Source organism: Heterodontus francisci, unplaced genomic scaffold (genome assembly GCF_036365525.1).
Source record: "Heterodontus francisci isolate sHetFra1 unplaced genomic scaffold, sHetFra1.hap1 HAP1_SCAFFOLD_843, whole genome shotgun sequence".
NCBI lineage: Eukaryota > Metazoa > Chordata > Chondrichthyes > Heterodontiformes > Heterodontidae > Heterodontus > Heterodontus francisci.
Genome location: NW_027142341.1, coordinates 222,515 through 294,245, shown reverse-complemented (window position 1 = coordinate 294,245; position 71,731 = coordinate 222,515). Strand labels below are relative to the sequence as shown.

The 71,731-nt window shown below is 52.0% G+C and overlaps 1 protein-coding gene across 1 annotated transcript; it reads right to left on the bottom strand.

The window, feature by feature from the left end:
• Positions 1-38,097: 38,097 nt before the first annotated feature.
• Positions 38,098-65,360, bottom strand: LOC137367052 (B-cell antigen receptor complex-associated protein alpha chain-like). Its single transcript, XM_068028537.1, has 5 exons — positions 65,165-65,360; positions 50,046-50,300; positions 46,986-47,104; positions 43,792-43,857; positions 38,098-38,367 (listed from the first exon to the last, which is right to left on the bottom strand). Exons 1-5 carry the CDS (start codon positions 65,226-65,228, stop codon positions 38,254-38,256), a joined length of 618 nt encoding a protein of 205 aa, XP_067884638.1. The 5' UTR covers positions 65,229-65,360; the 3' UTR covers positions 38,098-38,253.
• Positions 65,361-71,731: the final 6,371 nt, after the last annotated feature.

Below are 71,731 nucleotides of genomic sequence, written 5' to 3'. Positions count from 1 at the left end.
TGGAGGAGATTACAGAGAGAGGGAGGGTTGTGAGGCTGGAGGAGATTACAGTGATAGGGAGGCTTGTGAGGCTGAAGGAGATTACAGAGATAGGGAGGGTTGTGAGGCTGGAGGACATTACAGAGATAGGGAGGGTTGCAGGGGCTGGAGGAGATTACAGAGAAAGGGAGGTTTGTGAGGCTGGAAGAGATTACAGAGATAGGGAGGGTTGTGAGGCTGGAGGAGATTACAGAGATAGGGAGGGTTGTGAGGCTGGAGGAGATTACAGTGATTGGGAGGGTTGTGAGGCTGGAGAAGATTACAGAGATAGGGAGGGTTGTGAGGCTGGAGGAGATAAGTGATAGGGAGGGTTGTGAGGCTGGAGGAGATTACAGAGATCGGGAGGGTTGTGAGGCTGGAGGACGTTACAGAGATAGGGAGGGTTGTCGGGGCTGGAGGAGATTACAGTGATAGGGAGGGTTGTGAGGCTGGAGGAGGTTACAGAGATAGGGAGGGTTGTGAGGCTGGAGGAGATTCCTGAGAGAGGGAGGGTTGTGCGGCTGGAGGAGATTACAGTGAAAGGGAGGGTTGTGAGGCTGGAGGAGATTACAGAGATAGGGAGGGTTGTGAGGCTGGAGGACGTTACAGAGATAGGGAGGGTTGTGAGGCTGGAGGAGATTACAGTGATAGGGAGGGTTGTGAGGCTGGAGGAGATTACAGTGATAGGGAGAGTTGTGAGGCTGTAGGAGATTACAGAGATAGGGAGGGTTGTGAGGCTGGAGGACGCTACAGAGATAGGGAGGGTTGTAGGGGCTGGAGGAGATTACAGAGATAGAGAGGGTTGTGAGGCTGGAGGAGATTACAGTGATAGGGAGGGTTGTGAGGCTGGAGGAGATTACAGAGAAAGGGAGGGTTGTGAGGCTGGAGGAGATTACAGAGATAGGGAGGGTTGTGAGGCTGGAGGAGATTACAGAGATAGGGAGGGTTGTGAGGCTGGAGGAGATAACAGTGATAGGGAGGGTTGTGAGGCTGGAGGAGATTACAGAGATAGGGAGGGTTGTGAGGCTGGAGGAGATTACAGTGAGAGGGAGGGTTGTGAGACTGGAGGAGATGAGAGAGATACGGAGTGTTGTGAGGCTGGAGGAGGTTACTGAGATAGGGAGGGTTGTGAGGCTGGAGGAGATTATAGAGATAGGGAGGGTTGTGAGGCTGGAGGAGATTACAGTGATGGGGAGGGTTGTGAGACTGGAGGAGATTAGAGAGATAGGGAGGTTTGTGAGGCTGGAGGAGATTACAGTGATAGGGAGGGTTGTGAGGCTGTAGGAGATTACAGAGATAGGGAGGGTTGTGAGGCTGGAGGACGCTACAGAGATAGGGAGGTTTGTAGGGGCTGGAGGAGATTACAGAGATAGGGAGGGTTGTAGGGGCTGGAGTAGATTACAGAGATAGGGAGGGTTGTGAGGCTGGAGGAGATTACGGAGATAGGGAGGGTTGTGAGGCTGGAGGAGATTACAGAGATAGGGAGGGTTGTGAGGCTGGAGAACGTTACAGAGATAGGGAGGATTGTAGGGGCTGGAGGAGATTACAGAGATAGGGAGGGTTGTGAGGCTGGAGGACGTTACAGAGATAGGGAGGGTTATAGGGGCTGGAGGAGATTACAATGATAGGGAGGGTTGTGAGGCTGGAGGAGGTTACAGAGATAGGGAGGGTTGTGAGGCTGGAGGAGATTACAGTGAGAGGGAGGGTTGTGAGGCTGGAGGAGATTACAGTGATAGGGAGGGTTGTGAGGCTGGAGGAGGTTACAGAGAGAGGGAGGGTTGTGAGGCTGGAGGAGGTTACAGAGAGAGGGAGGGTTGTGAGGCTGGAGGAGACTACAGTGATAGGGAGGGTTGTGAGGCTGGAGGAGGTTACAGAGATAGGGAGGGTTGTGAGGCTGGAGGAGATTACAATGATAGGGAGGGTTGTGAGGCTGGAGGAGATTACAGAGATAGGGAGGGTTGTGAGGCTGGAGGAGATTACAGAGATAGGGAGGGTTGTAGGGGCTGGAGGAGGTAACAGTGATAGGGAGGGTTGTGAGGCTGGAGGAGGTTACAGAGATAGGGAGGGTTGTGAGGCTTGAGGAGATTGGAGAGAGAGGGAGGGTTGTGAGGCTGGAGGAGATTACAGTGGGAGGGAGGGTTGTGAGGCTGGAGGAGATTACAGAGATAGGGAGGGTTGTGGGCTGGAGGAGATTACAGAGATAGGGAGGGTTGTGAGGCTGGAGGAGGTTACTGAGATAGGGAGGGTTGTGAGGCTGGAGGAGATTCTAGAGATAGGGAGGGTTGTGAGGCTGGAGGACATTACAGTGATGGGGAGGGTTGTGAGACTGGAGGAGATTAGAGAGATAGGGAGGTTTGTGAGGCTGGAGGAGATTACAGTGATAGGGAGGGTTGTGAGGCTGTAGGAGATTACAGAGATAGGGAGGGTTGTGAGGCTGGAGGACGCTACAGAGATAGGGAGGTTTGTAGGGGCTGGAGGAGATTACAGAGATAGGGAGGGTTGTAGGGGCTGGAGTAGATTACAGAGATAGGGAGGGTTGTGAGGCTGGAGGAGATTACGGAGATAGGGAGGGTTGTGAGGCTGGAGGAGATTACAGAGATAGGGAGGGTTGTGAGGCTGGAGGACGTTACAGAGATAGGGAGGATTGTAGGGGCTGGACGAGATTACAGAGATAGGGAGGGTTGTGAGGCTGGAGGACGTTACAGAGATAGGGAGGGTTATAGGGGCTGGAGGAGATTACAATGATAGGGAGGGTTGTGAGGCTGGAGGAGGTTACAGAGATAGGGAGGGTTGTGAGGCTGGAGGAGATTACAGAGAGAGGGAGGGTTGTGAGGCTGGAGGAGATTACAGTGATAGGGAGGGTTGTGAGGCTGGAGGAGGTTACAGAGAGAGGGAGGGTTGTGAGGCTGGAGGAGGTTACAGAGAGAGGGAGGGTTGTGAGGCTGGAGGAGACTACAGTGATAGGGACGGTTGTGAGGCTGGAGGAGGTTACAGAGATAGGGAGGGTTGTGAGGCTGGAGGAGATTACAATGATAGGGAGGGTTGTGAGGCTGGAGGAGATTACAGAGATAGGGAGGGTTGTGAGGCTGGAGGAGATTACAGAGATAGGGAGGGTTGTAGGGGCTGGAGGAGGTAACAGTGATAGGGAGGGTTGTGAGGCTGGAGGAGGTTACAGAGATAGGGAGGGTTGTGAGGCTTGAGGAGATTGGAGAGAGAGGGAGGGTTGTGAGGCTGGAGGAGATTACAGTGGGAGGGAGGGTTGTGAGGCTGGAGGAGATTACAGAGATAGGGAGGGTTGTGGGCTGGAGGAGATTACAGAGATAGGGAGGGTTGTGAGGCTGGAGGAGATTACAGAGATAGGGAGAGTTGTGAGGCTGGAGGACGTTACAGAGATGGGGAGGGTTGTGAGGCTGGAGGAGATTACAGTGATAGGGAGGGTTGTGAGGCTGGAGGAGATTACAGTGACAGGGAGGGTTGTGAGGCTGGAGGAGATTACAGTGATAGGGAGAGTTGTGAGACTGGAGGAGATTACAGAGATAGGGTTGTGAGGCGGAGGAGATTACAGTGATAGGGAGGGTTGTGAGGCTGGAGGAGATTACAGTGATAGGGAGGGTTGTGAGGCTGTAGGAGATTACAGAGATAGGGAGGGTTGTGAGGCTGGAGGACCCTACAGAGATAGGGAGGTTTGTAGGGGCTGGAGTAGATTACAGAGATAGGGAGGGTTGTGAGGCTGGAGGAGATTACAGAGATAGGGAGGGTTGTGAGGCTGGAGGAGATTACAGAGATAGGGAGGGTTGTAGGGGCTGGAGTAGATTACAGAGATAGGGAGGGTTGTGAGGCTGGAGGAGATTACAGAGATAGGGAGGGTTGTGAGGCTGGAGGAGATTACAGAGATAGGGAGGGTTGTGAGGCTGGAGGACGTTACAGAGATAGGGAGCATTGTAGGGGCTGGAGGAAATTACAGAGACAGGGAGGGTTGTGAGGCTGGAGGAGGTTGCAGAGATAGGGAGGGTTGTGAGGCTGGAGGAGATTACAGTGATAGGGAGGGTTGTGAGGCTGGAGGAGGTTACAGAGAGAGGGAGGGTTGTGAGGCTGGAGGAGGTGACAGAGATAGGGAGGGTTGTGAGGCTGGAGGAGATTACAGAGAGAGGGAGGGTTGTGAGGCTGGAGGAGATTACAGTGACAGGGAGGGTTGTGAGGCTGGAGGAGGTTGCAGAGATAGGGAGGGTTGTGAGGCTGGAGGAGATTACAATGATAGGGAGGGTTGTGAGGCTGGAGGAGATTACAGAGATAGGGAGGGTTGTGAGGCTGGAGGAGATTACAGAGATAGGGAGGGTTGTAGGGGCTGGAGGAGATTACAGTGATAGGGAGGGTTGTGAGGCTGGAGGAGGTTACAGAGATAGGGAGGGTTGTGAGGCTGGAGGAGATTACAGAGAGAGGGAGGTTTGTGAGGCTGGAGGACATTACAGAGATAGGGAGGGTTGTGAGGCTGGAGGACATTACAGAGATAGGGAGGGTTGCAGGGGCTGGAGGAGATTACAGAGAAAGGGAGGTTTGTGAGGCTGGAAGAGATTACAGTGATAGGGAGGGTTGTGAGGCTGGAGGAGATTACAGAGATAGGGAGGGTTGTGAGGCTGGAGGAGATTACAGTGATAGGGAGGGTTGTGAGGCTGAAGGAGATTACAGAGATAGGGAGGGTTGTGAGGCTGGAGGACATTACAGAGATAGGGAGGGTTGCAGGGGCTGGAGGAGATTACAGAGAAAGGGAGGTTTGTGAGGCTGGAAGAGATTACAGAGATAGGGAGGGTTGTGAGGCTGGAGGAGATTACAGAGATAGGGAGGGTTGTGAGGCTGGAGGAGATTACAGTGATTGGGAGGGTTGTGAGGCTGGAGAAGATTACAGAGATAGGGAGGGTTGTGAGGCTGGAGGAGATAAGTGATAGGGAGGGTTGTGAGGCTGGAGGAGATTACAGAGATCGGGAGGGTTGTGAGGCTGGAGGACGTTAGAGATAGGGAGGGTTGTCGGGGCTGGAGGAGATTACAGTGATAGGGAGGGTTGTGAGGCTGGAGGAGGTTACAGAGAGAGGGAGGGTTGTGAGGCTGGAGGAGATTCCTGAGAGAGGGAGGGTTGTGCGGCTGGAGGAGATTACAGTGAAAGGGAGGGTTGTGAGGCTGGAGGAGATTACAGAGATAGGGAGGGTTGTGAGGCTGGAGGAGATTACAGAGATAGGGAGGGTTGTGAGGCTGGAGGACGCTACAGAGATAGGGAGGGTTGTAGGGGCTGGAGGAGATTACAGAGATAGGGAGGGTTGTGAGGCTGGAGGAGATTACAGAGATAGGGAGGGTTGTGAGGCTGGAGGACGCTACAGAGATAGGGAGGGTTGTAGGGGCTGGAGGAGATTACAGAGATAGGGAGGGTTGTGAGGCTGGAGGAGATAACAGTGATAGGGAGGGTTGTGAGGCTGGAGGAGATTACAGAGATAGGGAGGGTTGTGAGGCTGGAGGAGATTACAGAGAAAGGGAGGGTTGTGAGGCTGGAAGAGATTACAGTGATAGGGAGGGTTGTGAGGCTGGAGGAGATTACAGAGATAGGGAGGGTTGTGAGGCTGGAGGACGCTACAGAGATAGGGAGGGTTGTAGGGGCTGGCGGAGATTACAGAGATAGGGAGGGTTGTGAGGCTGGAGGAGATAACAGTGATCGGGAGGGTTGTGAGGCTGGAGGAGATTACAGAGATAGGGAGGGTTGTGAGGCTGGAGGAGATTACAGAGAAAGGGAGGGTTGTGAGGCTGGAAGAGATTACAGTGATAGGGAGGGTTGTGAGGCTGGAGGAGATTACAGAGATAGGGAGGGTTGTGAGGCTGGAGAAGATTACAGAGATGGGGAGGGTTGTGAGGCTGGAGGAGATAACAGTGATAGGGAGGGTTGTGAGGCTGGAGGAGATTACAGAGAGAGGGAGGGTTGTGGGCTGGAGGAGATTACAGAGATAGGGAGGGTTGCGAGGCTGGAGGAGATTACAGTGATAGGGAGGGTTGTGAGGCTGGAGGAGATTAGAGAGATAGGGAGGGTTGTGAGGCTGGAGGACGTTACAGAGATAGGGAGGGTTGTAGGGGCTGGAGGAGATTACAGAGATAGGGAGGGTTGTGAGGCTGGAGGAGATTACAGAGATAGGGAGGGTTGTGAGGCTGGAGGAGATTACAGAGATAGGGAGGGTTGTGAGGCTGGAGGAGATTACAGAGATAGGGAGGGTTGTGAGGCTGGAGGACGTTACAGAGATAGGGAGGATTGTAGGGGCTGGAGGAGATTACAGAGATAGGGAGGGTTGTGAGGCTGGAGGACGTTGCAGAGATAGGGAGGGTTGTAGGGGCTGGAGGAGATTACAATGATAGGGAGGGTTGTGAGGCTGGAGGAGATTACAGTGAGAGGGAGGGTTGTGAGGCTGGAGGAGATTACAGTGAGAGGGAGGGTTGTGAGGCTGGAGGAGATTACAGTGATAGGGAGGGTTGTGAGACTGGAGGAGATTACAGTGAGAGGGAGGGTTGTGAGGCTGGAGGAGAATACAGTTGTAGGGAGTGTTGTGAGGCTGGAGGAGATTACAGTGAGAGGGAGGGTTGTGAGACTGGAGGAGATTAGAGAGATAGGGAGTGTTGTGAGGCTGGAGGAGGTTACTGAGATAGGGAGGGTTGTGAGGCTGGAGGAGATTATAGAGATAGGGAGGGTTGTGAGGCTGGAGGAGATTACAGTGATGGGGAGGGTTGTGAGACTGGAGGAGATTACAGAGATAGGGAGGGTTGTGAGGCTGGAGGAGTTTACAGTGAAAGGGAGGGTTGTGAGGCTGGAGGAGATTACAGAGATAGGGAGGGTTGTGAGGCTGGAGGAGATTACAGAGATTGCGAGGGTTGTGAGGCTGGAGGAGATTTCAGTGATGGGGAGGTTTGTGAGGCTGGAGGAGATTACAGAGATAGCGAGGGTTGTGAGGCTGGAGGAGATTTCAGTGATAGGGAGGTTTGTGAGGCTGGAGGAGATTACAGAGATAGGGAGGGGTGTGAAGCTGGAGGAGATTACAGTTGTAGGGAGGGTTGTGAGGCTGGAGGAGATTACAGTGATAGGGAGGGTTGTGAGGCTGGAGGAGATTACAGTGATAGGGAGTGTTGTGAGGCTGGAGTAGATTAGAGAGATAGGGAGGGTTGTGAGGCTGGAGGAGATTACAGTGAGAGGGAGGGTTGTGAGGCTGGAGTAGATTAGAGAGATAGGGAGGGTTGTGAGGCTGGAGGAGATTACAGTGATAGGGAGGGTTGTGAGGCTGGAGGAGATTACAGTGAGAGGGAGGGTTGTGAGACTGGAGGAGATTAGAGAGATAGGGAGGGTTGTGAGGCTGGAGGAGATTGCAGTGAGAGGGAGGGTTGTGAGACTGGAGGAGATTAGAGGGATAGGGAGGGTTGTGAGGCTGGAGGAGATTAGAGAGATAGGGAGGGTTGTGAGGCTGGAGGAGATTAGAGAGGTAGGGAGGGTTGTGAGGCTGGAGGAGATTACAGAGATAGGGAGGGTTGTGAGGCTGGAGGAGATTACAGTGAGATGGAGGGTTGTGAGGCTGGAGGAGATTAGAGAGATAGGGAGGGTTGTGAGACTGGATGAGATGACAGTGATAGGGAGGGTTGTGAGGCTGCAGGAGATTACAGAGATAGGGAGGGTTGTGAGGCTGGAGGAGATTACAGTGAGAGGGAGGGTTGTGAGGCTGGAGGAGATTAGAGAGATAGGGAGGGTTGTGAGACTGGATGAGATGACAGTGATAGGGAGGGTTGTGAGGTTGGAGGGGATTAGAGAGATAGGGAGGGTTGTGAGGCTGGAGGAGATTACAGTGATAGGGAGGGTTGTGAGGTTGGAGGGGATTAGAGAGATAGGGAGGGTTGTGAGGCTGGAGGAGATTAGAGAGATATGGAGGGTTGTGAGGCTGGAGGAGATTACAGTGATAGGGAGAGTTGTGAGACTCGATGAGGTGACAGAGATAGGGAGGGTTGTGAGGCTGGAGGAGATTAGAGAGATAGGGAGTGTTGTGAGGCTGGAGGAGATTAGAGAGATAGGGAGGGTTGTGAGGCTGGAGGAGATTAGAGAGATAGGGAGGGTTGTGAGGCTGGAGGAGATTACAGTGAGAGGGAGGATTGTGAGGCTGGAGGAGATTAGAGAGATAGGGAGGGTTGTGAGACTGGATGAGATGACAGTGATAGGGAGGGTTGTGAGGTTGGAGGGGATTAGAGAGATCGGGAGGGTTGTGAGGCTGGAGGAGATTAGAGAGATATGGAGGGTTGTCAGGCTGGAGGAGATTACAGTGATAGGGAGAGTTGTGAGACTGGATGAGGTGACAGAGATAGGGAGGGTTGTGAGGCTGGAGGAGATTAGAGAGATAGGGAGTGTTGTGAGGCTGGAGGAGATTTGAGAGATAGGGAGTGTTGTGAGGCTGGAGGAGATTAGAGAGATAGGGAGGGTTGTGAGGCTGGAGGAGATTACAGTGAGAGGGAGGGTTGTGAGGCTGGAGGAGATTAGAGAGATAGGGAGGGTTGTGAGACTGGATGAGATGACAGTGATAGGGAGGGTTGTGAGGTTGGAGGGGATTAGAGAGATAGGGAGGGTTGTGAGGCTGGAGGAGATTAGAGAGATATGGAGGGTTGTGAGGCTGGAGGAGATTACAGTGATAGGGAGAGTTGTGAGACTGGATGAGGTGACAGAGATAGGGAGGGTTGTGAGGCTGGAGGAGATTCGAGAGATAGGGAGGGTTGTGAGGCTGGAGGAGATTACAGTGAGAGGGAGGGTTGTGAGGCTGGAGGAGATTATAGAGATAGGGAGGGTTGTGAGGCTGGAGGGGATTGCAGTGATTGGGAGGGTTGTGAGGCTGGAGGTGATTACAGTGACAGGGAGGGTTTTGAGGCTGGAGGAGATTACAGAGATAAGGGAGGGTTGTGAGGCTGGAGGAGATTACAGTGATCGGGAGGGTTGTGAGGCTGGAGGAGATTACAGTGAGAGGGAGGGTTGTGAGGCTGGAGGAGATTAGAGAGATAGGGAGGGTTGTGAGGCTGGAGGCGATTAGAGTGATAGGGAGGGTTGTGAGGCTGGAGGAGATTAGAGAGATAGGGAGGGTTGTGAGGCTGGAGGCGATTAGAGTGATAGGGAGGGTTGTGAGGCTGGAGGAGATTAGAGAGATAGGGAGGGTTGTGAGGCTGGAGGAGATTACAGTGAGAGGGAGGGTTATGAGGCTGGAGGAGATTAGAGAGATAGGGAGGGTTGTGAGACTGGATGAGATGACAGTGATCGGGAGGGTTGTGAGGTTGGAGGGGATTAGAGAGATAGGGAGGGTTGTGAGGCTGGAGGAGATTACAGTGATAGGGAGGGTTGTGAGGTTGGAGGGGATTAGAGAGATAGGGAGGGTTGTGAGGCTGGAGGAGATTAGAGAGATATGGAGGGTTGTGAGGCTGGAGGAGATTACAGTGATAGGGAGAGTTGTGAGACTGGTGAGGTGACAGAGATAGGGAGGGTTGTGAGGCTGGAGGAGATTAGAGAGATAGGGAGTGTTGTGAGGCTGGAGGAGATTAGAGAGATAGGGAGGGTTGTGAGGCTGGAGGAGATGACAGTGATAGGGAGGGTTGTGAGGTTGGAGGGGATTAGAGAGATAGGGAGGGTTGTGAGGCTGGAGGAGATTAGAGAGATATGGAGGGTTGTGAGGCTGGAGGAGATTACAGTGATAGGGAGAGTTGTGAGACTGGATGAGGTGACAGAGATAGGGAGGGTTGTGAGGCTGGAGGAGATTAGAGAGATAGGGAGTGTTGTGAGGCTGGAGGAGATTAGAGAGATAGGGAGTGTTGTGAGGCTGGAGGAGATTAGAGAGATAGGGAGGGTTGTGAGGCTGGAGGAGATTACAGTGAGAGGGAGGGTTGTGAGGCTGGAGGAGATTAGAGAGATAGGGAGGGTTGTGAGACTGGATGAGATGACAGTGATAGGGAGGGTTGTGAGGTTGGAGGGGATTAGAGAGATAGGGAGGGTTGTGAGGCTGGAGGAGATTAGAGAGATATGGAGGGTTGTGAGGCTGGAGGAGATTACAGTGATAGGGAGAGTTGTGAGACTGGATGAGGTGACAGAGATAGGGAGGGTTGTGAGGCTGGAGGAGATTCGAGAGATAGGGAGGGTTGTGAGGCTGGAGGAGATTACAGTGAGAGGGAGGGTTGTGAGGCTGGAGGAGATTATAGAGATAGGGAGGGTTGTGAGGCTGGAGGGGATTGCAGTGATTGGGAGGGTTGTGAGGCTGGAGGTGATTACAGTGACAGGGAGGGTTTTGAGGCTGGAGGAGATTACAGAGATAAGGGAGGGTTGTGAGGCTGGAGGAGATTACAGTGATCGGGAGGGTTGTGAGGCTGGAGGAGATTACAGTGAGAGGGAGGGTTGTGAGGCTGGAGGAGATTAGAGAGATAGGGAGGGTTGTGAGGCTGGAGGCGATTAGAGTGATAGGGAGGGTTGTGAGGCTGGAGGAGATTAGAGAGATAGGGAGGGTTGTGAGGCTGGAGGCGATTAGAGTGATGGGGAGGGTTGTGAGGCTGGAGGAGATTAGAGAGATAGGGAGGGTTGTGAGGCTGGAGGAGATTACAGTGAGAGGGAGGGTTGTGAGGCTGGAGGAGATTAGAGAGATAGGGAGGGTTGTGAGGCTGGAGGAGATTAGAGTGAGAGGGAGGGTTGTGAGGCTGGAGGAGATTACAGTGAGAGGGAGGGTTGTGAGGCTGGAGGAGATTACAGTGAGAGGGAGGGTTGTGAGGCTGGAGGAGATTACAGTGATTGGGAGGGTTGTGAGACTGGATGAGATGACAGAGATAGGGAGGGTTGTGAGGCTGGAGGAGATTACAGTGAGAGGGAGGGTTGTGAGGCTGGAGGAGATTATAGAGATAGGGAGGGTTGTGAGGCTGGAGGAGATTCGAGAGATAGGGAGGGTTGTGAGGCTGGATGGAGATTACAGTGAGAGGGAGGGTTGTGAGGCTGGAGGAGATTATAGAGATAGGGATGGTTGTGAGGCTGGAGGAGATTCGAGAGATAGGGAGGGTTGTGAGGCTGGATGGAGATTACAGTGAGAGGGAGGGTTGTGAGGCTGGATGGAGATTACAGTGAGAGGGAGGGTTGTGAGGCTGGAGGAGATTATAGAGATAGGGAGGGTTGTGAGGCTGGAGGAGATTGCAGTGATTGGGAGGGTTGTGAGGCTGGAGGTGATTACAGTGATAGGGAGGGTTTTGAGGCTGGAGGAGATTAGAGATAAGGGAGGGTTGTGAGGCTGGAGGAGATTACAGTGATCGGGAGGGTTGTGAGGCTGGAGGAGATTAGAGAGATAGGGAGGGTTGTGAGGCTGGAGGAGATTACAGTGATAGGGAGGGTTGTGAGGCTGGAGGAGATGACAGTGAGAGGGAGGGTTGTGAGGCTGGAGGAGATTAGAGAGATAGGGAGGGTTGTGAGGCTGGAGGCGATTAGAGTGATAGGGAGGGTTGTGAGGCTGGAGGAGATTACAGAGATCGGGAGGGTTGTGAGGCTGGAGGAGATTACAGTGACAGGGAGGGTTGTGAGGCTGGAGGAGATTGCAGTGAGAGGGAGGGTTGTGAGACTGGAGGAGATTAGAGAGATAGGGAGGGTTGTGAGGCTGGAGGAGATTAGAGAGATAGGGAGGGTTGTGAGGCTGGAGGAGATTAGAGAGGTAGGGAGGGTTGTGAGGCTGGAGGAGATTACAGTGATCGGGAGGGTTGTGAGGCTGGAGGAGATTACAGTGATAGGGAGGGTTGTGAGGCTGGAGGATGTGGATGCTTTGGAGAGGGTGCAGAGGAGGTTCACCAGGATGTTGCCTGGTATGGAGGGCGCTAGCTATGAAGAGAGATTGAGTAGATTAGGATTATTTTCATTAGAAAGACGGAGGTTGAGGGGGGACCTGATTGAGGTGTACAAAATCATGAGAGGTATAGACAGGGTGGATAGCAAGAGGCTTTTTCCCAGAGTGGGGGTTTCAATTACTAGAGGACACGAGTTCAAAGTGAAAGGGGAAAAGTTTAGGGGGGATATGCGTGGAAAGTTCTTTACGCAGAGGGTGGTGGGCACCTGGAACGCATTGCCAGCGGAGGTGGTAGATGCGGGCACGATGGAGTCTTTTAAGATGTATCTAGACAGATACATGAATGGGCAGGAAGTAAAGAGATACAGAACCTTAGAAAATAGGCGACATGTTTAGAGAGAGGATCCGGATCGGCGCAGGCTTGGAGGGCCGAAGGGCCTGTTCCTGTGCTGTAATTATCTTTGTTCTTTGTTCTTTGTTCTTTGAGATTACAGTGAGATGGAGGGTTGTGAGGCTGGAGGAGATTACAGTGAGAGGGAGGGTTGTGAGGCTGGAGGAGATTAGAGAGATAGGGAGGGTTGTGAGACTGGATGAGATGACAGTGATAGGGAGGGTTGTGAGGTTGGAGGGGATTAGAGAGATAGGGAGGGTTGTGAGGCTGGAGGAGATTACAGTGATAGGGAGAGTTGTGAGACTGGATGAGATGACAGAGATAGGGAGGGTTGTGAGGCTGGAGGAGATTACAGTGATAGGGAGGGTTGTGAGGCTGGAGGAGATTCGAGAGATAGGGAGGGTTGTGAGGCTGGAGGAGATTACAGAGATCGGGAGGGTTGTGAGGCTGGAGGAGATTATAGAGATAGGGAGGGTTGTGAGGTTGGAGGGGATTGCAGTGATTGGGAGGGTTGTGAGGCTGGAGGTGATTACAGTGACAGGGAGGGTTTTGAGGCTGGAGGAGATTACAGAGATAAGGGAGGGTTGTGAGGCTGGAGGAGATTACAGTGAGAGGGAGGGTTGTGAGGCTGGAGGAGATTATAGAGATAGGGAGGGTTGTGAGGTTGGAGGGGATTGCAGTGATTGGGAGGGTTGTGAGGCTGGAGGTGATTACAGTGACAGGGAGGGTTTTGAGGCTGGAGGAGATTACAGAGATAAGGGAGGGTTGTGAGGCTGGAGGAGATTACAGTGATCGGGAGGGTTGTGAGGCTGGAGGAGATTAGAGAGATAGGGAGGGTTGTGAGGCTGGAGGAGATTACAGTGATAGGGAGGGTTGTGAGGCTGGAGGAGATTACAGTGAGAGGGAGGGTTGTGAGGCTGGAGGAGATTAGAGAGATAGGGAGGGTTGTGAGGCTGGAGGCGATTAGAGTGAGAGGGAGGGTTGTGAGGCTGGAGGAGATTACAGTGAGAGGGAGGGTTGTGAGGCTGGAGGAGATTACAGTGAGAGGGAGGGTTGTGAGGCTGGAGGAGATTACAGTGATTGGGAGGGTTGTGAGACTGGATGAGATGACAGAGATAGGGAGGGTTGTGAGGCTGGAGGAGATTACAGTGATAGGGAGGGTTGTGAGGCTGGAGGAGATTCGAGAGATAGGGAGGGTTGTGAGGCTGGAGGAGATTATAGAGATAGGGAGGGTTGTGAGGCTGGAGGAGATTGCAGTGATTGGGAGGGTTGTGAGGCTGGAGGTGATTACAGTGATAGGGAGGGTTTTGAGGCTGGAGGAGATTACAGTGAGAGGGAGGGTTGTGAGGCTGGAGGAGATTAGAGAGATAGGGAGGGTTGTGAGGCTGGAGGCGATTAGAGTGATAGGGAGGGTTGTGAGGTTGGAGGAGATTACAGAGATCGGGAGGGTTGTGAGGCTGGAGGAGATTACAGTGACAGGGAGGGTTGTGAGGCTGGAGGAGATTAGAGAGATAGGGAGAGTTGTGAGGCTGGAGGAGATTACAGTGAGAGGGAGGGTTGTGAGGCTGGAGGAGATTACAGTGAGAGGGAGGGTTGTGAGGCTGGAGGAGATTACAGTGATAGGGAGGGTTGTGAGGCTGGAGGAGATTAGAGAGATAGGGAGGGTTGTGAGGCTGGAGGAGATTAGAGAGGTAGGGAGGGTTGTGAGGCTGGAGGAGATTACAGTGAGAGGGAGGGTTGTGAGGCTGGAGGAGATGACAGATAGGGAGGGTTGTGAGGCTGGAGGACGTTACAGAGATAGGGAGGATTGTAGGGGCTGGAGGAGATTACAGAGATAGGGAGGGTTGTGAGGCTGGAGGACGTTGCAGAGATAGGGAGGGTTGTAGGGGCTGGAGGAGATTACAATGATAGGGAGGGTTGTGAGGCTGGAGGAGATTACAGTGAGAGGGAGGGTTGTGAGGCTGGAGGAGATTACAGTGAGAGGGAGGGTTGTGAGGCTGGAGGAGATTACAGTGATAGGGAGGGTTGTGAGACTGGAGGAGATTACAGTGAGAGGGAGGGTTGTGAGGCTGGAGGAGAATACAGTTGTAGGGAGTGTTGTGAGGCTGGAGGAGATTACAGTGAGAGGGAGGGTTGTGAGACTGGAGGAGATTAGAGAGATAGGGAGTGTTGTGAGGCTGGAGGAGGTTACTGAGATAGGGAGGGTTGTGAGGCTGGAGGAGATTATAGAGATAGGGAGGGTTGTGAGGCTGGAGGAGATTACAGTGATGGGGAGGTTTGTGAGGCTGGAGGAGATTAGAGAGATAGGGAGGTTTGTGAGGCTGGAGGAGATTACAGTGATAGGGAGGGTTGTGAGGCTGGAGGAGATTACAGAGATAGGGAGGTTTGTGAGGCTGGAGGAGATTTCAGTGATGGGGAGGTTTGTGAGGCTGGAGGAGATTACAGAGATAGCGAGGGTTGTGAGGCTGGAGGAGATTTCAGTGATAGGGAGGTTTGTGAGGCTGGAGGAGATTACAGAGATAGGGAGGGGTGTGAAGCTGGAGGAGATTACAGTTGTAGGGAGGGTTGTGAGGCTGGAGGAGATGACAGTGATAGGGAGTGTTGTGAGGCTGGAGTAGATTAGAGAGATAGGGAGGGTTGTGAGACTGGATGAGATTCGAGAGATAGGGAGGGTTGTGAGGCTGGAGGAGATTACAGTGAGAGGGAGGGTTGTGAGGCTGGAGGAGATTATAGAGATAGGGAGGGTTGTGAGGCTGGAGGGGATTGCAGTGATTGGGAGGGTTGTGAGGCTGGAGGTGATTACAGTGACAGGGAGGGTTTTGAGGCTGGAGGAGATTACAGAGATAAGGGAGGGTTGTGAGGCTGGAGGAGATTACAGTGATCGGGAGGGTTGTGAGGCTGGAGGAGATTAGAGAGATAGGGAGGGTTGTGAGGCTGGAGGAGATTACAGTGATAGGGAGGGTTGTGAGGCTGGAGGAGATTACAGTGAGAGGGAGGGTTGTGAGGCTGGAGGAGATTAGAGAGATAGGGAGGGTTGTGAGGCTGGAGGCGATTAGAGTGAGAGGGAGGGTTGTGAGGCTGGAGGAGATTACAGTGAGAGGGAGGGTTGTGAGGCTGGAGGAGATTACAGTGAGAGGGAGGGTTGTGAGGCTGGAGGAGATTACAGTGATTGGGAGGGTTGTGAGACTGGATGAGATGACAGAGATAGGGAGGGTTGTGAGGCTGGAGGAGATTACAGTGATAGGGAGGGTTGTGAGGCTGGAGGAGATTCGAGAGATAGGGAGGGTTGTGAGGCTGGATGGAGATTACAGTGAGAGGGAGGGTTGTGAGGCTGGATGGAGATAACAGTGAGAGGGAGGGTTGTGAGGCTGGAGGAGATTATAGAGATAGGGAGGGTTGTGAGGCTGGAGGAGATTGCAGTGATTGGGAGGGTTGTGAGGCTGGAGGTGATGACAGTGATAGGGAGGGTTGTGAGGCTGGAGGAGATTACAGTGATCGGGAGGGTTGTGAGGCTGGAGGAGATTAGAGAGATAGGGAGGGTTGTGAGGCTGGAGGAGATGACAGTGAGAGGGAGGGTTGTGAGGCTGGAGGAGATTACAGTGAGAGGGAGGGTTGTGAGGCTGGAGGAGATTACAGTGACAGGGAGGGTTGTGAGGCTGGAGGAGATTAGAGTGATAGGGAGGGTTGTGAGGCTGGAGGAGATTACAGAGATAGGGAGGGTTGTGAGGCTGGAGGAGATTACAGTGACAGGGAGGGTTGTGAGGCTGGAGGAGATTAGAGAGATAGGGAGGGTTGTGAGGCTGGAGGAGATTACAGTGACAGGGAGGGTTGTGAGGCTGGAGGAGATTACAGTGACAGTGAGGGTTGTGAGGCTGGAGGAGATTAGAGAGATAGGGAGGGTTGTGAGGCTGGAGGCGATTAGAGTGATAGGGAGGGTTGTGAGGCTGGAGGAGATTACAGTGATAGGGAGGGTTGTGAGGCTGGAGGAGATTACAGAGATCGGGAGGGTTGTGAGGCTGGAGGAGATTACAGTGACAGGGAGGGTTGTGAGGCTGGAGGAGATTAGAGAGATAGGGAGGGTTGTGAGGCTGGAGGAGATTACAGTGAGAGGGAGGGTTGTGAGGCTGGAGGAGATTACAGTGAGAGGGAGGGTTGTGAGGCTGGAGGAGATTGCAGTGAGAGGGAGGGTTGTGAGACTGGAGGAGATTAGAGAGATAGGGAGGGTTGTGAGGCTGGAGGAGATTGCAGTGAGAGGGAGGGTTGTGAGACTGGAGGAGATTAGAGAGATAGGGAGGGTTGTGAGGCTGGAGGAGATTAGCTTGATAGGGAGGGTTGTGAGGCTGGAGGAGATTAGAGTGGTAGGGAGGGTTGTGAGGCTGGAGGAGATTACAGTGATCGGGAGGGTTGTGAGGCTGGAGGAGATTACAGTGGTAGGGAGGGTTGTGAGGCTGGAGGAGATTACAGTGAGATGGAGGGTTGTGAGGCTGGAGGAGATTAGAGAGATAGGGAGGGTTGTGAGGCTGGAGGAGATTACAGTGAGAGGGAGGGTTGTGAGGCTGGAGGAGATTAGAGAGATAGGGAGGGTTGTGAGACTGGATGAGATGACAGTGATAGGGAGGGTTGTGAGGTTGGAGGGGATTAGAGAGATAGGGAGGGTTGTGAGGCTGGAGGAGATTAGAGAGATATGGAGGGTTGTGAGGCTGGAGGAGATTATAGAGATAGGGAGGGTTGTGAGGTTGGAGGGGATTGCAGTGATTGGGAGGGTTGTGAGGCTGGAGGTGATTACAGTGACAGGGAGGGTTTTGAGGCTGGAGGAGATTACAGTGATCGGGAGGGTTGTGAGGCTGGAGGAGATTAGAGAGATAGGGAGGGTTGTGAGGCTGGAGGAGATGACAGTGATAGGGAGGGTTGTGAGGCTGGAGGAGATTACAGTGAGAGGGAGGGTTGTGAGGCTGGAGGAGATTAGAGAGATAGGGAGGGTTGTGAGGCTGGAGGCGATTAGAGTGAGAGGGAGGGTTGTGAGGCTGGAGGAGATTACAGTGAGAGGGAGGGTTGTGAGGCTGGAGGAGATTACAGTGATTGGGAGGGTTGTGAGACTGGATGAGATGACAGAGATAGGGAGGGTTGTGAGGCTGGAGGAGATTACAGTGATAGGGAGGGTTGTGAGGCTGGAGGAGATTCGAGAGATAGGGAGGGTTGTGAGGCTGGAGGAGATTATAGAGATAGGGAGGGTTGTGAGGCTGGAGGAGATTGCAGTGATTGGGAGGGTTGTGAGGCTGGAGGTGATTACAGTGATAGGGAGGGTTTTGAGGCTGGAGGAGATTATAGTGAGAGGGAGGGTTGTGAGGCTGGAGGAGATTATAGAGATAGGGAGGGTTGTTAGGCTGGAGGAGATTATAGAGATAGGGAGGGTTGTGAGGCTGGAGGAGATTGCAGTGATTGGGAGGGTTGTGAGGCTGGAGGTGATTACAGTGATAGGGAGGGTTTTGAGGCTGGAGGAGATTACAGAGATAAGGGAGGGTTGTGAGGCTGGAGGAGATTACAGTGATCGGGAGGGTTGTGAGGCTGGAGGAGATTAGAGAGATAGGGAGGGTTGTGAGGCTGGAGGAGATTACAGTGAGAGGGAGGGTTGTGAGGCTGGAGGAGATTAGGGAGATAGGGAGCGTTGTGAGGCTGGAGGCGATTAGAGTGATAGGGAGGGTTGTGAGGCTGGAGGAGATTACAGAGATCGGGAGGGTTGTGAGGCTGGAGGAGATTACAGTGACAGGGAGGGTTGTGAGGCTGGAGGAGATTACAGTGATAGGGAGGGTTGTGAGGCTGGAGGAGATTACAGTGATAGGGAGGGTTGTGAGGCTGGAGGAGATTACAGTGAGAGGGAGGGTTGTGAGGCTGGAGGAGATTCGAGAGATAGGGAGGGTTGTGAGGCTGGAGGAGATTATAGAGATAGGGAGGGTTGTGAGGCTGGAGGAGATTGCAGTGATTGGGAGGGTTGTGAGGCTGGAGGTGATTACAGTGATAGGGAGGGTTTTGAGGCTGGAGGAGATTATAGTGAGAGGGAGGCTTGTGAGGCTGGAGGAGATTATGGAGATAGGGAGGGTTGTTAGGCTGGAGGAGATTATAGAGATAGGGAGGGTTGTGAGGCTGGAGGAGATTGCAGTGATTGGGAGGGTTGTGAGGCTGGAGGTGATTACAGTGATAGGGAGGGTTTTGAGGCTGGAGGAGATTACAGAGATAAGGGAGGGTTGTGAGGCTGGAGGAGATTACAGTGATCGGGAGGGTTGTGAGGCTGGAGGAGATTAGAGAGATAGGGAGGGTTGTGAGGCTGGAGGAGATTACAGTGATAGGGAGGGTTGTGAGGCTGGAGGAGATTACAGTGAGAGGGAGGGTTTTGAGGCTGGAGGAGATTACAGTGATAGGGAGGGTTGTGAGGCTGGAGGAGATTACAGTGATAGGGAGGGTTGTGAGGCTGGAGGAGATTACAGTGAGAGGGAGGGTTGTGAGGCTGGAGGAGATTAGAGAGATAGGGAGGGTTGTGAGGCTGGAGGCGATTAGAGTGATAGGGAGGGTTGTGAGGCTGGAGGAGATTACAGAGATCGGGAGGGTTGTGAGGCTGGAGGAGATTACAGTGACAGGGAGGGTTGTGAGGCTGGAGGAGATTACAGTGAGAGGGAGGGTTGTGAGGCTGGAGGAGATTACAGTGATAGGGAGGGTTGTGAGGCTGGAGGAGATTAGAGAGATAGGGAGGGTTGTGAGGCTGGAGGAGATTACAGAGATAGGGAGGGTTGTGAGACTGGATGAGATGACAGAGATAGGGAGGGTTGTGAGGCTGGAGGAGATTCCAGTGATAGGGAGGGTAGTGAGGCTGGAGGAGATTATAGAGATAGGGAGGGTTGTGAGGCTGGAGGAGATTACAGTGATTGGGAGGGTTGTGAGGCTGGAGGAGATTACAGTGATAGGGAGGGTTTTGAGTCTGGAGGAGATTACAGAGATAAGGGAGGGTTGTGAGGCTGGAGGAGATTACAGTGATAGGGAGGGTTGTGAGGCTGGAGGAGATTAGAGAGATAGGGAGGGTTGTGAGGCTGGAGGAGATTAGAGAGATAGGGAGGGTTGTGAGGCTGGAGGAGATTACAGTGAGAGGGAGGGTTGTGAGGCTGGAGGAGATTATAGAGATAGGGAGGGTTGTGAGGCTGGAGGAGATTACAGTGATAGGGAGGGTTGTGAGGCTGGAGGAGATTGCAGTGATAGGGAGGGTTGTGAGGCTGGAGGAGATTACAGTGAGAGGGAGGGTTGTGAGGCTGGAGGAGATTAGAGAGATAGGGAGGGTTGTGAGGCTGGAGGAGATTACAGTGAGAGGGAGGGTTGTGAGGCTGGAGGAGATTATAGAGATAGGGAGGGTTGTGAGGCTGGAGGAGATTACAGTGATAGGGAGGGTTGTGAGGCTGGAGGAGATTGCAGTGTTAGGGAGGGTTGGGAGGCTGGAGGATACTAGAGAGATAGGGAGGGTTGTGAGGCTGGAGGAGATTACAGTGATAGGGAGGGTTGGGAGGCTGGAGGAGATTACAGTGATAGGGAGGGTTGTGAGGCTGGAGGAGATTACAGTGATAGGGAGGGTTGTGAGGCTGGAGGAGATTACAGTGATAGGGAGGGTTGGGAGGCTGGAGGAGATTACAGAGATAGGGAGGGTTGTGAGGCTGGAGGAGATTACAGTGATAGGGAGGGTTGGGAGGCTGGAGGAGATTACAGTGATAGGGAGGGTTGGGAGGCTGGAGGAGATTACAGAGATAGGGAGGGTTGTGAGGCTGGAGGAGATTACAGTGATAGGGAGGGTTGTGAGGCTGGAGGAGATTGCAGTGTTAGGGAGGGTTGTGAGGCTGGAGGAGATTACAGTGATAGGGAGGGTTGTGAGGCTGGAGGAGATTACAGTGATAGGGAGGGTTGTGAGGCTGGAGGAGATTACAGTGATAGGGAGGGTTGTGAGGCTGGAGGAGATTAGAGAGATAGGGAGGGTTGTGAGGTTGCAGGAGATTACAGAGATAGGGAGGGTTGTGAGGCTGGAGGAGATTACAGAGATAGGGAGGGTTGTGAGGCTGGAGGAGATTACAGTGATAGGGAGGGTTGTGAGGCTGGAGGAGATTAGAGAGATAGGGAGGGTTGTGAGGTTGCAGGAGATTACAGAGATAGGGAGGGTTGTGAGGCTGGAGGAGATTCCAGTGATCGGGAGAGTTGTGAGGCTGGAGGAGATTACAGAGATAGGGTGGGTTGTGAGGCTGGAGGAGATTACAGTGATAGGGAGGGTTGTGAGGCTGGAGAAGATTACAGTGATCGGGAGAGTTGTGAGGCTGGAGGAGATTACAGTGACAGGGAGGGTTGTGAGGTTGCAGGAGATTACAGAGATAGGGAGGGTTGTGAGGCTGGAGGAGATTACAGTGATAGGGAGGGTTGTGAGGCTGGAGAAGATTACAGTGATAGGGAGAGTTGAGGCCACGGAGGGATTTGAACACCAGGATGAGAATATTTAAAACCTCGACCTGTTGCTTCACTGGGAGCCAGTGCAGGGTCAGCAGGCACAGGGGGTGATGGGTAAACGGGACTTGGTGCGAGTTAGGACACAGGCTGCAGGGTTTCAGATGACCTCAAGTTTATGGAGAGTAGATTGTGGGGGATCAGCCAGGAGTGCATTGGAACAGTCAAGTCTGGAGGTAACGGAGGCATGAATGAGGGTTTCTGCAGAAGATGAGCAGAGGTGGGGGAATGAAGTCGGGGGATGTCGCTGTGGTGGTAATAGGTGGTCTTACTGATGGTGTTGTTCTGTGGACAGAAACTCATCTCGGGGTCAAACATGATACGAAGGTTGCAAACAGTGTGGCTCAGCCTTGAAAGTTCCCAGGGCGAGGGATGGTGTCAGTAGATCGGGAACAGAGTTTGGAGTGGGGACCAGAGATAATGGCTTCAATCTTCCCAGTATTTAATTGGCGTAAATTTCTGCTCATCCAGTCCTGGATGTGCGATAAGCAGTCTGATAATTTAACAACAGCGGAGGAGTTGAGAGAGGTGGTGGTGAGGTAGAGCTGGGTGTCATCAGTGTACATGTGAAAACTAACACTCTGCTTTCGGATGCTGTCGCCGAGGGGCAGCATGTAGATGAGAAATTGGAGGAGGCCAAGGATAGATCCTTGGGGACCCCAGAGATAACGGGACGGGAGCAGGAAGAGAAGCCATTGCAGGTGATTCTCTGGCTACGATTAGATGGATCAGAATGGAAGCAGGTGAGAGCAGAGTCACCCAGCTGGACGAGAGTGGAGAGGTGTTGGCGGAGGATGGTGTGGTCAACCATGTCAAAGGCTGCAGACAGGTGGAGAAGGACAGGGAGGGAACGTTTACCTTTGTCACTGTCACACAGGATGTCATCTGTGACTTTGATAAGAGCTGTTTCAGTTCTGTAGCAGAGGTGGAAACCTGATTGGAGGAATTCAAACATGGAATTCCTGGAAAGTTGGGAATGGATTTGGGAGGTAACAACATGTTCAGGGACTTTGGAGAGGAAAGGGAGGTTGGAGATGGGGTGATAGTCTGCAAGTACAGGCGGAGGGGGTTTGGTGATAACAGATTTGAAGGAGAGATGGACAGAACCTGTAGAGGGAGAACTGTTAAAATATCAATGAACGTCGGAGCCAGGAAGGAACTGAACCCTGTCAATCTGAGCTGCCCCAAGCTGAGGTGACAGGGCTGTTGGCTTCTGTTGCCAGCCTGGCCCCATTTGCTGCCCGAGCCCCTCAGCTGCGCTTATCCAGACATGAACCACAAAAAAGCAGGACAAATCCAACCCGGCCAATTACCACCCTGTTAGTCTCCTCTCGATCATCAGTAAAGTGATGGAAGATGTCATTGACAGTGCTATCAAGTGGCACTTGCTCAGCAATAATCTGCTCAGTGACGCTCAGTTTGGGTTCCGACAGGGCCATTCAGCTCCTGACCTCATTACAGCTTTGGTTCAAACATGGACAAAAGAGCTGAACTCAAGAGATGAGGTGAGAGTGACTGCCCTTGACATCAAGGAGCCCTAGCAAAACTGGAGTCAATGGGAATCAGGGGGAAAACTCTCCGCTAGTTGGAGTCCTACCTAGCGCAAAGGTTGTTGGAGGTCAATCATCTGAGCTCCAGGACATCACTGCAAGAGTACCTCAGGGCAGTGTCCTCGGCCCAACCATCTTCAGCTGCTTCATCAATGACTTTCTTCCAATCATAAGGTCAGAAGTGGGGATGTTCGCTGATGATTGCACAATGTTCAGCACCATTCGCGACTCCTCAGATACTGAAGCAGTCCGTGTAGAAATGCAGCAAGACCTGGACAATATCCAGGCTTGGGCTGATAAGTGGCAAGTAACATTCGCGCCACACAAGTGCCAGGCAATGACCATCTCCAACAAGAGAGAATCTAACATCGCACAATCATCAGCGAACATTCCCACTTCTGACCTTACGATGGAAGGTCATTAATGAAGCAGCTGAAGAATGGGAACACCACCACCTGCAAGTTCCCCTCCAAGTCACACACCATCCTGACTTGGAACTACATCGGCCATTCCTTCACTGTCGCTGGGTCAAAATCCTGGAACTCCCTTCCTAACAGCACTGTGGGTGTACCTACCGCACAGGGACTGCAACGGTTCAAGAAGGCAGCTCACCACCACCTTCTCAAGGGCAATTAGGGATGGTCAATAAATGCTGGCCTGGCCAGCGACGCCCACATCCCATGAATGAATGAAAAAAAGAACCTCCCCCACAAACTCTGACTCAGAGAGAGAGATAGCAGCAATTGGGCAGGGGGAATGGAAGGGAGATGAAGGGAAACTCAATAAAATGTATCCAAAAATGATGAATTCACACAAGAAAACTTCTGTTATCTGCAGAATTTTGCATTTGAAAGAACAAGTTTATTTTCTCAGCAGATGTGAGGATCTTAGCATTTAAACCAGTGGAGAGAAATTGTGGCTGCTGTTAGCTTCCTGACCAACACTGGGTGCTGTGACTCTCCTCCTGCCCACCCCACCTTTACATCCCCCCTCTTGCCCTTTGCCCACTGCTCTTTGGTCTGTCGGACTGAGCCTGTTAATGTCACCTCTTGCCTGTCGCATGCAACTCTTTGGCGTGTTTTAACTCCTCCTGCGTCTTCAGACCTCTTTCCTGCTGCTCTTCGGCATGTGCGATGTCGCATTCTCTCACCAGGGGGCGGTGCTGGGCTGCGATACCGCATTCTCCCACCGGAGGGTGGTGTTGAGCTGCAGTATCGCATTCTCTCACCAGAGGGTGGGATTGAGCTGCAGTACCGGATTCTCCCACCAGAGGGTGGCGTTGAGCTGCAGTACCGCATTCTCTCCCCAGAGGGCGGTGTTGAGCTGCAGTACCGCATTCGCTCACCAGAGGGTGGTGTTGAGCTGCAGTATCAAAGGCAGAGTACCTGTTCCACTGTGGAGGCATCACAACAGAGCCTGTTCCTGTGCACAACCAACACCCAGATTCCTTGAGTTTGCAGGCAGCGGGATCATTGGCAGAGATCGGGAGCAGAAATCCTGGCTGATTCCCACCTCCTCATTAAGAGAGGGGTGCTGAGGCCAATTGCAGCCCCTCCTTCTCCCAAGCCCCAAGTCCAGTCAGTTAACATGACACTGATCTCAAAGTAAACCTGGAGTCACTGAACCCGAGACTGAGCGGTTCAGCGTAACAGACGGGGAGAGCGTGTGTGTGTTCAACACTGGATAACGCACGGGGAGAGTTCGTTACACACTGGATAATGCACGGGGAGAGTGCATTACACACTGGATAACGGATGGGGAGAGTGTGTTACACACTGGATAATGCACGGGGAGAGTGTGATACACAGTGGATAATGCACGGGGAGAGTGTGTTACACACTGGATAACGCACGGGGAGAATGTGTTTCACACTGGATAACGCATGGGGAGAGTGTGTTTCACACTGGATAACGCATGGGGAGAGTGTGTTACACACTGGATAATGCACGGGGAGAGTGTGTTTCACACTGGATAACGCATGGGGAGAGTGTGTTACGCACTGGATAATGCACGGGGAGAGTGTGTTTCACACTGGATAACGCATGGGGAGAGTGTGTTACGCACTGGATAATGCACGGGGAGAGTTTATTACACACTGGATAATGCAGGGAGAGAGTTTGTTACACACTGGATAATGCATGGGGAAACTTCATTACACACTGGATAACGCAAGGGGAGAGTGAGTTACACACTGGGTAATGCACGGGGTGAGTGTGTTACACACTGGATAATGCACGGGGTGAGTGTGTTACACACTGGATAACGCACGGGGAGAGTGTGTTACACACTGGATAACGCACGGGGAGAGTGTGTTACGCACTGGATAATGCAGGGGGAGAGTTTGTTACGCACTGGATAATGCACGGGGAGAGTTCGTTACACACGGGATAACGCACGGGGAGAGTTTGTTACACACTGGATAATGCATGGGTAGAGTTCGTTACACACTGGATAACGCACGGGGAGAGTGTGTTACACACTGGATAATGCACGGGGAGAGTGTGTTACACTCTGGATAATGCACGGGGAGAGTGTGTTACACACTGGATAATGCATGGGGAGAGTGTGTTACACTCTGGATAATGCACGGGGAGAGTGTGTTACACACTGGATAACGCACGGGGAGAGTGTGTTGCACACTGGATAATGCATGGGGAGAGTTTGTTACACACTGGATAATGCATGGGTAGAGTTCGTTACACACTGGATAACGCACGGGGAGAGTGTGTTACACACTGGATAACGCATGGGGAGAGTTCATTACGCACTGGATAATGCATGGGGAGAGTTCGTTAGACACTGGATAATGCATGGGGAGAGTTCGTTACACACTGGATAATGCATGGGGAGAGTTCGCTCCACACTGGATAATGCATGGGGAGAGTTCGTTACGCACTGGATAATGCAGGGGAGAGTGTGTTACTCACTGGATAATGCATGGGGAGAGCATGTTACACACTGGATAACGCACAGGGAGAGTGTGTTACACACTGGATAATGCATGGGGAGAGTTCGTTACACACTGGATAACACAGGGGGAGAGCGTGTTGCACACTGGATAACACACGGGGAGAGTGTGTTACACACTGGATAACACACGGGGAGAGTGTGTTACACACTGGATAACGCATGGGGAGAGTGTGTTACACACTGGATAATGCACGGGAAGAGTGTGTTACGCACTGGATAACGCATGGGGAGAGCGTGTTTTCACTGGATAACGCACGGGGGAGAGCGTGTTACACACTGGACAATGCACGGGGAGAGCGTGTTACGCACTGGATAACGCACGGGGAGAGCGTGTTACACACTGGATAATACACGGGGAGAGCGTGTTACGCACTGGATAACGCACGGGGAGAGCACATGAAACACTGGATAACGCACGGGGAGAGCACACTAAACCCTGGATAACGCACGGGGAGAGTGTGTTACGCACTGGATAATGCCGGGGGAGAGCGTGTTACGCACTGGATAATGCATGGGGAGAGTGTGTTACACACTGGATAACGCATGGGGAGAGCGAGTTACGCACTGGATAATGCACGGGGAGAGTTCGTTACACACTGGATAACGCATGGGGAGAGTGTGTTACGCACTGGATAATGCCGGGGGAGAGCGTGTTACGCACTGGATAATGCATGGGGAGAGTGTGTTACACACTGGATAACGCATGGGGAGAGCGAGTTACGCACTGGATAATGCACGGGGAGAGTTCGTTACACACTGGATAACGCATGGGGAGAGTTCGTTACACACTGGATAATGCACGGGGAGAGTGTGTTACGCACTGGATAATGCATGTGGAGAGTTTGTTACACACTGGATAATGCATGGGGAGAGTTCGTTACACACTGGATAACGCACGGGGAGAGTTTGTTACACACTGGATAATGCACGGGGAGAGTGTGTTACACACTGGATAATGCACGGGCAGAGTGTGTTACACTCTGGATAATGCACGGGGAGAGTGTGTTACACACTGGATAACACATGGGGAGAGCGAGTTACGCACTGGATAATGCACGGGGAGAGTTCGTTACACACTGGATAACGCATGGGGAGAGTTCGTTACACACTGGATAATGCACGGGGAGAGTTCGTTACATACTGGATAATGCATGTGGAGAGTTTGTTACACACTGGATAATGCATGGGTAGAGTTCGTTACACACTGGATAATGCATGGGGAGAGTGTGTTAAATACTGGATAATGCATGTGGAGAGTTTGTTACACACTGGATAATGCATGGGTAGAGTTCGTTACACACTGGATAATGCATGGGGAGAGTTCGTTACGCACTGGATAATGCATGGGGAGAGTTCGTTAGACACTGGATAATGCACGGGGAGAGTTCGTTACACACTAGATAACGCACGGGGAGAGTGTGTTACACACTGGATAATGCATGGGGAGAGTGAGTTACACACTAGATAACGCACGGGGAGAGTGTGTTACACACTGGATAACGCATGGGGAGAGTTCGTTACGCACTGGATAATGCATGGGGAGAGTTCGTTACGCACTGGATAATGCATGGGGAGAGTTCGTTAGACACTGGATAATCCATGGGGAGAGTTCGTTACACACTGGATAATGCATGGGGAGAGTTCGTTACACACTGGATAATGCATGGGGAGAGTTCGTTACGCACTGGATAATGCAGGGGAGAGCGCATTATGCTCTGGAAAACGCATGGGGAGAGTTCGTTACACACTGGATAATGCATGGGGAGAGTTCGCTCCACACTGGATAATGCACGGGGAGAGTTTGTTAAGCACTGGATAACGCACGGGGAGAGTGTGTTACTCACTGGATAACCCACGGGGAGAGTGTGTTACTCACTGGATAACGCACAGGGAGAGTGTGTTACACACTGGATAATGCATGGGGAGAGTTCGTTACACACTGGATAACACACGGGGAGAGCATGTTGCACACTGGATAACACACGGGGAGAGTGTATTACACACTGGATAACACACGGGGAGAGTGTGTTACACACTGGATAACGCACGGGGAGAGTGTGTTACACACTGGATAACACACGGGGAGAGCGTGTTTTCACTGGATAACACAGGGGGAGAGTGTGTTACGCACTGGATAACGCACGGGGAGAGTGTGTTACACACTGGATAACGCACAGGGAGAGTGTGTTACACACTGGATAATGCATGGGGAGAGTTCGTTACACACTGGATAACACACGGGGAGAGCGTGTTGCACACTGGATAACACACGGGGAGAGTGTATTACACACTGGATAACGCATGGGGAGAGCGTGTTTTCACTGGATAACGCACGGGGAGAGCGTGTTACACACCGGACAATGCACGGGGAGAGCGTGTTTTCACTGGATAATGCACAGGGAGAGCGTGTTACGCACTGGATAACGCACGGGGAGAGCGTGTTACACACTGGATAATGCACGGGGAGAACACATTAAACACTGGATAACGCACGGGGAGAGCACATTAAACCCTGGATAACGCACGGGGAGAGCACATTAAACACTGGATAATGCATGGGGAGAGTGTGTTACGCACTGGATAATGCCGGGGGAGAGCACGTTAAACACTGGATAATGCATGGGGAGAGCGTGTTACACACTGGATAACACACGGGGAGAGTTCGTTACACACTGGATAACGCATGGGGAGAGTTCGTTACACACTGGATAACGCACGGGGAGAGTTCGTTACACACTGGATAATGCATGGGGAGAGTGTGTTACACACTGGATAATGCACGGGGAGAGTGTGTTACACACTGGATAATGCACGGGGTGAGTGTGTTACACACTGGATAATGCAGGGGGAGAGTTTGTTACGCACTGGTTAATGCATGGGGAGAGTGCGTTACACACTGGATAACGCACGGGGAGAGTTTGTTACACACTGGATAATGCACGGGGAGAGTGAGTTACACACTGGATAATGCACGGGGAGAGTGTGTTACACTCTGGATAATGCACGGGGAGAGTGTGTTACACACTGGATAACGCAAGGGGAGAGTGAGTTACACACTGGATAACGCACAGGGAGAGTGTGTTACACACTGGAAAATGCACGGGGAGAGTTTGTTACACACTGGATAATGCATGGGTAGAGTTCGTTACACACTGGATAACGCACGGGGAGAGTGTGTTACACACGGGATAACGCATGGGGAGAGTGTGTTACACACTGGATAATGCATGGGGAGAGTTCGTTACACACTGGATAATGCATGGGGAGAGTTCGTTACGCACTGGAAAATGCAGGGGAGAGCGCATTATGCTCTGGATAATGCATGGGGAGAGTTTGTTACACACTGGATAATGCATGGGGAGAGTTCGCTCCACACTGGATAATGCACGGGGAGAGTTTGCTCCACACTGGACAACGCACGGGGAGAGTGTGTTACTCACTGGATAACCCACGGGGAGAGTGTGTTACACTTGTGATAACGCATGGGGAGAGCATGCTACACACTGGATAATGCACAGGGAGAGTGTGTTACACACTGGATAATGCATGGGGAGAGTTCGTTACACACTGGATAACACACGGGGAGAGCGTGTTGCACACTGGATAACACACGGGGAGAGTGTGTTACACACTGGATAACACACGGGGAGAGTGTGTTACACACTGGATAACACAGGGGGAGAGTGTGTTACACACTGGATAACACACGGGGAGAGTGTGTTACACACTGGATAACACAGGGGGAGAGTGTGTTACACACTGGATAACACACGGGGAGAGCGTGTTACACACTGGATAACCCACGGGGAGAGTGTGTTACACTTGTGATAACGCATGGGGAGAGCATGTTACACACTGGATAATGCACAGGGAGAGTGTGTTACACACTGGATAACACAGGGGGAGAGTGTGTTACACACTGGATAACACACGGGGAGAGCGTGTTACACACTGGATAACACACGGGGAGAGCGTGTTACACACTGGAAAACACACGGGGAGAGTGTGTTACACACTGGATAACGCACGGGGAGAGTGTGTTACACACTGGATAATGCATGGGGAGAGTTCATTACACACTGGATAACGCATGGGGAGAGAGTGTTACGCACTGGATAATGCACGGGGAGAGTGTGTTACGCACTGGATAAAGCATGGGGAGAGTTCATTACACACTGGATAACGCATGGGGCTAGAGTGTTACGCACTGGATAATGCATGGGGAGAGTGTGTTACGCACTGGATAAAGCATGGGGAGAGCGTGTTTTCACTGGATAACGCACGGGGAGAGCGTGTTACACACTGGACAATGCACGGGGAGAGCGTGTTACACACTGGATAATGCACGGGGAGAGCGTGTTACGCACTGGATAACACACGGGGAGAGCACATGAAACACTGGATAACGTACGGGGAGAGCACAGTAAACACTGGATAACGCACGGGGAGAGTGTGTTACGCACTGGATAATGCATGGGGAGAGCGTGTTACACACTGAATAACACACAGGGAGAGCGTGTTACGCACTGGATAATGCATGGGGAGATTGTGTTACACACTGGATAATGCACGGGGAGAGTTCGTTGCACACTGGATAATGCACGGGGAGAGTGTGTTACACACTGGATAATGCATGGGGAGAGCGTGTTGCACACTGGATAATGCACGGGGAGTGCGGGTTACGCACTGGATAATGCATTGGGGAGTGTGTTACACACTTGATAACACAGGGGGAGAATGCGATACGCACTGGATAATACACGGGGAGCGCACGTTACACACTGGATAACGCATGGGGAGAGTGTGTTACACACTGGAGAAAGCACGGGGAGAGTGTGTTACACACTGGATAATGCATGGGGAGAGCGTGTTACACACTGGATAACGCATGGGGAGAGCGTGTTACGCACTGGATAACGCACGGGGAGAGCACATTAAACACTGGATAACGCATGGGGAGATAGTATTATGCACTGGATAACGCACGGTGAGAGCGCGTTACACACTGGATAATGCACGGGGAGAGTTCGTTGCACACTGGATAATGCACGGGGAGTGCGGGTTACGCACTGGATAATGCATTGGGGAGTGTGTTACACACTTGATAACACAGGGGGAGAATGCGATATGCACTGGATAATACACGGGGAGCGCATGTTACACACTGGATAACGCATGGGGAGAGTGTGTTACACACTGGATAAAGCACGGGGAGAGTGTGTTACACACTGGATAATGCACGGGGAGAGTGTGATACACACTGGATAATGCACGGGGAGAGTGTGTTACACACTGGATAATGCACGGGGAGAGTGTGTTACACACTGGATAATGCACGGGGAGAGTGTGTTACACACTGGATAATGCACGGGGAGAGTGTGATACACACTGGATAATGCACGGGGAGAGTGTGTTACACACTGGATAATGCACGGGGAGAGTGTGTTACACACTGGATAATGCACGGGGAGAGTTCGTTACACACTGGATAACGCACGGGGAGAGTTTGTTACACACTGGATAATGCACGGGGAGAGTGTGTTACACACTGGATAAAGCACGGGGAGAGTGTGTTACACACTGGATAATGCACGGGGAGAGTGTGTTACACACTGGATAATGCACGGGGAGAGTGTGTTACACACTGGATAACGCATGGGGAGAGTGTGTTACGCACTGGATAATGCACGGGGAGAGTGTGATACACACTGGATAACGCATGGGGAGAGTGTGTTACGCACTGGATAATGCACGGGGAGAGTGTGTTACGCATTGGATAATGCACGGGGAGAGTGTGTTAATCACTGGATAACGCACCGGGAGAGTGTGTTAATCACTGGATAACGCACGGGGGGAGTGTGTTACACACTGGATAATGCACGAGGAGAGCACCTTACGCACTGGATAACGCACGGGGAGAGTGTGTTACGCACTGGATGAAGCATGGGGAGAGCGTGTTTTCACTGGATAACGCACGGGTAGGGCGTGTTACACACTGGACAATGCACGGGGAGAGCATGTTACGCACTGGATAACGCACGGGGAGAGCGTGTTACACACTGGATAATGCACGGGGAGAGCGTGTTACGCACTGGATAACACACGGGGAGAGCACATGAAACACTGGATAACGCACGGGGAGAGCACAGTAAACACTGGATAACGCACGGGGAGAGTGTGTTACGCACTGGATAATGCATGGGGAGAGCGTGTTACACACTGAATGACACACAGGGAGAGCGTGTTACGCACTGGATAATGCATGGGGAGATTGTGTTACACACTGGATAACGCACGGGGAGAGTTCGTTGCACACTGGATAATGCATGGGGAGAGTGTGTTACACACTGGATAATGCATGGGGAGAGCGTGTTGCACACTGGATAATGCACGGGGAGTGCGGGTTACGCACTGGATAATGCATTGGGGAGTGTGTTACACACTTGATAACACAGGGGGAGAATGCGATACGCACTGGATAATACACGGGGAGCGCACGTTACACACTGGATAACGCACGGGGAGAGTGTGTTACACACTGGATAAAGCACGGGGAGAGTGTGTTACACAGTGGATAATGCACGGGGAGAGTGTGATACACACTGGATAATGCACGGGGAGAGTGTGTTACACACTGGATAATGCACGGGGAGAGTGTGTTACACACTGGATAATGCACGGGGAGAGTGTGTTACGCACTGGATAATGCACGGGGAGAGTGTGATACACACTGGATAACGCATGGGGAGAGTGTGTTACGCACTGGATAATGCACGGGGAGAGTGTGTTACGCATTGGATAATGCACGGGGAGAGTGTGTTAATCACTGGATAACGCACCGGGAGAGTGTGTTAATCACTGGATAACGCACGGGGGGAGTGTGTTACACACTGGATAATGCACAAGGAGAGCACGTTACGCACTGGATAACGCACGGGGAGAGTGTGTTACGCACTGGATGAAGCATGGGGAGAGCGTGTTTTCACTGGATAACGCACGGGGAGAGCGTGTTACACACTGGACAATGCACGGGGAGAGCATGTTACGCACTGGATAACGCACGGGGAGAGCGTGTTACACACTGGATAACACACGGGGAGAGCACATGAAACACTGGATAACGCACGGGGAGAGCACAGTAAACACTGGATAACGCACGGGGAGAGTGTGTTACGCACTGGATAATGCATGGGGAGAGCGTGTTACACACTGAATAACACACAGGGAGAGCATGTTACGCACTGGATAATGCATGGGGAGATTGTGTTACACACTGGATAACGCACGGGGAGAGTTCGTTGCACACTGGATAATGCACGGGGAGAGTGTGTTACACACTGGATAATGCATGGGGAGAGCGTGTTGCACACTGGATAATGCACGGGGAGTGCGGGTTACGCACTGGATAATGCATTGGGGAGTGTGTTACACACTTGATAACACAGGGGGAGAATGCGATACGCACTGGATAATACACGGGGAGCGCACGTTACACACTGGATAACGCACGGGGAGAGTGTGTTACACACTGGATAAAGCACGGGGAGAGTGTGTTACACAGTGGATAATGCACGGGGAGAGTGTGATACACACTGGATAATGCACGGGGAGAGTGTGTTACACACTGGATAATGCACGGGGAGAGTGTGTTACACACTGGATAATGCACGGGGAGAGTGTGATACACACTGGATAATGCACGGGGAGAGTGTGTTACACACTGGATAATGCACGGGGAGAGTTCGTTACACACTGGATAACGCACGGGGAAAGTGTGTTACACACTGGATAATGCACGGGGAGAGTGTGTTACACATGCGGGTTATGCACTGGATAATGCATGGGGAGTGTGTTACACACTTGATAACACAGAGGGAGAATGCGATACGCACTGGATAATGCACGGGGAGAGCACGTTACACACTGGATAACGCATGGGGAGAGTGTGTTACACACTGGAGAAAGCACGGGGAGAGTGTGTTACACACTGGATAATGCACGGGGAGAGCGTGTTACACACTGGATAATGCACGGGGAGAGTGTGTTACACACTGGATAATGCACGGGGAGAGTGTGATACACACTGGATAATGCACGGGGAGAGTGTGTTACACACTGGATAATGCACGGGGAGAGTTCGTTACACACTGGATAACGCACGGGGAAAGTTTGTTACACACTGGATAATGCACGGGGAGAGTGTGTTACACATGCGGGTTATGCACTGGATAATGCATGGGGAGTGTGTTACACACTTGATAACACAGAGGGAGAATGCGATACGCACTGGATAATGCACGGGGAGAGCACGTTACACACTGGATAACGCATGGGGAGAGTGTGTTACACACTGGAGAAAGCACGGGGAGAGTGTGTTACACACTGGATAATGCACGGGGAGAGCGTGTTACACACTGGATAATGCACGGGGAGAGTGTGTTACACACTGGATAATGCATGGGGAGAGCGTGTTACGCACAGGATAACGCACGGGGAGAGCACATTAAACACTGGATAACGCATGGGGAGATAGTGTTATGCACTGGATAATGCATGGGGAGTGTGTTACACACTTGATAACACAGAGGGAGAATGCGATACGCACTGGATAATACACGGGGAGAGCACGTTACACACTGGATAACGCATGGGGAGAGTGTGTTACATACTGGAGAAAGCACGGGGAGAGTGTGTTACACACTGGATAATGCACGGGGAGAGCGTGTTACACACTGGATAATGCACGGGGAGAGTGTGTTACACACTGGATAACGCATGGGGAGAGCGTGTTACGCACTGGATAACGCACGGGGAGAGCACATTAAACACTGGATAACGCATGGGGAGATAGTGTTATGCACTGGATAACGCACGGTGAGAGCGCGTTACACACTGGATAATGCACGGGGAGAGTTCGTTGCACACTGGATAATGCACGGGGAGTGCGGGTTACGCACTGGATAATGCATTGGGGAGTGTGTTACACACTTGATAACACAGGGGGAGAATGCGATACGCACTGGATAATACACGGGGAGCGCACGTTACACACTGGATAACGCACGGTGAGAGCGCGTTACACACTGGATAATGCACGGGGAGAGTTCGTTGCACACTGGATAATGCACGGGGAGTGCGGGTTACGCACTGGATAATGCATTGGGGAGTGTGTTACACACTTGATAACACAGGGGGAGAATGCGATACGCACTGGATAATACACGGGGAGCGCACGTTACACACTGGATAACGCATGGGGAGAGTGTGTTACACACTGGATAAAGCACGGGGAGAGTGTGTTACACACTGGATAATGCACGGGGAGAGTGTGATACACACTGGATAATGCACGGGGAGAGTGTGTTACACACTGGATAATGCACGGGGAGAGTGTGTTACACACTGGATAATGCACGGGGAGAGTGTGTTACACACTGGATAATGCACGGGGAGAGTGTGATACACACTGGATAATGCACGGGGAGAGTGTGTTACACACTGGATAATGCACGGGGAGAGTGTGTTACACACTGGATAATGCACGGGGAGAGTTCGTTACATACTGGATAACGCACGGGGAGAGTTTGTTACACACTGGATAATGCACGGGGAGAGTGTGTTACACACTGGATAAAGCACGGGGAGAGTGTGTTACACACTGGATAATGCACGGGGAGAGTGTGTTACACACTGGATAATGCACGACGAGAGTGTGTTACACACTGGATAACGCATGGGGAGAGTGTGTTACGCACTGGATAATGCACGGGGAGAGTGTGATACACACTGGATAATGCATGGGGAGAGCGAGTTACACACTGGATAACGCACGGGGAGAGTGTGTTACACACTGGATAATGCACGACGAGAGTGTGTTACACACTGGATAACGCATGGGGAGAGTGTGTTACGCACTGGATAATGCACGGGGAGAGTGTGATACACACTGGATAATGCATGGGGAGAGCGAGTTACACACTGGATAATGCATGGGGAGAGCGAGTTACACACTGGATAATGCACGGGGAGAGTGTGTTAATCACTGGATAACGCACCGGGAGAGTGTGTTAATCACTGGATAACGCACGGGGGGAGTGTGTTACACACTGGATAATGCACGAGGAGAGCACGTTACGCACTGGATAATGCACGGGGAGAGTGTGTTACACACTGGATAATACACGGGGAGAGCGTGTTATGCACTGGATAACGCAAGGGGAGAGTGTGTTACGCACTGGGTAATACACGGGGAGAGCGAGTTACACACTGGATAACGCACGGGGAGAGTGTGTTACACACTGGATAATACACGGGGAGAGCGTGTTATGCACTGGATAACGCAAGGGGAGAGTGAGTTACACACTGGATAACGCACGTGGAGAGCACGTTTCGCACTGGATAACGCTTGGGAGATTGTGTTATGCACTGGATAACGCACAGGGAGAGTGTGTTACACACTGGATAATGCAAGGGGAGAGCACGTTACGCACTGGATAACGCACAGGGAGAGTGTGTTAATCACTGGATAACACACTGGATAATGCACGGGGAGTGTGCGTTACGCACTGGATAACGGATGGGGGAGTGTGTTACGCACTGGATAAAACATGGGGGAGAGTGTGTTACATACTGGATAATGCATGGGGGAGTGTGTTACGCACTGGATAAAACATGGGGGAGAGTGTGTTACATACTGGATGAGGCTGGGTCTGTGTGTGTGGGTCCCTCCTCTGGGGGAAGGGATCAGTGTCACAAACAGAAGTCAGGCTTCTGGGTTCATGTGTCTATTTATTTCCTGCCATCGCACCCCTCCCGCCCTCCTCTACTACCCCCCTCCCCCACTACCCCCCCTCGCCTTCCTCCCCCACTGCCCCCCTCCCACCCTCCTCTACTATCCCCCTCCCCCACTACTCCCCCTCGCCTTCCTCCCCCACTGCCCCCCTCCCCCACTCCCTGCTCCCCCCTTCCCCACTAACCCCCCCTCCCCCACTATCCCCCTCTCCCACTACCCCCCTCATCTTCCTCCCCCACTCCCTGCTCCCCCCTTCCCCACTAACCCCCCCTCGCCTCCCTCCCCCACTAACCCCCACTCCCTCCTCAACCACTGCCCCCTCCCCCACTCCCCCCTTCCCCGGTACCCCCCACCCACCCCTCCCCCACCTCCTTCCCCACCCTGGGCTCTGGGGAGACACAGCCCACGGGTGACTAGGCCCCTGTGGAAGGTGTTCACTCCAATGCCAGGCAGGACACTGAAAATCATTTTCACAATATCACAGCCAGTCAATGTAAATGGCTCCTGGGGACCAGTCAATTGATGGAGGCAGGCTGGGAGCTGAAAGGCTTTCCCGGGGTCTCAGCCCCTGGTTGTTTTTGCAATTTCATGAAGACAGTTTCTCTTTTTCTCTGCCCCATTCCCCCGGCACCTTCCATTCTTCCCTGGTGACCCCTGAAACTAAATTGTTGGGAGGATGTTCAACTGCAGCAGGCATCACAGCCAGGGCCCAATCCCAGCCTCACTCCATATCCACCCGTGCTCATACACAGAGCCCATTGGTCGATGTGAATCCGGGTTGGACCCAATGGAGTGCAGGCCTACTTTAGAATTCCCAAAGCATCCTGAGATTCAGGGCTCAGGGCAGGAAGTGAGGAGAGGGGAGGGAGAGGGGGAGGGGAGGGAGAGGGGGAGGGGGAGGTGAGGGGAGAGGGAGGGTGGGGAGGGGGAGGGGAGGTGAAGGGGAGGAGAGGTGAAGGGGAGGGTGGGTGAGTGGGAGGGGAGGTGAAGGGGAGGAGAGGGGAGAGGGAGGGGGAGCGGAGGTGAGGGGGAGGGGAGGTGAGGGGGAGGGGAGGGGAGGTGAGGGGAGAGGGAGGTGAGGGGAGAGGGAGGGAGGGGAGGTGAGGGGAGAGGGAGGGAGGGGAGAGGGAGGGAGGGGAGGTGAGGGGGAGGGGAGGGAGGAGAGGTGAAGGGGAGGGTGGGTGAGTGGGAGGGGAGGTGAAGGGGAGAGAGAGGGTGGGGAGGGGGAGGGAGAGGGGAGGTGAGAGGGTGGGGAGGGAGGAGGTGAGGGGGAAGGGGAGGTGGGGGAGATGGGAGGGGCGAGGCGGGGGGGGGAAGGGGGAGAGGGAATGGAGGAGGTGGAGGGGAAAGGAGGAGAGGAGTTGGGGAGGGTGGGGAGGGGCAGAGGGGATGGGAGAGAGGGGGGAGAGGGGAGGGGAAGGGGGAGGGTGGAGGAGCGGGTAGTGTGAGTGGAGAGGGAGGGGAGGGGTGTGAGGTGGAGGGGGTGAGAGGTGGAGGGGGTGGGAGTGGAGGGGAAGTGGGGGAGGGGAGGGGTGAGAGGTGCAGGGGGGAAGTGGTGCAGGGGAGGAGTAGGGGAGGGGGTGGAGGAGGGAGGGGGCTGGAGGCGGGAGGGGGCGCAGCACTCTCCATTACGGAAATGGGTGCTCAACAAGATGGGGAATGACACCCCTCATCCCCACTCTACACCCCCCTCACCCTCCAGTGCTATCCCACTCCCTCTTCACTCCCCTCCCACCATCCCCTACCTCCTCCTGTCCTCCAGCTCCCCTCCCCGCCACCTTACTCCCCTCCGCCCACCTACCTCCCCTCCCCCCTCCAGCTCCCGTCCCCTCATCTTTCCACCTCCTCCCCCTTTCACCCCATCCCTCAGTCCCTTTGCCCCCAACCCCCTCCCTCACTCCCCTCCACCCCAACCTCCTTCCCCCCACCTTCTTTCACTCCCCCTCCTTCCCTCACTCCCCTCCCTGTCTTCCTTTCCCTTCCCCTTCCAACCACCCCCCCCCAAATCCCAAATCCCCCTTCCCCCCAATTCCCCCTCCCCAGTCTCCCCCAGCTGTTGCCCCCTGCTCTCCGGAGGCCAGGTGGACAGTGTTATAGAGCCACCTGCTGGTGTTGGCGGGTGGTGCTGTGCCCACTGCCCAGGGCGATGTTCCCATTCCCTGGGGCTCAGGGCTGCTCCAGCTGGCAGTCACTCAGCCTGTAGTTGGCCACGTCCTGGTACATGCATTGCTGACCTCGTGTGATGTCCTCATAAGTCGACTGATCTGCCTGGTTCAGACCCTGTGGGGAGAGGCAGAAGGTGAGTGGGGCGAGGGAGAGAGAAGGACACAGAGCGAGAGACTGAGACAGAGAGGAAGAGAGGTAGAGAGAGACATAGAAAGTGACAGTGTGGGAGGGAGAGAGAGAGTGAGAAACAGAGAGAGGGACAGAAAAAGAGAGAGAGAGAGACAGGGAGTAACAGCCAGAGAGAGAGAGAGCGAGAGAGAGAGCGGGAAAAAGAGACTGAGAAAGAGAGACAGGCCGGGAGAGAGAAACAGAGCAAGAAAGAGACAAATAGGAACAGAGAGAGAGGGACAGAGAGAGACAGAGAGAGAGACAGGGAGTAATGGAGAGAGAGGGACAGAGAGAGAGAGGGACAGAGAGAGCGTGGGGAGAGAGAGAGGGACACAAAGGAACAGGAAGAGAGAGGGAGAGAGACACAGAGAGAGACAGAAGGAGTGAAGAAGAGTGAGGGACAGCGAGAGAGAGACAAAAATGGACAGAGAGAGAGGGACAAAGATGGACAGAGAGAGAGAGAGAGAGAGGGAGAAAGGCAGACAGAGGGAGTGATAGCGCGAGAGAGACAGAGGGACAGAGAGAGAGAGCCAAAGATGGACAGAGAGAGAGAGAGAGAGGGAGAAAGGCAGACAGAGGGAGTGATAGTGCGAGACAGACTGAGGGACAGAGAGAGAGAGAGCCAAAGATGGACAGAGAGAGAGAGAGAGAGAGAGAGAAAGGGAGACAGAGGGAGTGATAGCGCGAGAGAGACAGAGGGACAGAGAGAGAGAGCCAAAGATGGACAGAGAGAGAGAGAGAGAAAGGGAGACAGAGGGAGTGATAGCGCGAGAGAGACAGAGGGACAGAGAGAGAGAGCCAAAGATGGACAGAGAGAGAGAGAGAGAGGGAGAAAGGCAGACAGAGGGAGTGATAGTGCGAGACAGACAGAGGGACAGAGAGAGAGAGAGCCAAAGATGGACAGAGAGAGAGAGAGAGAGAGAGAAAGGGAGACAGAGGGAGTGATAGCGCGAGAGAGACAGAGGGACAAAGAGAGAGATTGGTAGAAATAGAAACCCTTGCATTTCTCTAGTCACTTTCACAACTGCAGGACGTCCCAAAGCACTTTCTAGGCAATGTAGTATTGTGCAGTGTAGTCACTGTTGTAATACGGGATACACAGCTACCAATGTGTGCACAGTAAGATCCCACAAACAGCAATGAGATCAAAACCATGTTTATAGTGATGATGATTGAGTGATATATATTTGCCCCTGCAGACCAGGAGAAATTCCACTCTGCCCTTCGTCCAAGAATGTCTGGTTATATCGAGCGGGAGACAGGCTGCTGAGAAGAGAAGGGACGGTACTAGACCTAATCTTAGGGAATGAAGCCGGACAAGTGTCAGAAGTGTCAGTGGGGGAGCATTTTGGGGATAGTGACCATAACTCTGTAAGATTTAAGGTAGTTATGGAAAAGGACAAAGATAGACTGGAAATAAAGGTACTGAATTGGGGGAAGACCGATTTCAGTCTGATAAAACAGGATCTGGCCAAAGTGGACTGGGAAAAGCTACTTGTAAGAAAGTCCACATCAGACCAGTGGGAGTCATTCAAAGAGGAAAGAGTGAGATTTCAGAGCCAACATGTACCAGTTAAGGTGAAGGGGAGGACTAACAAGTCCAGGGAACCCTGGATGTCGAGGGATATAGAGGATTGGAGCAGGAAAAAAAAGGAGGCTTATGGCAGATTCAGAGTGCTGAAAACAGCGGAGGCACTAGAGGAGTATAGAAAGTGTAAGGGGGTACTTAAAAAAGTAATTAGGAGAGCGAAGAGGGGGCATGAAAAAACACTGGCGGGCAAGATAAAGGAAAATCCTAAGGCGTTTTATAAGTATATTAAGGAAAAGAGGATAACCAGGGAAAGAGTAGGGTCCATTAGGGACCAAAGTGACAATCTGTATGTGGAGCCGGAGGATATAGATGAGGTTTTAAATGATTACTTTTCATCTGTGTTCACTATGGAGAAAGGACAATGTAGGTGTAGAGATCAGGGAGGGGGATTGTGATATACTTGAACATATTAGTATTCAAAGGGAGGAGGTATTAGCTGTTTTACTGGGCTTAAAAGTGGATAAATCCCCAGGCCCAGATGAGATGTATCCCAGGCTGTTATGTGAGGCAAGGGAGGAGATAGCAGGGGCTCTGACACAAATTTTCAAATCCTCTCTGGCCACAGGAGAGGTGCTAGAGGACTGGAGGACAGTGAATGTGGTACCATTATTCAAGAAGGGTAGCAGGGATAAACCAGGTAATTACAGGCCAGTCCAGTGAGTCTAACATCAGTGATAGGGAAAATATTGGAAAAAATTCTGAGGGACAGGATTAATCTCCACTTGGAGAGGCAGGGATTAATCAGGGATAGTCAGCATGTCTTTGTCAGGGGGAGAATGTGTCTAACTAACTTGATTGAATTTTTCGAGGCGGTGACTAGATGTATAGATGAGGGTAAAGCAGTTGATGTAGTCTACATGGACTTCAGTAAGGCTTTTGATAAGGTTCCACATGGGAGATTGGTTAAGAAGGTAAGAGCCCATGGGATCCAGGGCAATTTGGCAAATTGGATCCAAAATTAACTTAGTGACAGGAGGCAGAGGGTGATGGTCGAGGGTTGTTTTTGCGATTGGAAGCCTGTGACCAGTGGTGTACCGCAGGGATCGGTGCTGGGACCCTTGCTGTTTGTAGTTAACATTAATGATTTAGATGTGAATATAGGAGGTATGATCAGTAAGTTCACAGATGAAACGAAAATTGGTGATGTTGTAAATAGTGAGGAGGAAAGCCTCAGATTACAGGACAATATAGATGGGCTGGTAAGATGGGCAGAGCAGTGGCAAATGGAATTTAATCCTGAGAAGTGTGAGGTGATGCATTTTGGGAGGACTAACAAGGCAAGGGAATATACAATGGACGGTGGGACCCTAGGAAATACAGAGGGTCAGAGGGACCTTGGTGTACTTGTCCATAGATCACTGAAGGCAGCAGCACAGGTAGATAAGGTGGTTCGGAAGGCATATGGGATACTTGCCTTTATTAGCCGAGGCATAGAATATAAGAGCAGGGAGGTTATGATGGAGCTGTATAAAACGCTAGTTAGGCCACAGCTGGAGTACTGTGTACAGTTCTGGGCACCACAATATAGGAAGGATGTGATTGCACTGGAGAGGGTGCAGAGGAGATTCACCAGGATGTTGCCTGGGCTGGAGCATTTCAGCTATGAAGAGAGACTGGATAGGCTGGGGTTGTTTTCCTTAGAGCAGAGAAGGCTGAGGGGGGACCTGATTGAGGTATACAAAATTATGAGGGGCATTGATAGGATAGATAGGAAGAAACTTTTTCCCTTAGTGGAGGGGGTCAGTAACCAGGGGGCAAAGATTTAAGGTAAGGGGCAGGAGGTTTAGAGGGGATTTGAGGCAAACATTTTTCACCCAGAGGGTGGTTGGAATCTGGAACATACTGCCTGAAGAGGTGGTAGAGGCAGGAACCCTCACAACATTTAAGAAATATTGAGATGAGCACTTGAAACGTCATAGCATACAAGGCTACGGGCCAAGTGCTGGAAAATGGGATTAAATTACATATGTGTTTGATGGCTGGCACAGACACAATGGGCCGAAGGACCTGCTTCTGTGCTGTATAACTCTATGACTCTATGGTTATACCGTGCAGGAGACAGGCTGCTGGGCAGACGGCTGTCTGGTTATACCGTGCAGGAGACAGGCTGCTGGGCAGACGGCTGTCTGGTTATACCGTGTGGGAGACAGGCTGCTGGGCAGACGTCTGTCTGGTTATACTGTGTGGGAGACAGGCTGCTGGGGAGACGTCTGTCTGGTTATACCGTGTGGGAGACAGGCTGACTGGGCAGACGTCTGTCTGGTTATACCGTGTGGGAGACAGGCTGATAGGGGAGACGTCTGTCTGGTTATACCGTGTGGGAGACAGGCTGACTGGGCAGACGTCTGTCTGGTTATACCGTGTGGGAGACAGGCTGACTGGGCAGACGTCTGTCTGGTTATACCGTGTGGGAGACAGGCTGCTGGGCAGACGGCTGTCTGGTTATACCGTGTGGGAGACAGGCTGCTGGGCAGACGTCTGTCTGGTTATACCGTGTGGGAGACAGGTTGACTGGGGAGACGTCTGTCTGGTTATACCGTGTGGGAGACAGGCTGACTGGGCAGACGTCTGTCTGGTTATACCGTGTGGGAGACAGGCTGCTGGGCAGACGTCTGTCTGGTTATACCGTGTGGGAGACAGGCTGACTGGGCAGACGTCTGTCTGGTTATACCGTGTGGGAGACAGGCTGACTGGGCAGACGTCTGTCTGGTTATACCGTGTGGGAGACAGGCTGACTGGGCAGACGTCTGTCTGGTTATACCGTGTGGGAGACAGGCTGACTGGGCAGACGTCTGTCTGGTTATACCGTGTGGGAGACAGGCTGACTGGGCAGACGTCTGTCTGGTTATACCGTGTGGGAGACAGGCTGACTGGGCAGACGTCTGTCTGGTTATACCGTGTGGGAGACAGGCTGACTGGGCAGACGTCTGTCTGGTTATACCGTGTGGGAGACAGGCTGACTGGGCAGACGTCTGTCTGGTTATACCGTGTGGGAGACAGGCTGACTGGGCAGACGTCTGTCTGGTTATACCGTGTGGGAGACAGGCTGACTGGGCAGACGTCTGTCTGGTTATACCGTGTGGGAGACAGGCTGCTGGGCAGACGGCTGTCTGGTTATACCGTGTGGGAGACAGGCTGCTGGGCAGACGTCTGTCTGGTTATACCGTGTGGGAGACAGGTTGACTGGGGAGACGTCTGTCTGGTTATACCGTGTGGGAGACAGGTTGACTGGGGAGACGTCTGTCTGGTTATACCGTGTGGGAGACAGGTTGACTGGGGAGACGTCTGTCTGGTTATACCGTGTGGGAGACAGGCTGCTGGGCAGACGTCTATCTGGTTATACCGTGTGGGAGACAGGTTGACTGGGGAGACGTCTGTCTGGTTATACCGTGTGGGAGACAGGCTGACTGGGCAGACGTCTGTCTGGTTATACCGTGTGGGAGACAGGCTGACTGGGCAGACGGCTGTCTGGTTATACCGTGTGGGAGACAGGCTGACTGGGCAGACGTCTGTCTGGTTATACCGTGTGGGAGACAGGCTGACTGGGCAGACGTCTGTCTGGTTATACCGTGTGGGAGACAGGCTGCTGGGCAGACGTCTGTCTGGTTATACCGTGTGGGAGACAGGCTGACTGGGCAGACGTCTGTCTGGTTATACCGTGTGGGAGACAGGCTGCTGGGCAGACGTCTGTCTGGTTATACCGTGTGGGAGACAGGCTGACTGGGCAGACGTCTGTCTGGTTATACCGTGTGGGAGACAGGTTGACTGGGGGTTCCTACCTCATACAAATTCTCATTCTCCTCCTTGTAACGTTTAATCTTTTCTCTCAAGCTTTTCTGAGATTTCTGTTCAAAGATAAATAGACAAATGATTCCATTAGTGAATTATCATCAGGAGATAACGGGAGAGGAGATAGAGGCTGAACAGGTGATCTTACTGATCACTATTTCAATAACCTGTCCCGAGTATTATTCTAACAGACAGGTTTTTCAATTGAATTCAAAGACAGTCTGCACGGCTAAATATAGACAACAGGTAATACATCTCCACTGTCCCCATCAAACACTCCCAGGACAGGTACAGCACGGGGGTTAGATACAGAGTAAAGCTCCCTCTACACTGTCCCCATCAAACACTCCCAGGACAGGTACAGCACGGGGGTTAGATACAGAGTAAAGCTCCCTCTACACTGTCCCCATCAAACACTCCCAGGACAGCTACAGCAGCCTGGAGACAGGAAATACAACCTGAATCTTTCCTGTTCTGTTTCTGTGTGTGTGTGTGTGTGTGAGTGTGTATATCTGTGTGTGTCTGTGTGAGAGAGTGTGTGTGTGTGTATATGTGAGTGTTTGTGTGTCTCTGTGTGAGTGTGTGTGAGAGTGTGTGTGTGTATATATGTGTGTGTTTGTGCGTTTCTGTGTGAGTGTGTGTGAGAGTGTGTGTGTATATATGTGCGTTTGTGTGTTTCTGTGTGAGTGTGTGTGAGAGTGTGTGTGTGTGTATATGTGAGTGTTTGTGTGTCTCTGTGTGAGTGTGTGTGAGTGTGTGTGAGAGTGTGAGTGTGTGTGAGAGTGTGTGTGTGTGTATATGAGTGTTTGTGTGTCTCTGTGTGAGTGCGTGTGAGAGTGTGTGTGTGTATATATGTGTGTGTTTGTGCGTTTCTGTGTGAGTGTGTGTGAGAGTGTGTGTGTATATATGTGCGTTTGTGTGTTTCTGTGTGAGTGTGTGTGAGAGTGTGTGTGTGTGTATATGTGAGTGTTTGTGTGTCTCTGTGTGTGTGTGTGAGAGTGTGTGTGAGAGTGTGTGTGTATATATGTGAGTGTTTGTGTGCCTGTGTGTGTGTGTATATGTGAGTGTTTGTGTGCCTGTGCGTGTATTTATGTGAGTGTTTGTGTGCCTGTGTGTGTGTGTATATGTGAGTGTTTGTGTGTTTCTGAGTGTGTGTGAGTGTTTGTGTGTCTCTGTGTGAATATGTGTGTATATATGTGTGTGCTTGTGTGTCTGTGTGAGTGTGTGTGTGTGTATATATGTGAGTGTTTGTGTGTTTCTGAGTGTGTGTGACTGTTTGTCTCTGTCTGAATGTGTGTGTATTTATATGTGTGTGTTTGTGTGTCTGTGTGTGTGTTTGTGTGTCTCTGAGTGAATGTGTGTGTGTATATATGTGTGTGTTTGTGTGTTTCCGTGTGTGTGTATATATGTGTCTTTGTGTGTTCTGTGTGCGTGTGTGTGTATATGTGAGTGTTTGTGTGTTTCTGAGTGTGTGTGAGTGTTTGTGTGTCTCTGTGTGAGTGTGTGTGTTTATATATGTGAGTGTTTGTGTGTTTCTGAGTGTGTGTGAGTGTTTGTGTGGTTCTGTGTGAGTGTGTGTGTGTATATATGTGTGTGTTTGTGTGTATGTGTGAGTGTGTGTGAGAGAGTGTGTGTGTATGTATATATATGAGTATTTGTGTGTTTCTGAGTGTGTGTGAGTGTTTGTGTGTATATATATATGTGTGTGTGTGTTGTGTGTCTCTGTGTGAATGTGTGTGTGTGTATATATGTGTGTGTTTGTGTGTTTCTGTGTCTCTGTTTGAGTGTGTGTGTATATACGTGTGTGTTTCTGTGTGTGTGTGTGCGCGTCTCTGTGTGAGTGTGTGTGTATATATATATATATATATATATATATATATATGAGTATTTGTGTGTTTCTGAGTGTGTGTGAGTGTTTGTGTGTCTCTGTGTGAATGTGTGTGTATATATGTATGTGTGTGTGTGTGTGTTGTGTGGCTCTGTGTGAATGTGTGTGTGTATGTGTGTGTGTGTGTATATATGTGTGTTTCAGTGTGTATGTGTGTTTGTGTGTCTCTGTGTGAGTGTGTGTGTATATACGTGTGTGTTTCTGTGTGTGTGTGTGTGTTTGTGTGGTTCTGTGTGAGTGTGTGTGTGTATATATGTGTGTGTTTGTGTGTATGTGTGAGTGTGTGTGAGAGAGTGTGTGTGTATGTATATATATGAGTATTTGTGTGTTTCTGAGTGTGTGTGAGTGTTTGTGTGTATATATATATGTGTGTGTGTGTTGTGTGTCTCTGTGTGAATGTGTGTGTGTGTATATATGTGTGTGTTTGTGTGTTTCTGTGTGTTTCTGTGTCTCTGTTTGAGTGTGTGTGTATATACGTGTGTGTTTCTGTGTGTGTGTGTGCGCGTCTCTGTGTGCGTGTGTGTGTATATATATATATATATATATATATATATATATGAGTATTTGTGTGTTTCTGAGTGTGTGTGAGTGTTTGTGTGTCTCTGTGTGAATGTGTGTGTATATATGTATGTGTGTGTGTGTGTGTTGTGTGGCTCTGTGTGAATGTGTGTGTGTGTGTGTATATATGTGTGTTTCAGTGTGTATGTGTGTTTGTGTGTCTCTGTGTGAGTGTGTGTGTATATACGTGTGTGTTTCTGTGTGTGTGTGTGTGTTTGTGTGTCTCTGTTTGAGTGTGTATATATACGTGTGTGTTTCTGTGTGTGTGTGTGTCTCTGTGTGAGTGTGTGTGTATATATGTGTGTGTTTCTGTGTGTGTGTGTGTTTGTGTGTCTCTGTGTGAGTGTGTGTGTATATACGTGTGTGTTTCTGTGTGTGTGTGTGTGTGTATATACGTGTGTGTTTCTGTGTGTGTGTGTGTTTGTGTTTGTGGCTCTGTGTGTGTGTGTGTGTTTGTGTCTCTGTGTGAGTGTGTGTGTATATACGTGTGTGTTTCTGTGTGTGTGTGTGTTTGTGTGTCTCTGTGTGAGTGTGTGTGTATATACGTGTGTGTTTCTGTGTGTGTGTGTGTGTTTGTGTGTCTCTGTGTGTGTGTGTGTGTATATACGTGTGTGTTTCTGTGTGTGTGTCCGTGGGTGATACTCAGTCTCACAGTGTGCTAACACCTCACTGTGTGTTACCCAATGGCAACATTTCTGTTTGAGAGTCCCCGAATTGTCTGTGCAGAGTGACACTCACGTTCCGGAGCAGAATGGTCCCAGGGATCACGACAAGGCTGAGGAGGAGAATTCCCTCCACCATCAGGATGATGTTCTTGACCGAATCCTTGATATTCAAGAGTTTGGGATACAGAGGCTCTGCACCAGAGAGATGACGAAAGGACAGAGGGTTAAATGTGAGATGCTAGTTATCACGAGAAGTGGGATTAAGGACCTGCCTGCTGCTTTTACATGCTGTCCCACACTCCAAACCGATTTCCCGGTCAGTGAAATGGTGAAGAGTTAGAAACAGTCTAAGTCCAAAGAGACATGGCAGGGCTGGTGTCAAGACACACAGATCATTAAAATGTCATGAACAGGTACAGAAAACAATCAAATAGGCGAATGGAATACTGACCTTTATATTGGGAGCACTAGAATACAAGGGGTTAAAAATCCTGCTTCAGCTGTGCAGAGTCCAGGTTTAACCACACCTGGACTTACTGTGAGCCACTCCACCTCAGCAAATAGATGTGGAACTTGGGAGAGAGCGCAGAATAGATTCTGGACTCCAAGGGTTGAATTATGAGCAGAGATTACACAAACTAGGGTCATTTTCCCTGAAATTTAGAAGGTTAAGGGATGATTTGATCAAAGTGTTCAAGCCATTAAGGGGAACTGATCGGGTAGATGGAGAGAAACTGTTACGACTGGTTGCAGAGTCTAAGACTAGGGGACACAGTCTAAATGTTAGAGCCTCCTCCTCTGAAAATCTGACAATTTCCTCGATCCCAGTCAACATGGTGTCATGCAGACCCCCACCTGCCAAGAATGAGGCATGTTCATTTCACCATATGGACATTAAATTTCACATTGTTGCTGGGAAGAAGAGCAGGCCTGTTACAAGGCCTGCCAGACAATTGCATGGAGGACATCGGCATACCAATGGAGACAAGAGAGGTTACTTCCCTTATCCACTTAACCTAAAATGGACTTTGATCACCAGGTATTGTGTGTAAGAAGAGACATTCCAGGGTCTGCGAGGACAAGAGAATCCACAAACACAGAAGTGGTTAAATCAGCTGGTCACGTGACTAACCTGCTGGCCAACTTGGGAGTTTTTCAATTGTGCATGGGCAGTTTTTGAACTCAGAGAGACTGTTTGCTCCTGGACTGAGAAATCCCTCCTGTCTGCTCCCATCTCTTTCTCACAAGCCTCTGGACCCATTGAAGACACATGAACCTCAAGAGAGAAAAGTCTCCGACAGCGAACAAGGTTTAAGAAGAATACTGGGCCGCAACAAAAAGCAAGACCTATCTACAATCGAGGACTCTACAGCGAGCTCGAAGAACAGTAACCAAAAGCATCTTCAGATATTGCCTGAAACTTTTCCACTTTATTTCTTCTGCTCTTTTCTGTCTCTACCTGCATGTATGTATCGCGTATGCAAGCTAGTAGGTGTGTTGCAAATCCGTAGGCATTAACCAAATTAGAGTTAAGTTTTATAAAGTTCAACTTTTCTTCTTTAAACCTAAGGAGACCTGTTTGGGCTGGTTTCTATGCCTTACAATTGGAAAGCTGTGAACAAGGATTCACTAAGGGGGAGCTAAACACATGGTGTGTTTAAAATTAAACCCTGTTACAGTAAGACCAGGTGAAGGCTGAGAGGAAACTCTAGACCCCTTTCTTACCTGGTCGTAACCATGGAAATAATGTCGAAATTTACACATATTTTTCCGCCACTGTTTCATCCCATTAGTAAATACCAGATGGTGAGAATCACTTTAAACTATCACAAATCAATGCAAACAATCAAAGACCAAGGACTAAACTCCACTTTCCTTCCTTAACTCTGCATCAGGAAAATTAAAGCCATCAAACCAAATGTTACACTTATTAAGCACAGCAGCCTAGAGGTTCCTGCATGGGCACAACCTTGTGTTAGAGCTGGAAATAAACCAATTCCTTACCCATATCCCACCCATTCCCCACCCATATCTGATCCATTCCCCACCCATATCTCACCCAGTCCTCACCCATATCTGATCCATACCCCACCTATATCCCACCCATATCTCATCCATTCCCCACCCATATCTCACCCAGTCCTAATCCATATTCTACCCATTTACAGCCATTCCCCACCCATATCCCACCCAGTCACCACCCATATCCCACCTAGTCCTCACCCATACCCCATCCAAACCCCACCCAGTCCTCACCCACACCCCACCCATACCTCATCCAGTCCCCAGCCACACCCCACCCAGTCCCACCGATTCCCCAACCAGTCCTCACCCACACCCCACCCATACCCCACCCACATTCCACCCAGTCCTCACCCACACCCCACCCCGTCTTCACCCATTCCGCACCTAGTCCTCATCTATACCCCACCCAGGCCGACCCATACCCCAACCCATTCCCTATCCAGTCCTCACCCATTCCCCCACCCACCCCCCCCCCCCACCTATGGAACCATAGAAAAGTTATGGCACAGAAAGTGACCATTCAGCCCATCATGTCTGCGCCGGCTGAAAAAACTAGCCGCCTAATCTAATCCCACCTTCCAGCACCTGGTCCGTAGCCTTGCAGGTTTCAGCACTTCAGGTGCAGGTCCAGGTACCTTTGAAATGAGTCGAGGGTTTCTGCCTCCACCACCGTTCCTGGCTGTGAATTCCAGACACCCACCCATTCCCCACTTAGCGAGGAGAAATATGAAAAGGAGAATAGTTTGAAACCTGACCCACATTACGGCCAGGGAATTAAACCGCGGGTTGTGCAGAGGCTGCAGAGTCCGAATGTAAGTTCACAAACCGCTGTAAATCCGTTCCTTGCTCCTTTGTGCTGGGAGGGGAGCGTCAAAGGTGGAGGGGTACACAGGCTTCAAAAAGGCCGAGAAATAGGCCGAGTCAGCAAAAGACATGAGGAAAGCCGTGGCCTTCAGAAGCCCAGCTTGGAACTGACGGCTACTCCCGGTTTGGCTTCATCCTCAGCCCTGAGACCCCTGGGACCCCCAAACCCCTCCACCTCTGCCCCTTCTCCCCCACCCTCCCACTACCATACCCTCAACCTTAATGCAAGAATGGAGCTACTTACTGTATAGCCTGAGTCTGACCTCACAGGAGATTTCTTTGCTCTTCTTGTTCTGACAGCGATAAATTCCCAGGTCACTCTCCTCCACTTTCTGCCACGTGTACTGGGCATTCTCCGAGCTCAGGGATTGCCAAACAGAGTCATTCAAGGATTTCCTCTCCCAATGCACGGGATCTTTGGAACTGACGGGACACTGCATCTGGAACAAGCTCCCGACTTCAGCCCGCACGGAAGGAGTCTGAATGTTCACGCTCCCCACTGAAACCAAGAAACCAGCAGTGAACATGGCGACTAGACACAGGCATAGGAAGAGGACATTCAGCCCATCGTGCCTGTGCTGGCTCTTTGGACGTGCGATCCAATCTACGCTTTCCCCATCGCCCTGTAAAATATTTATCCCATTCCCCTTTTGAAAGTTACTGTTGAATCTGCTTCCACCGCCCCTTTCAGGCAGCGCGTTCCAGATCACAACAACTCACTGTGTAAAAACATTTCTCCTCATCTCCCCCTCTGCTTCTTTTGCCCATTATCTTAACTCTGTGTCCCTCTGGTTACTGACCCTCCTGCCACTGGAAACAGTGTCTCCTTATTTACTCCATCAAAACCCTTCCATGATTTTGAAAATCTCGATTAAATTTCCCTTTAAAGGAGAACAATCCCAGCTTCTCCAGTCTCTCCACATTAACGGAACTCCCTCTATCCTGGGACCATTCTGGTAAATCCCTTCTCACCCTGTCCGAGGCCTCGACATCCTTCCTAAAGTGCGGTGCCCAGAATTGGACACAATACTCCCGCTGAGGCTGAACCAGTGTTTTTTAAAATGTTCGGTATAATTTCTTTGCTTTTGTACTCTACATCTCTAATAATAAAGCCCAAGTATTGAATATGCTTTTTCAACATCCTTCACAACTTGTCCTGTCACCTTCAAAGATTTGTGTCTGTACTCCCCCCGGGGTCTCTGTTCCTGCACCCACTTTAAAATTATACCATTGAGTTCAGATTGCCTTTCCTCACTCTTCCTACCAAAATGTATCACTTTACACTTCTCGGTGTTATATTTCATCTGTCCTATGTCTGCCCATTTACCAGTTTCTCAGTGTCCTCCTGCAGTCTGTTACTCTCCTCCTCATTGTTTACTGCATTTCCCAGTTTTGTTTCACCTTCACACTTTGAAACAATACCCAGTGTACCTAAATCCAGATCATTAATACATATCAAAAATACCAGCCCCTGGGGAAGTCCAGTGTCTACTTCCCTCTAGTCAGAAAAACAACCAATCTCCACTACTCTCTGCTTTCTGTCCCTTAGACAAATTCATATCCATACTATCACCATCCCCTTAATCCCATGACTTTCAATTTTTACCAACACGTTTATCATACGGTACTTGGCCATGTGAACCGCATGGAAGATGGCAGGATCCCCAAAGACACATTGTACAGCGAGCTCGCCACTGGTATCAGACCCACCGGCCGTCCATGTCTCCGCTATAAAGACGTCTGCAAACGCGACATGAAATCGTGTGACATTGATCACAAGTCGTGGGAGTCAGTTGCCAGCGTTCGCCAGAGCTGGCGGGCAGCCATAAAGACAGGGCTAAAATGTGGCGAGTCGAAGAGACTTAGCAGTTGGCAGGAAAAAAGACAGAGGCGCAAGGGGAGAGCCAACTGTGCAACAGCCCCGACAAACAAATTTCTCTGCAGCACCTGTGGAAGAGCCTGTCACTCTAGAATTGGCCTTTATAGCCACTCCAGGCGCTGCTTCACAAACCACTGACCACCTCCAGGCGCTTACCCATTGTCTCTCGAGATAAGGAGGCCAAAGAAGAGACTTCAACAAAGGCCTCTTGCAAGTCCAATCACCCAGCACAGGGTTAGATACAGAGTAAAGCTCCCTCTACACTGTCCCCATCAAATACTCCCAGGACAGGTACAGCACAGGGTTAGATACAGAGTAAAGCTCCCTCTACACTGTCCCCATCAAATACTCCCAGGACAGGTACAGCACAGGGTTAGATACAGAGTAAAGCTCCCTCTACACTGTCCCCATCAAATACTCCCAGGACAGGTACAGCACGGGGTTAGATACAGAGTAAAGCTCCCTCTACACTGTCCTCATCAAACACTCCCAGGACAGGTACAGCACGGGGGTTAGATACAGAGTAAAGCTCCCTCTACACTGTCCCCATCAAACACTCCCAGGACAGGTACAGCACAGGGTTAGATACAGAGTAAAGCTCCCTCGACACTGTCTCCATCAAACACTCCCAGGACAGGTACAGCACGGGGTTAGATACAGAGTAAAGCTCCCTCTACACTGTCCCCATCAAACACTCCCAGGACAGGTACAGCACAGGGTTAGATACAGAGTAAAGCTCCCTCGACACTGTCTCCATCAAACACTCCCAGGACAGGTACAGCATGGGGTTAGATACAGAGTAAAGCTCCCTCTACACCGGCCCCATCAAACACTCCCAGGACAGGTACAGCACGGGGTTAGATACAGAGTAAAGCTCCCTCTACACTGTCCCCATCAAACACTCCCCAGGACAGGTACAGCACGGGGGTTAGATACAGAGTAAAGCTCCCTCTACACCGGCCCCATCAAACACTCCCAGGACAGGTACAGCACGGGGTTAGATACAGAGTAAAGCTCCCTCTACACAGTAAAAAAAAAACGGGGGTTAGATACAGAGTAAAGCTCCCTCTACACTGTAAAAAAAAAAACGGGGGTTAGATACAGAGTAAAGCTCCCTCTACACCGTCCCCATCAAACACTCCCAGGACAGGTACAGCACGGGGTTAGATGCAGAGTAAAGCTCCCTCTACACTGTCCCCATCAAACACTCCCAGGACAGGTACAGCACGGGGTTAGATACAGAGTAAAGCTCCCTCTACACTGTAAAAAAAAAAACGGGGGTTAGATACAGAGTAAAGCTCCCTCTACACTGTAAAAAAAAAAACGGGGGTTAGATACAGAGTAAAGCTCCCTCTACACCGTCCCCATCAAACACTCCCAGGACAGGTACAGCACGGGGTTAGATACAGAGTAAAGCTCCCTCTACACTGTCCCCATCAAACACTCCCAGGAACTATCCCTCTCTCTCTCTCTCTCTCTGTTTCTGTCTGTCTATAGCTCTCTATTGCTCTCTGTCTCTCTCTCTCTCATTCTGTCTCTATCTCTCTGTCTCTCTTTTTGACTCTCTCCCTCTCTTTGTTTCTCCCCTCTCTCTGTCTGTCACTCTCTCTCTCTCTTTCTCTCTATCTTTCTTTTTCTCTCCCCCTCTGTTTGTCCTTTGCTCTTTCTCTGTCTCTCTCACTCTCTCTCTTTCTGTCACTCTCCTCTGTCTCTGTCTCTCTCTCTCTCTCTTTCTGTCTGTCTGTCTGTCACTCTCTCTCTCTGTCTGTCACTCTCTCTCTCTGTCTTTCACTCTCTCTCTCTGTCTGATGTTGCTCGTTGTCCCGTCAGTGATTCTGGATGTTGCTCCCAGTCTGACCTCCTTGTCTGTTTTGCCCCAGGTGCTGGTGAATATAAAAAAAAAACAGGGTAAGATAGCGTAAAGCTCCCTCTACACTATCCCAGTAAATGTGGCAACCATTTTGCACACAGGAAGTGTGTGAGACTGTAGTGAGACATCCGACCAGTTTTGTACCGATATTGGTTGAGGTATAAATATTGACCCAAGACACAGAGAGAGCTCTTGTGCCCTTACTGAGGCTGTTATTAATGGGGTCATCGAGTCATAATAGGACAACAGGAGGCCATTTGTCCCATCGAGTCCATGCCTGCTCTCTGTCGAGCAATCTCCTCCGTCCCATTCTCCCACTCTATTCCTGAAGCCTTACAGGTTTATTTCCTTCAAGCTCCCATCCAATTTTCTTTTGTAATCACTAATTGTCCCCACTTCCACCACCCTCGTGGGCAGTGAGTTCCAGCTCATTACCACTCACTCCGTAAAAAAAGTTCTTCTTCACATCTCCCCTGCATCTCTTGCCCAAAACCTGAAATTTGTGTCTTCATCTTGTACACCTCAATCAAATCTCCCCTCAATCTCCCACTTCTTCCAATAATGGCCTTGGGATCTTTCACATCCACCAATAGGGGTCTTGATTTAACATATTGAAAAGGCAGCACCTCCGACAGTGCGGCACTCCCTCCGTACTGACCCTCCGACAGTGCGGCACTCCCTCCGTACTGACCCTCCGACGGTGCGGCACTCCGTCAGTACTGACCCTCCGACGGTGCGGCACTCCCTCAGTACTGACCCTCCGACAGTGCAGCACTCCCTCAGTACTGACCCTCCGACAGTGCGGCACTCCCTCCATACTGACCCTCCGACAGTGCAGCACTCCCTCAGTACTGACCCTCCGATGGTGCGGCACTCCCTCAGTACTGACCCTCCGACAGTGCGGCACTCCCTCAGTACTGACCCTCTGACAGTGCGGCACTCCCTCAGTACTGACCCTCTGACAGTGCAGCACTCCCTCAGTACTGACCCTCCGACAGTGCAGCACTCCCTCAGTACTGACCCTCCGACAGTGCGGCACTCCCTCAGTACTGACCCTCTGACAGTGCAGCACTCCCTCAGTACTGGCACCAGAAGTGTCGGCCTGGATTACGGGACTTAAGCCTCTGGAGCAGGGCTCAAACCCACATTGTCTAACCCAGAGGTGAGAATGCTTGTTGTAGAAATCAGTTACTAGAGCAATTAGTTAAGATCAGAGCCCGATGGTACTGCATAGTTTCAGGTCCTCTTTCAGAGCAGGTGTCTGTGCCTATATCGGCCTCAAAATCTTGCCTGAGATCTAACTCAGCCTCCTCACTGCCCCCAGGGACCCAGTGGAAAACAGTGCCTCGCGATATGGGACTGAGCTGCAGCTGCAAAACCATGTCTGTGTTCAGTTTACTGTTCTCACCCACAGCTCACAGTGGACACTCTCTCAATGCTTCTGTGTCCCAGTGGGGTAGAATCACAAAGAGTGCTTGCTCCGACAGACTGCCCTGAGACTCGTGCTGGCCAGCCTGTGTGTGTGAGTCTGTGTGCAACTGTGCATGTGTATATTTGTGTGTGTGTGTGACTGTGTTATTATATGTGTGTGTGCACTGGAGGGAAATATTTTGAGTAGGTGCCTCTCTTGAGAGAGGATGTGTGCACTCAGGAGCTGTGAAAGGCTTTCAGTCCCTCGAGCTTTCAAGAAGGTCAGTGGAACAATCGTGACGGGTTTGGAATGTGCTGCTGTCTTTGTCTTCAGCTCCATATGCAATCAGCTTCCTGTTTTCCTTCTTGCTTCTTTTCTTCTGTCTGTGTGTGAGTGTGTGTGTGTGTGTGCGCGCGCGAATGTGGGTGAGTGAGAGTGCTTGTGTTTCAGTGTGCAGGTGTGTATGTGTGAATGTGCATGTGTGTGTGTTCATTTGTGGTTGTGTGTGTGTGTGTATCTGTGTGTGAGTGTGTGCATCTGTATGTGTCTGTTTGTATGCTTGAGTGTATCTCTGTGTGTGTATTTTGGTGTTAGTGACTGCATTTTTCTGTGCGCATCTGTTTGAGTGCATGTGTGTGTGTCTGTGCATGTGATCGTGTGTGGGTGAGTGAGAGTGGTTTTTTTTTAGAGATGCAGCACTGAAACAGGCCCTTCGGCCCACCGAGTCTGTGCCGACCATCAACCACCCATTTATACTAATCCTACACTAATCCCATATTCCTACCACATCCCCACCTATATATTTCCCTACCACCTACCTATACTAGGGGCAATTTACAATGGCCAATTAACCTATCAACTTGCAAGTCTTTGGCATGTGGGAGGAAACCGGAGCACCCGGAGGAAACCCACGCAGACACAGGGAGAACTTGCAAACTCCGCACAGGCAGTACCCAGAACTGAACCCGGGTCGCTGGAGCTGTGAGGCTGCGGTGCTAACCACTGCGCCACTGTGCCACCCCAGTGCTTGTGTGTCAGTGTGTCAGTGTGTGTAGGTGTGTCTGTGTCTCACTGTGTGAATCTGTGTGAGTGCATGTGTGTGTGTGTGTGTGAATGTGAGCGTGTGTGCTTGTGTGTCAGTGTGTGTAGGTGTGTCTGTGTCTCACTGTGTGAGTGTGTGTGAGTGTGTGTGTGGGTGAGTGAGAGTGCTTGTGTGTCAGTGTGTGTAGGTGTGTCTGTGTCTCACTGTGTGAATCTGTGTGAGTGTGTGTGTGTGTGTGAGTGTGAGCGTGTGTGGATGAGTGAGAGTGCTTGTGTGTCAGTGTGTGTAGGTGTGTCTGTGTCTCACTGTGTGAATCTGTGTGAGTGTGTGTGTGTGTGTGAGCGTGAGCGTGTGTGGATGAGTGAGAGTGCTTGTGTGTCAGTGTGTGTAGGTGTGTCTTTGTCTCACTGTGTGAATCTGTGTGTGTGTGTGTGTGTGAGTGTGAGCGTGTGTGGATGAGTGAGAGTGCTTGTGTGTCAGTGTGTGTAGGTGTGCCTGTGTCTCACTGTGTGAGTGTGTGTGTGTGTGAGTGTGAGCGTGTGTGGATGAGTGAGAGTGCTTGTGTGTCAGTGTGTGTAGGTGTGCCTGTGTCTCACTGTGTGAGTGTGTGTGTGTGTGTCTGTGTGAGTGTGAGCGTGTGTGGATGAGTGAGAGTGCTTGTGTGTCAGTGTGTGTAGGTGTGCCTGTGTCTCACTGTGTGAGTGTGTGTGAGTGTGTGTGTGAGTGTGAGCGTGTGTGGATGAGTGAGAGTGCTTGTGTGTCAGTGTGTGTAGGTGTGTCTTTGTCTCACTGTGTGAATCTGTGTGTGTGTGTGTGTGTGTGTGAGTGTGAGCGTGTGTGGATGAGTGAGAGTGCTTGTGTGTCAGTGTGTGTAGGTGTGTCTTTGTCTCACTGTGTGAATGTGTGTGTGTGAGTGTGAGCGTGTGTGTATGAGTGAGAGTGCATGTGTGTCAGTGTTTGTAGGTGTGTCTTTGTCTCACTGTGTGAATCTGTGTGTGTGTGTGAGTGTGAGCGTGTGTGAATGAGTGAGAGTGCTTGTGTGTCAGTGTGTGTAGGTGTGTCTTTGTCTCACTGTGTGAATCTGTGTGAGTGTGTGTGTGAGCGTGTGTGGATGAGTGAGAGTGCATGTGTGTCAGTGTGTGTAGGTGTGTCTTTGTCTCACTGTGTGAATCTGTGTGTGTGTGTGTGTGTGTGAGTGTGAGCGTGTGTGGATGAGTGAGAGTGCTTGTGTGTCAGTGTGTGTAGGTGTGTCTTTGTCTCACTGTGTGAATCTGTGTGTGTGTGTGAGTGTGAGCGTGTGTGGATGAGTGAGAGTGCTTGTGTGTCAGTGTGTGTAGGTGTGCCTGTGTCTCACTGTGTGAGTGTGTGTGTGTGAGTGTGAGCGTGTGTGGATGAGTGAGAGTGCTTGTGTGTCAGTGTGTGTAGGTGTGTCTGTGTCTCACTGTGTGCATCTGTGTGAGTGCGTGTGGCTGTGTGAGTGTGTGTATGTGTGTGTTTGTGGCTCTGTGTATCAGTGTGAGCGGGGTGAGTGTGCACATCTGTGTGTGCGTGCATGCATGCATGTGGTCTGTGAACATGTGCAAGCGAGTGTGTATATGTCTGTGTGTACGTGTGCATGTGCTTGTGTGTGCATATGTATATCTGTGTTTGTATGTGTTCATGGGAGCTGATCTTTATGGGTAGTGGCTGCATTCCCCCATCTCCTCAGCAGCCCGGCTCTGGCCAGTGGGCATCTGGCTCAAGGTTGGCATCTGTGCCCAGTCAGATTCTCTGTCCCACCACTCACCCTGCAGCTAATTCAGCAAAGCCACTCTCCCTGCCTCTTTCCCCACCTCTCCCGGAGGCACTGATTTGCCTGGGGAACCAGCTTCACGAGTGCCAGCTACCTCGGACACACACCAGCCGAGGCTGTGAGTGACAGTAGGCTACTGGACCACGGTAGGCATCACTATACTCCTGTGCTCAATCTTTTTGGCCCCACACACACCAATCCCGGATGAGATCAGTCCACAGGCCGGAGATCTGGCCTGCTCCTTCCCTGAGGGGACTCTGCTGGTAGGTAGCAGCCTGGGCAGGGCATTTCTCCTGACGATTGCCCCCCTATTTATTTTTCGACCCACAAGGACCCAGCTCTCCTCCCCAACTTTGAAACAGGATCCTGGGTGAGAGGGATTTGAGCTCCGGGATCCTGCAGCCTGTCCATGTTGTACAGTTGTTTTTAGTGAGGCAGCCTATCAGACACTGAGCTCCTGATAGACAGCAGAACCCTCGGCCCACTTCCCATTCACTTCCTGACACTCCAAAAACACTCACTCCTGATAGTTCAACTCAACATAGATCCTGATAGGGTGACACAAGGTTTCATCAACAGCTCAGTGTCCCCACCCTCTCCCCATATCCCACAATCCCACACACCCTCTCCCCATATCCCACAATCCCACACACCCTCTCCCCATATCTCTCAATCCCACACACCCTCTCCCCATATCCCACAATCCCACCCACCTTCTCCCCATATCCCACAATCCCACCCACCATCTCCCCATATCCCACAATCCCACCCACCCTCTCCCCATATCCCACAATCCCACACACCCTCTCCCCATATCTCTCAATCCCACACACCCTCTCCCCATATCTCTCAATCCCACCCACCCTCTCCCCATATCCCACAATCCCACACACCCTCTCCCCATATCCCACAATCCCACACACCCTCTCCCCATATCCCACAATCCCACACACCCTCTCCCCATATCCCACAATCCCACACACCCTCTCCCCATATCTCTCAATCCCACACACCCTCTCCCCATATCTCTCAATCCCACACACCCTCTCCCCATATCTCTCAATCCCACACACCCTCTCCCCATATCCCACAATCCCACACACCCTCTCCCCATATCCCACAATCCCACACACCCTCTCCCCATATCCCACAATCCCACCCACCTTCTCCCGATATCCATCAATCCCACCCACCATCTCCCCATATCCCACAATCCCACCCACCTTCTCCCCATATCCCTCAATCCCACCCACCCTCTCCCCATATCCCACAATCCCACACACCCTCTCCCCATATCCCACAATCCCACCCACCCTCTCCCCATATCCCACAATCCCACCCACCCTCTCCCCATATCCCACAATCCCACACACCCTCTCCCCATATCCCACAATCCCACCCACCATCTCCCCATATCCCACAATCCCACCCACCCTCTCCCCATAGCCCTCAATCCCACCCACCTTCTCCCCATAGCCCACAATCCCACCCACCATCTCCCCATATCCCACAATCCCACCCACCCTCTCCCCATAGCCCTCAATCCCACCCACCTTCTCCCCATAGCCCTCAATCCCACCCACCATCTCCCCATATCCCACAATCCCACCCACCCTCTCCCCATATCTCTCAATCCCACACACCTTCTCCCCATAGCCCTCAATCCCACCCACCCTCTCACCATATCTCTCAATCCCACCCACCATCTCCCCATATCCCTCAATCCCACCCACCTTCTCCCCATAGCCCTCAATCCCACCCACCCTCTCCCCATAGCCCTCAATCCCACCCACCCTCTCCCCATATCTCTCAATCCCACCCACCATCTCCCCATAGCCCTCAATCCCACCCACCTTCTCCCCATAGCCCTCAATCCCACCCACCCTCTCACCATAGCCCTCAATCCCACCCACCCTCTCCCCATATCTCTCAATCCCACCCACCATCTCCCCATAGCCCTCAATCCCACCCACCTTCTCCCCATAGCCCTCAATCCCACCCACCCTCTCACCATATCTCTCAATCCCACCCACCATCTCCCCATATCCCTCAATCCCACCCACCCTCTCCCCATATCTCTCAATCCCACCCACCCTCTCCCCATAGCCCTCAATCCCACCCACCCTCTCCCCATATCTCTCAATCCCACCCACCATCTCCCCATATCCCTCAATCCCACCCACCCTCTCCCCATATCTCTCAATCCCACCCACCCTCTCCCCATAGCCCTCAATCCCACCCACCCTCTCCCCATATCTCTCAATCCCACCCACCATCTCCCCATATCCCACAATCCCACCCACCCTCTCCCCATATCTCTCAATCCCACCCACCATCTCCCCATATCCCACAATCCCACCCACCCTCTTCCCATATCCCTCAAACCCACCAACCTTCTCCCCATATCCCTCAATTCCACCCACCATCTCCCCATATCCCTCAATCCCACCCACCCATCACCTCACCATATCCCTCAATCCCACCCACATTCTCCCCATATCCCTCAATCCCACCAACCTTCTCCCCATATCCCTCAATTCCACCCACCATCTCCCCATATCCCTCAATCCCACCAACCTTCTCCCCATATCCCTCAATTCCACCCACCATCTCCCCATATCCCTCAATCCCACCCACCCATCACCTCCCCATATCCCTCAATCCCACCCACCCACCATCTCCCCATATCCCTCAATCCCACCCACTCATCACCTCAACATATCCCTCAATCCCACCCACCCACCATCTCCCCATATCCCTCAATCCCACCCACTCATCACCTCAACATATCCCTCAATCCCACCCACCCATCACTTCCCCATATCCCTCAATCTCACCCACCCATCACTTCCCCATATCCCTCAATCTCACCCACCCATCACTTCCCCATATCCCTCAATCCCACCCACTCATCACCTCAACATATCCCTCAATCTCACCCACCCATCACTTCCCCATATCCCTCAATCCCACCCACTCATCACCTCAACATATCCCTCAATCTCACCCACCCATCACTTCCCCATATCCCTCAATCTCACCCACCCATCACTTCCCCATATCCCTCAATCTCACCCACCCATCACTTCCCCATATCCCTCAATCTCACCCACCCATCACCTCCCCATATCCCTCAATCTCACCCACCCATCACTTCCCCATATCCCTCAATCCCACCCACCCATCACCTCAACATATCCCTCAATCCCACCCACTCATCACCTCAACATATCCCTCAATCTCACCCACCCATCACTTCCCCATATCCCTCAATCCCACCCACCCATCACCTCAACATATCCCTCAATCCCACCCACCCATCACCTCAACATATCCCTCAATCCCACCCACTCATCACCTCAACATATCCCTCAATCTCACCCACCCATCACCTCAACATATCCCTCAATCCCACCCACTCATCACCTCAACATATCCCTCAATCTCACCCACCCATCACTTCCCCATATCCCTCAATCTCACCCACCCATCACTTCCCCATATCCCTCAATCCCACCCACTCATCACCTCAACATATCCCTCAATCCCACCCACTCATCACCTCAACATATCCCTCAATCTCACCCACCCATCACTTCCCCATATCCCTCAATCTCACCCACCCATCACTTCCCCATATCCCTCAATCTCACCCACCCATCACCTCAACATATCCCTCAATCTCACCCACCCATCACCTCCCCATATCCCTCAATCCCACCCACCCATCACTTCCCCATATCCCTCAATCCCACCCACTCATCACCTCAACATATCCCTCAATCCCACCCACCCATCACTTCCCCATATCCCTCAATCTCACCCACCCATCACTTCCCCATATCCCTCAATCCCACCCACTCATCACCTCAACATATCCCTCAATCTCACCCACCCATCACCTCCCCATATCCCTCAATCCCACCCACCCATCACCTCCCCATATCCCTCAATCTCACCCACCCATCACTTCCCCATATCCCTCAATCCCACCCACTCATCACCTCAACATATCCCTCAATCTCACCCACCCATCACTTCCCCATATCCCTCAATCCCACCCACCCATCACTTCCCCATATCCCTCAATCCCACCCACTCATCACCTCCCCATATCCCTCAATCTCACCCACCCATCACTTCCCCATATCCCTCAATCCCACCCACCCATCACTTCCCCATATCCCTCAATCCCACCCACTCATCACCTCAACATAAATCTCAATCCCACCCACCCACCATCTCCCCATATCCCTCAATCCCACCCACTCATCACCTCAACATATCCCTCAATCCCACCCACCCATCACTTCCCCATATCCCTCAATCCCACCCACCCATCACCTCAACATATCCCTCAATCTCACCCACCCATCACTTCCCCATATCCCTCAATCCCACCCACCCATCACTTCCCCATATCCCTCAATCCCACCCACCCATCACCTCAACATAAATCTCAATCCCACCCACCCACCATCTCCCCATATCCCTCAATCCCACCCACTCATCACCTCAACATATCCCTCAATCCCACCCACCCATCACCTCCCCATATCCCTCAATCCCACCCACCCATCACCTCCCCATATCCCTCAATCCCACCCACCTTCATGATACACGCTGATAATCCCATGTTAATAACCACAGCTTGTCATTTTTTGGGGGATATCTAAGTAAGGTCTGGGCTGAACCTCCTCAATATCCAAACAGAGGTACTTACAACGTGGACTCAGGGATCCATAATTGCGCGGGGAGGGGGCGGGACCCTGATGTATGGGGGGCTAACACAGTGCAGAGTGGTAACTGATGGAGTGGAGCAGATAGTTTTTCAGCTCAGTGCTTGAGCTGGTCTGGTGAATGGGGCTCGGATGGATGTTATGCACTCGGTCACTTTCATTCCTTTTCAGTCCACAATGCTGAGGTTATACCCAAGCAGCAGTTTGAAAATCTAGCCAGAGATTGTGCAGCTAATGTGGATCAGTCCCACACTGGGGGAGAGTATCTGCAAACTGAATCCAGCAAGCAGCAGCAGCAATGGGTGGATGAGAGCTATACCAGCTGTGGGAGGGTCAGTACAGAGGGAGTGCTGCACTGTCAGAGGGGCAGTACTGAGGGAGTGCTACACTGTCGGTGGGTCAGTACAGAGGGAGTGCTGCACTGTCAGAGGGGCAGTACTGAGGGAGTGCTGCACTGTCGGAGGGTCAGTACTGAGGGAGTGCTGCACTGTTGGTGGGTCAGTACAGAGGGAGTGCTGCACTGTCAGAGGGGCAGTACTGAGGGAGTGCTGCACTGTCGGTGGGTCAGTACAGAGGGAGTGCTGCACTGTCAGAGGGGCAGTACTGAGGGAGTGCTGCACTGTCAGAGGGGCAGTACTGAGGGAGCGCTGCACTGTCAGAGGGGCAGTGCAGAGGGAGTGCTGCACTGTCAGAGGGGCAGTACTGAGGGAGTGCTGCACTGTCAGAGGGGCAGTACTGAGGGAGTGCTGCACTGTCAGAGGGGCAGTACTGAGGGAGTGCTGCACTGTCGGAGGGTCAGTACTGAGGGAGTGCTGCACTGTTGGTGGGTCAGTACAGAGGGAGTGCTGCACTGTCGGAGGGTCAGTACAGAGGGAGTGCTGCACTGTCAGAGGGGCAGTACTGAGGGAGTGCTGCACTGTCAGAGGGGCAGTACTGAGAGAGCGCTGCACTGTCAGAGGGGCAGTGCAGAGGGAGTGCTGCACTGTCGGAGGGGCAGTACTGAGGGAGTGCTGCACTGTCAGAGGGGCAGTACTGAGGGAGCGCTGCACTGTCGGAGGGTCAGTACTGAGGGAGTGCTGCACTGTCGGTGGGTCAGTACAGAGGGAGTGCTGCACTGTCGGAGGTACCATCTTTCAGAGGTGACATTAAACTAAGACCCTGTGTGGCCTCTCAGGTGGGTGTATAGTGGAAAGAGAGCGGGCGAGTTCTCCGTGGATGTCCTGGGCCAACATTTATTCCACAACTGCAGTCACAAAGACCGATTATCTGGTCATTACCACATTGCTGTTTGTGGACTCTTGCTGTGTGCAAATTGGCTGGTGCGTTTTCTACCTGGCAACAGATTACATTTCAGTCAAGTACTTCATTGGCTGGAAGCACTTTGGGACATCCTACGGTGGTGAAAGTCTTGGCAGAAATGATAAGTCCAAGATCAAGAGATGGGTGAAGCCAACCATTGAGTGGGAATGAGAGAGTGTCGAGCTGGGAGCCTCTCCTTCAACATGCTCTGGTTTCGAGGGATCTGGGTGAAAATCATTCGGAGATCCCTTGGCTGAGATTTGGAACTGAGTGGCTGCCTCTCGCCAAGTAATTGGCAGCCAGGCCCGAATCTGGCTCTGCCTCAACCAATCAGCTGCTGAAACTCTTATCCATACCTTGTTCGTCCCAGACTCAACTGGGCTGGCCACTGATAGAAACATCAATTCATCCAAACCTCCACTGTGCTGACTCCTAACCCATACTGTCACATTCACTCATCACCCACAGTGCACAGTGCTCCGAGTGTGGTCTTACCAAGGTATACCGAGATCAGAACTGTGCACGGTGCTCCGAGTGTGGTCTTACCAAGGTACACAGAGATCAGAACTGTGCACGATGCTCCGAGTGTGGTCTTACCAAGGTATACCGAGATCAGAACTGTGCACGGTGCTCCGAGTGTGGTCTTACCAAGGTACACAGAGATCAGAACTGTGCACAGTGCTCCGAGTGTGGTCTTACCAAGGTACACAGAGATCAGAACTGTGCACGGTGCTCCGAGTGTGGTCTTACCAAGGTATACCGAGATCAGAACTGTGCACGGTGCTCCGAGTGTGGTCTTACCAAGGTACACAGAGATCAGAACTGTGCACGGTGCTCCGAGTGTGGTCTTACCAAGGTACACAGAGATCAGAACTGTGCACGGTGCTCCGAGTGTGGTCTTACCAAGGTACACAGAGATCAGAACTGTGCACGGTGCTCCGAGTGTGGTCTTACCAAGGTACACAGAGATCAGAACTGTGCACGGTGCTCCGAGTGTGGTCTTACCAAGGTACACAGAGATCAGAACTGTGCACAGTGCTCCAGATTTGGAATAACCAAGGTATATGGAGGTCAGAACTGTGCACGGTGCTCCAAGTGTGGTCTTACAAAACATCAATACAAGTTCAGAAGCGAGACTGTCCCACCAAACACCTTCAAAAATCTGAGACTGCCGATTTCAGACCCGTCTTCAATCAAAAAGATTAGTTGCCAGCCCAGAGAATACAGTAAACTCAAAACTGTGCCCCCAGTCCAACCCAGGATGATGCAGAACCCAGCCACTGCTGCCAAGACCCTCCGAGGAACGCCACCCCACCCTCCCCCACACTTACCATTGATCATCATTGCCGTCAGCAGGATGCCCACTGTCAAGGTTTGGACCATACTGGTCGCCATCCCCGATCGGTCCCGTAATAAACACAATCCTGGACTGATCGGCTGCTGCAGCTTGTCTCCTGCAGATTGTCCCGCACAGTGTCGGAGCACGAGCGAACGAGCCCTCTCCCCCGGGGCGCGCTGGTCCGGATGTTTTTCTGCTCCTCACGGTAATGGCTGGTTGCCCATCACAGATGTTTCTCAACTTCCTCTTTCCTCTAGAAGTCAAGCAGAACAAAGCTTGCAGAGCGTCTCCTGAGAGTACAATCCCAACACCTCTTCTGGGGATGGTCATGTGACGTGTACCTGTCACCGGAACTGACCAACAGGATAATACACCTGTGGTTTTTTATACCCCATATATTTTTCTTTTTTTTTAGGAAGCCTTTATACCCCAGGCCCCTTTTATATATTATTTGTCGAGAGGGCCTTTATTACTCAGGCCCCCCCCCCCACAATATATATATTTTATAAAATAACTTTATTAAAATCGAATAAATAAAACAAAACTCAAATTAAAATGCCATTCTCGGGGTCGACGATGCACTCCAGTCCCTGCGGTGCCCACCGGTCGCGGAAGGCCTCAAGCGTGCCGGCAGACACCGTATGCTCCTTCTCCAGGGACACCCGGACGCAAACGGAACAGCGGAAGAGGGGCAGGCAATCGGGGAGGACGGACCCCCCCGACGGCCCGCAACCTGGACCTGTGAACTGCCACCTTGGCCAGGTCCAGGAGCAGACCGACGAGGAGATCCTCCTCCCGGCCCACGCCTCTCCGCACCGGGTGCCCAAAGATCAGGAGCGTGGGACTGAAGTGCAGCCAGAATTTGAGGAGCAGCCCCTTCAGATACTCAAATAGGGGCTGCAACCTCGCACATTCCATATATATATGGAACACCGACTAGTCCAGGCCGCAGAAAGTACAGGCGGCCTGGGAGTCCGTGAACCTACTTAAAAGCCTATTGCACGGGACTGCCCTGTGCAACACCCTTCACCCCAGGTCCCCGATGTAAAGGGGGAAAACTACCGTGTAGAGAGACCTCCATCGGGGTTTCCCCTCGCTGCCAGATGGCCACGCGGACCGCCAGGGCGTGTCCGGCCGGCTGACGAGGGCGAGGAAGTGGAGACTCTGCAGGAGCAGCCCATACAGGAAACCCCTCCGCGCCGATTGGAATGGCACGGAGGGTATTTCCGAGAGGCGGCTCGGGTTGTGCGGGACTGGCTCCCGAGGAGGGTTTCGGGGCCTGGGTTCGATGAGCAGTTCCGGCTGAGCGGGGGTCAGCTCGGCTGGGATCGCTCCGCACTCCCATGCCCCCTCGCCACCCGCAGTGAGGGGCGTCCCGGGGGTTTCGGCTACTACTCCGCCCGCCGGACCGTCCCCGGAGTCGGCCGCCTGGACAGCCGAGGCGCTCTCCTCCGCCGGCGGGGGAGCGCCCTGACTGGCGGCGACCATGTTCCAGACTCGGAAAAGATCCCGGTAAAAGACAGGCAACTCCCTCAGAGAGGCGCGGCTAACGGACTCCACCGGGAGCTGCGTGTCGTCTTGAAGGTAGTGACACTGGCGGAAAAAATACGTCGCCAGCGCACACCATCTAGGAGGACGCTCGACGTACAGGTATCTCTGCAGGGTCCGAAGGCGGAGAGTCGCAGCCTGGTGCGGACGCACACCAGCGACTGACCGCCCTCCTCAATCGGGAGACTCAGGACCGCGGCAGAGACCCAGTGTTTCCTCTTGCCCCAGAAGAAATCGATGAGTTTCTTCTGGATCTTGGTGGCGAATGCAGGGGGCGGGGCCAAAGTGACCAACCGGTACCACAGGCCACCAGTTGGTTTATGACCAGCGCTCGGCCCCTGTAGGAAAGCATTCGGAGCAGTCCTGTCCAATGCCCCAGTGACTTTCATCTCCAACTCCTGCCAGTTTGCCGGCCAGGCTTCCTCAGCGGGTTTAAGATGGACTCCCAGATAGAGGAGGTGCGTGGTGCTCCACGCAAAAGGTGTTATCTCCTCCGTCAGGGAGTCCACCCGCCATTGACCCACCAGGAGACTGGAACATTTCTCCCAATTGATCCTCGCGGAGGACGCGGCAGAAAAGGTCTGCTGGCAGTCGCGCATCCTCCGCAAGTCAACGGGATCTGTGATTGCGAGGAGCACGTCATCAGCGTAAGCTGAGAGGACGACCCACATGGCCGGCTCGCGCAGAGCCAATCCCATCAACCTCCTGCGAAGCAGGCACAGGAAGGGCTCCACGCAGATGGTATACAATTGGCCGGACATGGGGCACCCCTGACGCACACCTCTCCCAAAGCGAAGGGGCGCCGTCAAGGACCCGTTAACCTTGACTAGATACTCTGTGGCGGCGTATAAAAGTCGGACCCGGGCCACAAAATGCAGCCCAAGTCAGAAAGCACGCAGAGTCCCGAAAAGGTATTTGTGATCGCCTTCTCCTGATCGAGGGAGAGAAAGGCGACCGACTGACCAGTCCTCTGGGAAAGATGGATCAGGTCCCGGACCAGGTGGATGTTGTCCTTGATGGACCGGCCCAGGACCGTGTAGGACTGGTCGGGGTGGATCATGTGGGCCAGCACGGAGCCCAGGCGGGTAGACATAGCCCAGGCAAAGATCTTATAATCCGTGCTGAGGAGGGAGACCGGATGCCAGTTTTTAAGCAGGCGGAGATCGCCCCTCTTCGGCAGCAGGACGATGACCGCCCTGCGCCACGAGAGGGGCATCTCCCCGGTCGCCAGGCTTTCCCCCAGGACCCACGCGTAATCGTCCCCCAGGACGTCCCAGAACGCCCTGAGGAACTCCACGGTCAACCCATCCAGCCCTGGGGATTTGCCCCTTGAGAGCTGGTGGAGGGCGCCAGTCAGCTCTGCCAACGTGAGCGGAGCCTCCAATCCTTCGGAGCCCTCCGGGCTGACCTGCGGCATGTCCTCCCACAAAACTCTGCGCGCATCCTCGCTGGACGGATCCGGAGAGAACAACGCACTGTAATAAGTATGGACCAGGAGGCCCATTCCCTCCGGTTCCGTGATGGAAGATCCGTCGTCGGCCAGCAGCTCAACGAGCTGCTTACGGACCCCCCGCCATTTTTCCAGCGAGTAGAAGGGTGAGGCGCGGTCCAAATCTTCCAGGATCTGGATCCGCGATCTCACGTACGTGCCTCGGGACCCTATGAGCTGCAGGTCCCTCAGCGCGCCCTTCTCTTTGTACACCTGCCACAGGGCCGGGTCCACGACGGCATGACCGAGGCGGGACTCCAAGTCGAGCACCTCCCTCTTAAGACGCCCGATCTCGGCTTCCCGACTCTTGGTCGACCCCTTCGCGTACTCCTGACAGAAGACGCGGATGTGAGTCTTGCCCACATCCCACCATCGCCTCAAGGAGGGGAAGCCCCCCTGCTTCCTTCTCCAGTCGGCCCAGAATCGACAGAACGAGTCCCGAAATCGCTCGTCCTCCAGCAGCCGGTTGTTAAAGTGCCAGTACGCGGACCCCGCCCGCGCGCGGAGCAGAGTAAACTCCGCCCACACCAGGCGGTGGTCCAAGCACGGCACCAGCCGCATGGAGGCCGCCGAGACACGGGAGACGTATGCCTGTGTGAAGTAGAGGCGGTCGATTCGGGACCCTCCTCCTCCAGACCTCCACGTGAAGGCGCTGGAGTCGGGATGGAGATCCCGCCAGATGTCCGCCAAGTTAAGGGAGCTGATCAGTCCCCTCAACCTCTCCACCGACGCTTGGCCGCGTTGGGGACCGGAGCGATCCCCCACCTCGAGAGTGCAGTTAAAATCCCCCCCGAGGATGATGCACTCGCCGCTATCGATGGAGCTCAAGAGAGCAGACACTTCTTCAAAGAAGCGCGCTTGCAACGCGCCGAGCCTGAAGAAAAAAGAAGAAAAAAAAAACAAACAAAAAAAAACGGGGGTTAGATACAGAGTAAAGCTGCCTAAAAAAAAAACGGGGTTAGATACAGAGTAAAGCTCCCTCTACACTGCCCCCATCAAACACTCCCAGGACAGGTACAGCACGGGGTTAGATACAGAGTAAAGCTCCCTCTACACTGTCCCCATCAAACACTCCCAGGACAGGTACGGCACTGGGGTTAGATACAGAGTAAAACTCCCTCTTCACTGCCCCCATCAAACACTCCCAGGACAGTTACAGCACGGGGTTAGATACAGAGTAAAGCTCCCTCTACACTGCCCCCATCAAACACTCCCAGGACAGGTACAGCACGGGGGGGTAGATACAGAGTAAAGCTCCCTCTACACTGTAAAGGAAAAAAAAACGGGGGGAAAAAAAACGGGGTTAGATACAGATTAAAGCTCCCTCTACACTGTCCCATCAAAAAAATATTTAAAAATGGGTTAGATATAAAAAGAAAAAAAAAACTGGGTTAGATACAGAGTGAAGCTCCCTCTACACTGCCCCCATCAAAAAAAAATTTAAAAATGGGTTAGATATAAAAAGAAAAAAAAGAAAAAAAAACGGGGTTAGATACAGAGTAAAGCTCCCTCTACACTGTCTCCATCAAACACTCCCAGGACAGGTACAGCACGGGGGGTAGATACAGAGTAAAGCTCCCTCTACACTGTAAAGGAAAAAAAAAACGGGGAAAAAAAACGGGGTTAGTTACAGAGTAAAGCTCCTTCTACACTGTTCCCATCAAACACTCCCAGGACAGGTACGGCACGGGGGGTGGATACAGAGTAAAGCTCCCTCTACACTGTAAAGGAAAAAAAAACGGGGGAAAAAAAACAGGGTTAGATACAGATTAAAGCTCCCTCTACACTGCCCCCATCAAAAAAAAATTTTAAAATGGGTTAGATATAAAAAGAAAAAAAAAGAAAAAAAAAAACTGGGTTAGATACAGAGTGAAGCTCCCTCTACACTGCCCCCATCAAAAATTTTTTTTAAAATGGGTTAGATATAAAAAGAAAAAAAAGAAAAAAAAGAAAAAAAAAGAAAAAAAAAAAAAAACGGGGGTTAGATACAGAGTAAAGCTCCCTCAACACTGCCCCCATCAAACACTCCCAGGACAGGTACAGCACGGGGTTAGATACAGAGTAAAGCTCCCTCTACACTGTCCCCATCAAACACTCCCCAGGACAGGTACAGCACGGGGGTTAGATACAGAGGAAAGCTCCCTCTACAAAAAAAAAGAAAAGAAAAAAAATGAAAAAAAAAAAATGGGGTTAGATACAGAGTAAAGCTCCCTGTACACTGTCCCCCATCAGACACTCCCAGGACAGGTACAGTACGGGGGTTAGATACAGAGTAAAGCTCCCTCTACAAAGAAAAAAAAAAGAAAAGAAAAAAAACGAGAAAAAAAACGGGGTCAGATACAGAGTAAAGCTCCCCCTACACTGTCCCATCAAACACTCCCAGGACAGGTACAGTACGGGGGTTAGATCCAGAGTAAAGCTCCCTCTACACTGTCCCCATCAAACACTCCCAGGACAGGTACAGCAGGGGGGTTAGATGCAGAGTAAAGCTCCCTCGCCATTGTCCCATTTATTAGTCGAGAGGCTGCGATCAAGCTGCCCGCTGTGCCTTTTGCTTTGCCCCGCCAAACTGGCACACGGCGACAGCGGCAGAGAGCAGTTGCGTGCACCACGTGACGCAGCTGTGTTGAGAGGAAGTTTGGACAGCCAGAGCTGCGGAAAACATCACTGAGTCTCTGCTTCCTGCTGCTCGTAAATGAAGTGTTTCTGGGAGCTGTGAAGCCGCAGTCAGGCAGAGGTAAGCCCGGGGAGCTTTCAGTCTCTGTTTCGGGGAGGCTGGGAGTGCGGGGAGAGAGCGAGAGGGTGACGCAGAGAGAGAGGGAAGGAGAGTGACGAGATACTGAGCGCTGGCGAGGAGAGAGGAGGAGGATATGTTGTTTGCTGAGGCTTCTGTCAGCGTAAATTCTGCTCAGTGGCAGGAAGTTGTGGTTTGAGCCGGTCCCCCAGGTTCTACCTCTGAGCCAGGAACAAGAGAGTAGGTGGAGAGGGGCGAGGTGGGTGTAGGAGGGTGAGGTCGCAGTTTAATTCTGACATTCAGTGCGACTTAATTGGGGTCTGCGTCTGGTAGGTTACAGGGCTGCAAGGAACAAAGAGAGGTCGAGGGGGTTGAGGGGGGTGGAGTTGCTGGGGGTGGAGAGAGTGCACTGCTCTGAATTACCCTGACCTCCCCTCATTTACCCCACAGGGCTCCCTGTTCCTCTCAGCCCATCCTGCAACAAAGATGGTGACAACCCAAGCCTCCTCCTCCCAGCTTGTGTGGGTAGTTTATGACCCACCGGGTTTTCCCCTCGACAGTGCTCACTGCACTGGCGATTAATAGCTGTCTGTTAAATTCACAGGGAGGCCTTACTTGTATCTTGAGGGACAAGGGTGCAGCCCCCCATAGCCAAATAGCCTGCAGCTTCCAGGGCCACATTGTGTCGCAGAGTGGCAAGCAGTCACCACAAGCTGATGCTTGCTCTGTCCTGCTCTTTCTGTCTCCCTCTCCGAGCAGACTCAGGTACTGAGAAGGCAGAAAGCGAA

Excerpts from the sequence above, each read along its gene's own strand:
- LOC137367052 (XM_068028537.1), bottom strand. The coding sequence starts at position 65,228 with ATGGCGACCAGTATGGTCCAAACCTTGACAGTGGGCATCCTGCTGACG. Across the intron at positions 47,105-50,045 it reads GGTCAGACTCAGGCTATACA|AGCCTCTGTATCCCAAACTC; the intron begins GTAAGTAGCTCC and ends TCTCTGGTGCAG. Across the intron at positions 43,858-46,985 it reads GGACCATTCTGCTCCGGAAC|AAATCTCAGAAAAGCTTGAG; the intron begins GTGAGTGTCACT and ends ATCTTTGAACAG.